Source organism: Phascolarctos cinereus, unplaced genomic scaffold (assembly GCF_003287225.1).
Source record: "Phascolarctos cinereus isolate Bilbo 61053 unplaced genomic scaffold, phaCin_HiC Scaffold_726;HRSCAF=1367, whole genome shotgun sequence".
NCBI lineage: Eukaryota > Metazoa > Chordata > Mammalia > Diprotodontia > Phascolarctidae > Phascolarctos > Phascolarctos cinereus.
In genome coordinates, this window is record NW_027556098.1 from 132,126,820 (window position 1) to 132,198,908 (window position 72,089).

At 39.1% G+C, this 72,089-nt stretch overlaps 1 long non-coding RNA gene across 1 annotated transcript; it reads left to right on the top strand.

The window, feature by feature from the left end:
* The first annotated feature begins 7,296 nt into the window (after positions 1–7,296).
* On the top strand, positions 7,297–41,886 carry LOC110194700 (uncharacterized). The gene is made up of 4 exons (XR_002320776.2): positions 7,297–7,433; positions 7,749–7,818; positions 35,690–35,789; positions 36,938–41,886. It is a non-coding gene; the product is annotated as an uncharacterized LOC110194700 (long non-coding RNA).
* The last annotated feature ends 30,203 nt before the right edge of the window (positions 41,887–72,089 follow it).

Below are 72,089 nucleotides of genomic sequence, written 5' to 3' on the forward strand. Positions count from 1 at the left end.
ATCTCAAACACAACTGTCCCTAGAACATCAACCCGTTGACATAGGAGAAAAGTACCAAAGGCTGCCATAGGACACCAGAAACTCGAGGGAGGGACGCATATATTCTTTCCTTATCATTTAACTTATTGAAGAACAGACACATAAAACACCTGGATCAGATAAATTTATCCTTGAGAAATTCAGACAATGCTGCAGTACCTTTCCCAAGGCCTGGAAGTTCACTGGGGTACTATTATTACTCTGTGAACAATCCAAACTCTTTAATAGTGAAAAGGCACCATTAACTAGGCTAGCCTAGTTAAATTTACTGATGTTGGTAATGCTGTTAATTCCTTCTTAAATCCCTAATACTTTTTTTTTCCTGCATCATCAGAGGAACAACATAACTCAGCTGTGATAGCTCCCTTTCTTTCTCCCAGTTTCAGTAATGATGATAGGAATTGTGATGTCCAGATGTGGTACTGACTTCCTCTATAGCAACAGTATTAAATGGTGAAGAGTATGTCTTGTAAAATATTGTTCTTGGGCATATCTGGACACTTTAACAACCTACTTTGTCTTGATATGCCACATGCATAGTCTATACTTGTGGTGAATATACATCCTAGAGTTTCTAGGATAGTCCTGATTTTAGATATTCTGTCCTGTTGTGCCCATAAACCATTGACATATGTAAGACATTCTAAGATTTCAGCAAATAGCAGCAGAATTAATCAAGTCAGTGAGCATTATGGTAAAAATAAATATAAAGCCCAAAAGACTGAGAACCAAAAAAGAGGGAGAATGATAGTCTGAAAACAAAACATCATAGCTATTACTCATGAAAAGTATGTAGTACAACATTGGAGAGTTTACAGGGGGAAGAGATTGCCATCAATTGGTGGTGGTATCAGGAAATACTTCATGGAGAAAGTAAAGTTACAGTTGGGCCTTTAAGGATGAGTAGGGAAGGGAAGGAGACAAGCATTTATTAAGCTCCTACTATGTGCCAGGCAGTGTGCTAAGTGCTTCACAAATATTATCTCATTTGATCCTCATAACAACTCTGAGGTAGGTATAATTTTTATAGGGTAGAACTTAAAAAGCAGGTATGGGGAAGGGGGAAGAGTACTCTAGGTAAAGAACATGATGTGGACAAAGACGGGACAATAGAGGAGATATTTAGGGAACTGTTTATTAGTAGTTTAGTTTAAAGCATGGGGTACATGAAGAGGAGTAGTATGAGATAGATTGGAAAAGGTAGGTTGGAGCCAAGTTGTGAAAGGCCTTGAATGCTAGGCTAAGGATTTTGAATTTTTTTTTTTGTTAGGCAATGGCAACTATTGAAGGTTGTTAATGGGCATAGTAAAATGATAAGAGTATTAGGAAGATTAATATGATAACAGTGTTTAGAATGCACTGGAAAGGAGAGAGACTAGAAGTGAAAAATCTGATTAGAAAACACTTGCAGTTCTTCAGAAAAAAAGGTGATGTCATTTAATCAGTATTTATTAAGTACCTACTGTATGCCAGGCACTGTGCTATGCACTAGGAATGCAGGCAAAAATAAAGTTGTCTTTGCCTTCAAGAAGCTTACATCCTATCTTAGGTAGATACAAGATTTGGTGATTGATATTACTATCTGGATTACTGGGATAATGGTAGTGTCATTGACAGAAACAGGGAGTTTAGGAAGTAGAGCAGTTTTTTTGGGGTCAGTGTTGAGTTTAGTTTTAGGAGTGCTTGGTCTGAGTTTGGTGGGAAATGTCTCTCAGCTGTGGTTTAACTATCCTGTTACTCTCAAATTTTCTGTGAGAAGCAGCATCTCTAACTGTCATTCAGATCTGGTCTGTAAACCAATCTTCAATACCTACTAGAGCTTTTTGCTTGGTATCTCTTTGACTCCAAGACTGCCTCCTAATCTCTACTCACCCTTCCAAGAAAACATAGACTAGAATGATTGCGGAATAAAATTCATCTGATCAGGGAATATGGACAAGATAATACTTTCTTGAGCCAGTGACTGAAAATCCTGACTCTGGATAGGACCAGATCTCTAACTGAGAATTTTAATACCTGGCTGATGGGGTGATAAGGGTCTATAATGTGGCTCTTCTAAATGTGCCTGGGGCAAGTAGCATGAAATTAGTCAGCTTTTAAATAAAAGTTCAAAATAAGTTGAATACAAAGAAGCATGAGAAGACGTATAAAAACTGGATGCAGAATGAAGTGAGCAGAACCAGGAAAACAATATACTCAATGACCACAAAAACATAAATAGGAAAAACACTGACAATAAAAAACCTGAAAATGAAGATAGTGTAATTTTAATGATCAAGCTTGGCCTCCACGGCAAGGAAAGGCACCTCCCTGGCCCCTTTCTTTGATGAGGTGTGACTGTGAGTGTAGAATACTGCACGTAATGCCAGACTTTTTTGATGGGTTGGTTATTGGCGTTGTGGTATAGTATATAGATACTGAACTTAGAGTCAAGAAGACTCTGGATTTAAATCCTCTCTCAGGCACTTGTGAGCTCTGTGACCCAGATCAAGTCACATAACTGCTCTGGGCCTTAGTTTCTTCATCTATAAAATGAGAAAGTTGGACTTGATAACCTTTAAAGATACTTCTAGTTCTAAATCTATGATCTTAATTTTGTTGTTTTTTTCCCTTCTTTTTCTATTTGTATTTCTTTCTTTATTTCTTTTATTTATTTTTTCAGAGATGGCTCTCTGAAGGAAGGCATATGGAGTAATGTTTGTTCCTGTTCAGTCATTTTAGTTGTGTCCTACTCTTTGTGACCCCATTTAGGGTTTTCTTGAGACAGATACTAGAGTGGTTTGCCATTTCCTTCTCCAGTCATTTGATAGATGAGGAAACTGAGCCAAACAAGGTTAAGTCACTTGCCCAGGGTCACACAGCTACTAAGTGTGTGAGTTCAGATTAGAACTCAGGTTTTCCCCAACTCCAGGTGCACTGCTCTATCCACTGTGCCACTTAATTGGAGTATAGGTGGTATAAAAACAAAAGGTATTCATAAATTTGTATTAAAAATAAAAGAAATATAAATTAGGTTGAGGTATTTGTGGAAAGAGACTTTAGGACACTACCCTGTGGTAGAGAAACAAAGAGTTGACTCTGGAACACTATTAAGATTCTTCTAGGGAAGCCATCACTACTGGGGAGAAAAGGGAAAAGACTGGGGCTGGGACAGGAAAGAGATCACCCAGGCCATAACCGCCTGGGTGAATAAACTGTCACCTGGAAGCTTTTTATTTTAACTCATTTTTCTTATTACATTTTGTTTTTAATTAACAATAATTTATTTTGCTTATTTTCTTTCCAATTACTTTAGTTTCTCTTCCCTCTTAGGAAAAAAATAAGAAAATCCATGTAACACATATGGATAGTCAAACAAACTAAATTTCCATCTTGGCCATATATAAAAATGTGTGTCCCATTCTGCATATTTAGTCCATAACTTTTCTGTTAGAAGTTGGGTAACATTCTTCATCATGGGTCCTCTGGATTCCTGGTTGATTATTGCATTGATCAGAATTGTTAAAGGCTTTCCTAATTGTTAATTTTACAAAGTTGTTATAGTATATAACAACTTATATAGTTGTTATATAGTATATAATAACTTCTGGACTTGCTCACTTCACTCTGCATGAGTTCTGACAAGTCTTCCCAGATTTCTCTGAAATTGTTCCCTTTGTCTTTTCTGGGTTGGGAGGAGGTACAGCTGAAATGGGAGCTTGAAGTTTGGCCAAAGTTTGGAGTTGGAAGTTGAAGAGAGAAAGAGAAGAGCTCCTGAAGTGAGAGGGCAGAGTAGAAGTAGGGACCAGAAGAAGGTAACACTCTCAGGGCTGCCACTGTGAATAGGCAGGTGTCTGGGACAAGTGGCCACTCTCCCATGCAGGACTAGTTGAAATTATGGTGGGAGAAAAGGAGAAAGTGGGTATTTCTTCTTTTAGATTTTACTTTTTACCTTAACTTCCACACCTTGCCAAATAGTGCTACCTGATGAATATACTACCTTCGTTTGAGACTCCTATTATGCAAAAAAAACCTTCCTGAGGTTGCAAGAAATAATGATTATGATATGGGGATCAGTTCAGGAGCCTTTAACAAACTTTAATTATAGCCTGGCAGAATTTCCCTTGTCTTTCTCCTTAATCTAGGGCTGTTTTCTCGGGAAAAGTAGTTTTAGTAGGCAAATAGTTACACATTTTTCTCCAGCTATACAGAGAATGTAGATGTGGGGTGTGTGTGTGTGTGTGTGTGTGTGTGTGTGTGTGTGTGTGCCCACACCTTTGTGCACCAACATGTGTGTGTAGAGGGAGTTAATTGTGTTGCTTTTAGGCAGGGTGTTGAAAATTATCAACAAGGACAAATACAAAGATCTTTTGGTGATTATAATAGATCCAACCCCATACAGAGGCTCCCTTCAGCACTTAATTCTATTAAAGAAACAATAAGGTTAGACAGAGTAAGAACAACTGGTATTGTCAACTGGGCCAGTGATTTTTAAACAGATTTTTCAATATAACAAACACACAGCAGAGGGCCGCCTGTTGAGGTGAGATTCAATTCTGGGGAGCAATCAATAGTAAGTAATTTTCATTTTACATTAATGACGGTCTTTTCTTCTGCACAATGTCAAGAGCAGGGCCTATTACACACTCTTTGGAATGGGGGAAGCAGTCGTAAGCTTGCTAGTCAAATGACCCCCAGCAATAGGGTGGTAATTGGAGATGACAGAGATGTGGGAAGTAGTTTAGAGGTATATTTTAGGTAAGATTTTAGTCACTGAGGGAGTTTACAGGATTTACAAACTATAAAGATGTATAGAGAATTTTCTCTGTTAGGTGTTTAGGAACTGAAGGTTTTGGTGGGCATGGTTGTGGGTTCCTGGGGACTGGTCAGGGGTAGATAAAGGCTCTGTAAAACTTACTTTCTCAGGCATGAGCATAAGAACTGAGAATTGGATTTAAGGATTAAAATTAAGAAGAATTATGATTAACAAATGATTGGTGAATTTCTAATGAATGTTTTTAGTAGTGATAGGGACAGAAGCCATTTTATGGTTGGTTAAATTGATAAAGCCTTTCTTAAGTGCTTGCTATGTGTCAGGCACTTTTATAAGTTGTGAGAACACAAAGAAAAGAAACCAAGATGAACCCTACTTTCAAGGACTTTATATTCTAATAGGAGAAGACAACATATAAGGGAGAGGTGGAAAGTGGGGGGTAGGGAGGAAGAGTGGCAGAAGTACGCGAGGTAGCCAGAGCAGAGAATGAATTTGGAGGAAAGTGAGCAGAAAGGCTAGCGTTTGGTGGTTCTGGGCAAGGACTCTTAATTATCCATTTAGGCTCTGAGTGGAGTCATCTTCAGGCTGAGGAGAGGCTGCTGGGAAGAAAAATGAAGTAGGAGGGAAGTGAGAACCATGGCTTAGACTTCTGATGATGGTGGAGTGATGGAGGGGTGAGGAAGCAGAAAAAGTGGTTTTAGATGATTTTTTCAAGAAGTTTGGAAGTGAAAGGGAAAAGAGAGATAAGATGAAAACTTGAGAGTGTATCAAGCTGGTGGGAAAATCAGAAGAGCTGTTGTAAATCTTACTTTCTTCATATGTTTTAATTCTCATAGTGGGGAGAATCCCCAAATCTCAGCTTCTTGTAGAAATATTGAGAGTTTCTGAACCCAGACTTATGAAGAGAGAAGAGTTCCTAAGTTGGACATAACTTTGGAGCAAAGGCATGCCCCCATATTGGAAGAGCAGCAAGGGAGTAATAAAATGAGGAATAAAAGATCCACTCTTTGCCCCTCACTGTCACAATAAATTATTTGTACAATGTAGATTTTAGGAGAACAATGTTACCTTACTACAAAGTTTATTTCCTTCCAGGAGGACTCTAAGACCCTTAGGGTAGTACCATAAAGATAGATGCCTGTTTGGATCTCTGGGGTAAAAGAGAGAGAGGGGATTGCCTCCCTGGTAAACTCAAGATCATTTTTTCTTGTTAAGTGGTGCTATAAGTCTAGAGCACTTTAGAACCCTATGGAAAGGTAGGTCTCATCAGAGAGTGAGGAAAGTTGTATCAGTTATTTATAAGTTGCTGTGTGTCTTTTATGGGTTCTCTGCATTTTTTGTAGTGCAAATAAATGTTGTTCTATAGCCCAATATATGCATTATTACCTTGATTGCATTTAGGATTTTCTTGGCAAAGACACTTGGAGTGGTTTGCTGTTTCCCTGTCCGGCTTATTTTACAGATGAAGAAACTGAGACAAACGAATTTAAATAACTTGACCAGGGTCGCACAGCTAGTAGGCTTAAGCAAGATTTGAACTCAGGAAGATGAGTCTTCCTGACTCCAGGCCAGGTGCTCTATCCACTGTGCCACCTAGCTGTCCATTCTAGACTTTAATTTCCAGGGAAGGAAGGGCTGGGGTTGTACTTTATTTAAACTTTATAGTTTATTCAGTCCTGTTGTTATGTTTTACATATAATGGGCAATTCGTAAATGTTTTTTGGTTTTAATTTGAGGCATTTGATTTCCAGGGGCAATAAAAAGATCTTCTGGGGTCTCATAAAATCCCTTCCAACCACCTTGTCAATGATATCTCAAACTCCTCTAACAGATAAAGCCTTTCATTCCAAACTAGGATGTCCAGCTATCTCCCTGAGAGAAAGAACCCAGGGACTTCTGTTCACACAGAAGTACAAAGGAATGGGGTCAGATTCTTTCTTGAGGACAAGTTGTGATAGCTGCACAAGGGCACTGGGTGTCAGAGAGAGGATGTGGGAAGGGAGGGGAATGAGACACCACCTCCCCAGAGGGAGGAAGAAAGCAGGACAGGAGATGACTTTACAATTGTGCCAAGGGCTGGACCTCTAGAGTGTCTCTTTCAATGCTGAAACACAGGCTTGGTGCGGGCACAGCCCAATGCACAGCAGAGCTGTTCTTTCCTTTGGTCTAAACCCAAGACTCTGGAGAGAGGCTGTATTTCAACGAATCATAGGGTTATAAGAGACCAGCAGTTGTGAGGTGCTAAGTGCTAGCAGGCACTCTGAGCTCATTCTTCTAACAGCTGCCTAGTCACCTGTAAAAACTGCTTCAACCTCAGGGAGCTTGTCGGCGCACGGCCATTAGATATGTGGTGAAGCAGTGAGAACTCAGAGTCCCAGGAACCCAGTGGTCGTTTATTTTTGGCCAGCTCCTGTGTTTTCAGCTTGGATGGTGTCTTGTGATAAACCCTTTCACCCAGTGGTCATAGTTCAAATTCTGAAACCCCAAGTGTGTGGTATAACCGACCAACCAACCAATGCATCAACTAAGAAGCATTTATTAAACATCTTCCATGTGCCAGTTAAAACAACATGAGACCAGGAGTCAGGAGACCTGGTTTTTCTGTTCTTGGGATTACCACTAATTAGCTGTTTGACCTTAGGTAAGTTATAGGATCATAGATCTAGACTGGGAAGGAAACTCAGAGGCCATCCAACTCAGCTCCCTCTTTTTGCAGATGAAAAAACTGAGAGGCAGGGAGGTTAACTGACCTGCTTAAGGTCATACAGGTAGAAATCATCAGAGGAGGTATCTGAGTGCAGGTTCTTTGATTCTAGAGCTAGTAATCTTTTTCTTATAATCCTTTTAAAAAATGTAATATTTTTTCTTTGTTACCAGAGCTCTTTTGATATATCATAGTGATCCTGTCTGGGCCTCAGCTTCCTCATCTATATGATCTTTGCATTATGTTTTACAGGGATGTGGTGAGGATCAAATAAAACAGTTCATGTGAAAGTTCCTTCAAGATTATATAGAGGTATATGAATGTAAGTGCTTGTTTTTTCAAGTGGGTCTCCTGAACCTTTCTTAACTACAATAAGAAAATGCTTTTCAGTTTCCAAAGTATAAAGTAAACAGATACAAACTATATGTGTATTTTTTTTTTACTATTTAAATAATAATGTGTGGTATTATTTTTCTATGTAACCAGAAGTGTTGTATAGCTATGTTCTTTACAAGTGAAAATTTCTACAGGCAGGTCCTCCTTTCCCTTTCTGTTTTTCAGTAGAACAATAGAATCATGTTAGAAGTAGTCTAGCCCAATACTCTCTTTTTAAAAATACAAAACCCCCCCAAAAAACCAAAAACCGAAAACACCCCCCAAGGCTCAAAGGTTGAATGACTTATCCTCAGACACATTGGGATGTAGTATGTAAAGGATTTAATTTTCAAAACCAGGTCCTATCATAGATTCACAAATATTATTGGATACTGATGACTTTGAAAATATCATTTCTACCATAATCAGTGATCTAGCTAGTATTTAAGTAATAACATAAGACATCATATGATTGGGTTCCAGGAAAAGCCAGTAGTTCTAGAGTCAGAGGACTGATGCTTGAGTCCCACCTCTGTCTATGAGAACATGGCCAAGTCACTTAATCTCTCTGGGATAATCTGTAAAAGGGGCTGGGTTGGGCAGGGGGGAGAGCAGACTAGGTTACTTCTAAGGTCACTTTCAGTACTATATCTATGTTTCTAGTATGAGTGCAAAGGAAGGAGTCATCACTGTGGGTGGAAGTGGCCTGTGAAGTCTCCATGGAGGAGATTGGACTTGATCTGTGTAAAATTTCCATAAACTGAAAGGATTTGGACAGACTAGATGACCTACTAATTGGTAGTTTTGGAATTGGCTAATCCATCAGACTCAAAGAGAGCTGTTGGTTAATGAACCTATTAGAACCTGGAAAGTCATCTCTAGAGGAGTGTCACAGGCTTTGTCCTTGGACATGTTCTATTCATGCTTTTTTTTAAATCAATGACTTGGATGAAGACATAGATGGCACGTTTACCAAATTTTCAGGTTTAGGCAGCTAGGTGGTGAGTGCCAGGCCTGATGTCAGAAAGACTCATTTTCCTGAGTTCAAATCTGGCCTCAGATGCTTAACTAGCTGTATGACCATAGGCAAGTCACTTAACACTTTTTGTCTCAGTTTCCTCATCTATAAAATGAGCTGGAGAAGGAAATGGCAAACCAGTTCACTATCTTTGCTGAGAAAACCCCAAATAGGGTCACAAAGAATTGGACATGACCGAAATGACTGAATGACAACAAATGAACTAGGAAGAATTGCTAATACGTTTCATGACACAGTCAGGATCTAACCACTTTAATAAAATGGCACTTTGATTAAAAAGGGAACTGCACAAATAGAGGTGAATAGATACATGGGTAGAAAGCAATTTATGTAAAAAAGATTGAAAATTTCAGTGAATTGCAAACTCAGTCTGAGTCAGTCATGAGCAGCATGGCATTCAAAAGGAATGATGTGATTTTAGGCTAGATTAGTAGAAGTCTGGAATGAGGGAAGTAGTCCTACTGTTATTATTCCATGGCAGGCTCCATCTGAAGTGTTGTATTCAGTTCTGGGCAATACTTTTTAGGGAGAATAGTGGTAAGATGGACAGCCACTGGAGGGTGATCCATTTGGCAAAGGACCTTGAGATTATGTCATATGAATTGTTGAAGGAACTGGGGACATTTACCCTAAGCTGTCTTTCAGCTGTCTGAAAGACCACCTGGAACTAGGGGCAATGGTTATAAGTTAAAGAGTGGAAGATTTAGGCTTGCTGTACGAACACTCCTTTTCTCTTGAGCATTTCTGATTATGGGATCTTGACCATGGGATGTGGGACACTGAAACTTACGAGATCCTGGAGGAGGCAGGTGAGAGGCCCTGGGAACTCAATGAGAACTACCAAAAGTAAGAAGAACTATTGGAAACCACTCCAGACAGAAAGTGCCGTGAGATCAGCGTAGGGAGTATCATGATTGGGAAAGCTTCACTCTGCTTCATCTTGGTGGGTGCCTATTTAACATGCCGGGAAGTGAATATTGTTAATCTTCCATCACACACTTTGTTATTGTTGGTCAATTGTTTCTGTTGAGGTTTGGCTCTTTGTGACCCCATTTAAGGTTTTCTGGGCAAAGATATTGGAATGGTTTGCCATTTCCTTCTCTAGTTCATTTTATAGATGAGGAAACAGAGGCAAAGTTAAATGACTTGTCCAAGGTCACATAGCTAATGAGGGTCTGAAACCAGATTTAAACTCAGGTTTTCTTGGCTCTGGGTCTGGCCCTCTAGCTACTGCACCACTCAGTTTCCCTATACGCTTCACTGAGGAAGGAGAATAATAATTTCTTGCCAGGAAGTGTGATGGAATTGGAGACCCAGGATTTGTCTGGTGACTTAAGTTAGCTATCTTGAATTGTAATTCTGACCTCAAATTTCAGTTGGAGACTATGGCTATGAAATAAAGGAGAGGATTACACTAAGCTATGTTAAGAGAAGAACATAGGGTATATCATAAGGAACCAGCCTAACATCTGAAACAAGCATTGTCAAAATAACTCTAAATAGAAAAGCCCCTCTGGTGAGAGTACATGGGCTTTTGCTGTTGGGTGTTTTTAACTTCTTCAAGGCTTAGAATAATTTACAAGATTCCACAGAGAGAAGCACAAATAGGGCTATTGGATCTTTGACATTTCTGCCACTGTAGAATGAGAATCAGAGATCAAAAGGGCACTGGAATGCTTTACAAGGAGATTTTGGAGTCTTCTTCCATGACATACAGTATGCTAGTTTGAAAGTAAAGGGAACAAGAATTAGATAACTGTTTGAGGTCCCTCCAGGCTAGGATAAGAAAATATTTTTGAGGCTATCATATATTTGCAATGATCCAAAAAACCTTTTTTTTTCCTTGATGTCTCTGAGATCCATAGGACTCATTTGCCGCCTGTGCAGTATGTCTATTCTAGACATAAGTCTTGTTCTGTATAATGGGTGATTGGACAAGCCCAACCCTTATAAGCATGAGCACTCTGTTCTGGTAATGCAATCCTCATATGGTGTTCAGCGACTGTCCAGGTCTTGTTTTGGTCTTCTTAGCTTGTGAAGATGAGCCTTTTGATTTGTTGCTGATCTGGAGCTGAGATGCCTACAAAAGATAATAAGTAGATAATTCAGCACCTCTATCCTGTATAGCTGGTTTGAGAGAGAGAAAGACATGTTGTAAGCCTCTAGGTGGGGAGAAACTAGCTGGGTTGAGAATCCCCAGTCTGTAAAAGTTATATCTGGAAATTTGCAAGGCCCATGCTTTGATATTGAGGGCCTCTCCTCACCAATATCTAGCATTTCTTTGCCTGTGACATTACAAAGGAATCCAGTTTAATGTCCCTGAATGAAAACCTGTTTCTTCCTTATAAAACATTATGGAGAGCAAGCCTACCAACTTCTCACCCCTCCATCTACTCAAGTATTTCCATGCTCAGCTCCAGTCTCACTACCTCCAGGAAACTTTCCCTGATAACTTCAGTCAATACTGAATTCTCTCCTTCCAGACTGCTTCTAACACTTGTTTTCATTTTGATTTAGGGTTGATAGAAGGAAAATCCTTCACCAGTTAGAGCTAGAAATAGATTCAGCTGCCTCTGGAGGTTGTAGGTCCTTTCTACCTCCCTTTAGCAGTGCACTGGCAAATGTTAAACAACTGGCTCTCAAAAAATAATGTAGCAGGACACACTTTTTTTTTTTCAGCCAAAGACAAGGTTTATTAGAACTTCTGTCATATTGGGCAGACTCTTGAGGAGCTGGACCATTAGTGAGCTAGTGGCTACATTTTAAGAATATGAGCAGTGGCTAGATTTTAAGAATCTAAGCATCTTAATAGAGACAAGATGGGTCTTATATACAAAAAGAGTATGGGAGGGATCTAGGAGTGGCCAAGCAGTCTATGAGGTAATACAACTCCTGGGACCTGGACCACATAGCCAAGGGAGAATGGAGCCTAGATAGGATTAAGGGTGGGAAGTGGCTGGGGGCCATAGGGAGGTAAGACTATGGAGAGCTAGGCTAGGTTAAGGGTAACGGAATTGGGAGATTGGGTGTAGCCACAGTGAAAGGCCAGGTGATGGGATTATAGCCTCAGGCAAACACCAGAGATTTGGCCATGTGGCATTAACAGTTAAAACTACACATTTAGTTGTAGCTGCTGTCTCTCCCACCTCCTTTTGTGGTTTAGGGGTGCTGGGACCCCAAAATCAGAACATTCAGGTCCTACCCAAAAGAATTTGACCCAAGCCTTCTTTCAATCAAAGACAAGGTTTATTAGAACATTTGTCATATTGGGCAGAATCTGAACATTAGCAAGCTAGTGGCTAGATTTTAAGAATCTGAGCAGTGGCTAGATTAAGAATCTAAGCCAGGACATACTTTTAAATTTAATCTATATTACTAATACTTTTCCCATTACTTTTTTTTTTAAACTTTTTTTTTTTTAGGCAATCAGGGTTAAATGACTTGCCCAGTGTCACACAGCTAGTGAGTATCTGAGGCTGGATTTGAACTCAGGTCTCCTTGACTCTAGGGCTGGTACTCTATCCACTGTACCACCCAGCTGCCCCACACTACTTTCTTAAGTTTAGAAATTAACAAAAAAAAAATCAAACTTTGATTTATAGCAAACTGCAGATTTTTGAGGTGTAAATGATTGCCTGCAAATTTAACATTTAGCTCTTACGAGCCTGTTAGAGCTGGCTCCACCATACTCCTGGTTCCATTTCATGGAAAGTACTTACAGAAGCAAAAGCTAGATGTTGTAGAGGGGATGTATGTTCAGGTATAGGTCAGACTAAACAGTCCCTGAAGTTCCTACCAACTCTGTGATTTGGTGATATTTGATTATATTCAGTTCATTTAACTTACTATGTTACTTGTCTGAATTTTAAAATATGTAATAATGACTATGGATCAATAACTCAAATTACCCTATTAAGCAATACCTTGGAAGTCGAGGCATAATTGGTATATTTTTTGAGATATTTTTTGAAGAGCATTGGAATGCAATGGATCATTTGTTCCATATTAATTGGTGGAGGACTGGACCTAAAGTCAGGAAGACTCATCTTCCTAAGGTCAAATCTAGTCTCAGACACTTAGTAGCTGTGTAAGCTACTGAGTAAGTCACTTAACCCTGTTTGCCTCAGTTTTCTCATCTGTAAAATGAGCCACAGAAGGAAATGGCAAACCACTCCTATATCTTTGCCAAGAAAACCCCATGGTGTCGAAGAATTGGACAAAACTAAAAAGAGTCAACAACAACAACAACAAAATCAGTATGTGGCAGTTGTTACAATTCAGGGTTGCTCTGCACTATTTCCAGAGTGCAGCTTATGGTGGGATCTCTTCTTTAGTCTCTACTACCTCCCTTGGGGCTTCACAGATCTGTCAAAGAATGGTTATTTTTAGGAGTTTATTCAAAGCCTTCCAAAGCTGCATTATGAAAGAGGAGACTGTATAATTCAGATAGTGTCACTCTCCTGTCTCCCCCTTTTTCTGTGCTTTGAAGGAGGGCACAGTTCCATTGATTCTCCTTTGGCTCACACTGAAATCTTATTCTCTCAAAGGGAACTTGCCCAGGGAATTGCAATGGAAAGCCTGGCCCTCCCGGCTGGCAGGGTACAAATCCAATTATCCAGGGGACTTTTCAACAGCCCTAAGTCTTCTTTATGTATTCTGATCCTCTCTCCCATGAAGTAAAGGGGTAGGTAGACAAATTAAGTCCCAAGAGCAGCTCTGGGTAGCTCATGGTTATTCCAAAATAAATTCTAAAAATGACTGTGGACTTCATTGGAATTATCTGTCTGGTGGATGGTCCTTGCCCTTCTCTTGTCCTTGGTCTTCTCCCTCTTCTTGAAGTCAGCCTTGTGGCTATTTCATAGTTCATTAGCACTTCCACCAGAGGGTGACCAGGGAAGAGAATGGAGAAGAAACTCAAATCAGTCAATTTGGCCACATTGTACAAGTTTTGATAGTGAGGGTGGTGGGTGAAATGAAGCTGTGGGTTTCTTTTTTTGTGTGTGAGTTTCATTTTCTAATATATTTCTGTTGCCCGTAATCAGAGCTGGTCCCAGGAAGAAATTGGGAAGCAGGCAAATTTATCACACTTTTCCCACTCCCCTCCTTGGTTCTCATTGCACTCATGTGGTGACCTGCAAGGCTCCTTTCAAATCTAACATTCTTGGCTTCCGTGTTTCCCTGAATACAACTTTAATCTAACTGGCCTACTGTGCTCCTGACCTCCCGATTTAAAATTCATTAGTTTTCTGCTCCACTGCCTAGGGCTTTAGAGATATGTTCATTACTCAAATAAAGATACTTTTGCTAATGTATTCCTTCTTTTAAGCTAACCCATAAGGGATTAAAAGCTGATTTGTGAAATTTTGTGTGTTGTAGAGAGATACTTTTGAGGACATTCAGGTAGCAAGCAAGCAACAAGTATTTGTTAAGCACTATGTGTGAGAGATGTTGTGAGAAGTGTTGCAGATACAAATGCAAGCCAAAATACTGATATCCCTGCTTTCAAAGAGTGTAAGAAGAAGGAGAGAAGGAGGAGGAGGAGGAGGAGGAGATTTGCTGTTTATCCTTAGTTCTGGAAGAAAACTAATGATATCAGGAGGATGATGTCATGACTTGTGCATGAATTGGCTTTAGGTGAGGCAGGATTGTCAATCTCACTCTCTCTTCCAGCATCTTTGAAGTCCAGTGGCAAGACAAAAGTCAAGACAACTGGCAATGGTCTGGGATTCAGTGGGTGACCTTGGCCTTTCTAAATTAAGCCTCTGCTTCTGACTTCAACACCAAGCCCTTTCAGGCATACCTTCCTCCCCCCAATTCCTCCTTTTTCAGAGTGAGGAGGACCTAGGAACTGAAGGAAGTGCCAGTGTGATGGTGACTGATGCAAGGAGTCAAAGTCTTGAAAGACATAAACAGAGCCAGGTGCCCTTCCTCAAATTATATCATATAAACAAGTGCTTGGGAGTCCTTACATAGGAACAATGGTCACTAACAAGACATTAATGTACAAAAGCCTATGTAGAATTTCTGTACTAATGGGGACTCAGAAATAGTTATGGGAAATTAAACAGACATGCCTCTAGTATGTGTCCAGAACTGAAATGTCTTTAACTTAAAACATCATTGCCAATAAATTGGTTGCTGTAACATCTCTGGTTGGCCTGATACTGAGAGAAAATTTTCAGTCAGTCCCTGAGTGACAAATGTATATTACTACTGGAGGAATCTAAATACATCTTCCCTCCCCTTTTACTGTTTCAAAACAGAAAGGTGACCTCAGATGGTGAAGTGAGGAAGCAAAATGTTTGCTGCTGTTCTATAAACATTAGAGCAATGTCTCACGCTGTGGAATCCTTTTCCTACAGCAGAAAGTCTCCCTCAGATTTCAGAAGTCATAGAGTGCTGGAGGGGGAATAACTTCCCCCAGCTACTGGAAGTCTCCAAATGAGCAATGCCCCTCAAGTGTCTCCAGGTTGTTATGGCTCTAATTGATTTTATCATGCCTCCTTAATCCAGTAGGCCCCCCTTTGTGAAATGACATTGTATACATATGGATGTGTCTTCAGAATTTTCCTTGATGATGTTAAGTTACTGGTTAATTGTTGCCTAATATAGGTAACTTTTACATTCTCCTAAATCTATTTCAGATTGAAGAGCAAATGATTTGTGTTTTTTGGACATTAGATAAAAAAAAATCCCTTTTGAGTTCCTTTTGGGATTCTTTGGGGTCCCTCAGGAATGATGAGCTCCTTCTTTGACTGCTCTGATTTCTTTCTTAGAAGTATCTTCTTTAAAGTTGGTCAGGATCCACTAGATGGCAAAAATAGCAAAAGAAAGAAAATCAACATTGGCAGTATTGTAGGGAAATAGACACTCTCATGCATTCCTGGTGGGACTGTAGATTGGTGTAAGCATTTTGAAGAACAACATGTCCATGTCTGGTCACAAAACTGATCATATTTTTTTGACTGAATGATCCTACTCCCAGGACAGTCCCTGAATAGTCAATAAACATTAAAGCACATACTATGTAGCAGGCACTCTGCTAAGTATTGGGGATACAAATACAAAAAAAAAAAGACCATCCTTTTTTTCAAGGAATTTGCAATCTAATGGGGGCAGACATATGCAAAGAAGTGGAAAAGTGGACAGTGGAGAGAGGGATGGGAAGGTACATGATGGTGTCCAGTCCAAAGGAGTAAAGCTGGGTGGGAAATGAAGAGATGGCTGGGAAACTTTGTGAAGAGTGCTTTGTTCTACCCACCAGCCTGAGAATCAGGGGGCAGGGTACTGTTGAAGTATGAGTACCAAGGCTGATGTCATCTTGAAGGATGATGAGGTCCTGGGGGGTGTGATACAGTTCAGTCCAAAGGAGTGCAGCTTTGTGGAAAATGACTTTACCCTAAAATATCATAAAAAAGAAAAAAGTACCAATAATAGCTAACATTTAGAGGGCATTATTATACGCCTGGCACTATGCTAAGTGCTTTACAATTATCATTGCATTTGATCCTTACAACAACCCTTCAAGGTAGGTACTATTATTATCCTCATTTTACAGATGAGGAAACTGAGGCAAACAGAAGTTAAGTGACTTGACCAGGTCCATACAGCTAGGAAGTGTCTGAGACTAAATTTCAACTCAGCCCTTCCTGACTCTAGGCCTGGGGCTCTAATCTACGCACCACTTAGCTGCCTCTATGTGTTCAATAGTTAGAAAAATAACAACACTATGGAATATTAAGGTAATAGAATATCATTAGGCCATAAAATTAATACATGTGAAGCATATAAGAAAATATAGAAAGACAGAAATGAAATGATTCAAAATGAGAGCAGCAGAACCACACACTTTTACTATAGCTACATTTTTTTAAAACAAAAAAAGCAAAACTAAAGATAGCAGTTTTTCATATAGACTTGGGAACATAGACCAAAAGCAGTATTTTGTTTGCTTGTTTGTTGTTTTTTGATTCTTTTGGTTCTAGCTTGATGAATGATAAGGCTTTTTTTAAATAAGATTTCCTTCCTTATTTTGTTCATTTGATTGCTTTGTCAGTGATTAAGTTGATTTTTTTGAAGGTGATTTTTTTTTATTAAAGAAAATTTATTTTCAGTTTTGAGTTCTTTCCCTCCCTACTACCCTTCCTCCACCCATTAAGAAGGCAAGAAATATGACACCCATTCCACATTTGAAGTTATGCAAAGCATATTAATGATTAAGTTCATAATAAGAATATAATAAAAGTTCGACCATTCAGGGAAATTTCTTTGACTTTGGTGTCTGAAGACATTTAGATTCAATATAATAAGACTCAAAAGACAAGACCAAGTTCAGAACTTTAAAGGTTAGCCCAATTACTGGGCCCGCAGTCAGCAGAAGTGCCAACAAAGCAACCAAAGTCATAACTGGTGAGCAGCCACTGTTAGCACCTCATTTCCTCTAAATGCTATGGAAATATCAGCTTAAGAGCAATGAATGGGTTGGTCTAGAGTCACATCTACAGTGAAGACAAACAATGGAGAGGCAAGTGCTAATAGCCAAAACCCTGAGGTGTTTGAAAAGAAATAACAGGGTGAGTAATTAGAAAATTCACCGAAAGAATGATGAAGCCCTAAATTTCCTCCAGCAATAGCCACTCCAGAGATTCCCTGAAAGCAAGATGGGGACATTTGGGTATAATGCTCAAGTTAAAGAGAATGGAACTCTTCAGAAGTATAATTCGGTTCAATCAATCCATCACTGAGTACTTGCTGAGCTGAGAATACATTCTTAACGTGTGCTAATGCAAGAGGGGGAGAAGATACAATTTCTGAACGTAAGGAGCTCACATGTAGTAGGGGAGGCAAGATGAACACCTGTGAAGCAATTAGGATTATAGGTGCTTTAGGAATTCTGAGGAAAGAAAGTTCACTTGGTGTCAGAGTAGAAACAGAAAGCTCTACCAAGTTAATGTATTCCATTCCATTCCAATCTTGATACAGTTCTCATATGAAATGTGTATCTCTGGTCACTGACTGTAAAGCTGCAATTTGGTCAGGAGTTGTTCTCTGTTCCCCTAGCATATGGATAGTGGTGGGGGGAGGTGTTGGGGGACTTACAGCTGAGTGGCTCCAGAATAGCTACTCTGTTCGGGTGATCAATGGGACATCCCTCTTCCTTGCCATGCCTCTCACACTTAGAGACCAAGTCTGTAAATAGAAGCACAGCAGGATGAAAGTCATGAGCCTAAACCTCACCCATGGAACAGTGGATAGGTTTAGAATGGGGTGATAGGATGTTAGAGGAGGGAAGGAGATAGTGCCTCTTTTTATTGTAATATGAATATATATATACACACCTCCAAATCTTTGCTCAAGACATTTCCTCCTGCCTAGTTCCACTGTTGAGGTGTAGGGGTGCTGGAACTCCAAAATTCAAGGGCAAAAGACACTGGTCCTACCTCAAATGAATTTGACTCAAGCCTTCTTTATAGCTAGAGACAAGGCTTATTAAACACCAGTTGGGGTGGGTGAGATTTTAAGAATCTAAGCCTTTGTAATGAGAAAAAGACCCGGCCAGACTCTTAACAAATCCGAGCGATTTGATGGGGGCAAGACAGACAACTTATATACAGTGTTCAAGCTATTAGCTTGGGTGATTGAGAGGTAACAGAGAAGGATCTGGAGGGGTCAGGTGCCAGGGACCTGGGAAGGGGTCTAGATGGAATTAAGGAGTGGTGGTCTAGGGTGGGGCCAGGTGCAGACTGTGAGGGCTGGGCTGGGTTAGAGATAACAGAGAATTGGAGATCGGGGCAGGGACAATTGAAAGGATTATGTGAATGCCAGGGCCACGTGGGAGAGTTCTGGGGAAGTTGTGGGCTGAGGGAGAGTTTCTAGGGCTCACCATCAGGTGAAATACCTTCCCTCCTGTTCAAATTTGATCCATCCTTTAAGGCCTAGCTCAAGAGTCTTTTCATTATAACAAAAAGTAGGGATGTCAAATGTAAAGGAATCAGCAGATTGGCCATGTCTTATAGTGTATAGCTCATTCTGCTCCTAGAGGTTACCACCTCTTTTACTATAAGGCATGATTCACTGTCAGTTCTCTGGATGCACAATTAGTCACTATATTGATCACTGTTTCAGCTTGGTTTTCCTTTACATTTTTATGGTTATTGTGAAATTGTTCTTTCAGTTCTGCTTAATTTTTTTAAAATTATGAACTTAACAAATATTAACATTTTCTGAAGAACAGAAAAGAGGATTGCATATGAAACTGTAAACTGCTGTTATCAAAACTGCTTTGGTTGTCTGTGCCTCCTTGTAGACTTCTGCTTTTTTTGTTATATTAAAAAATGTTTTATTGATCTTTTGAAAAATCACCATCCACATCTTCAGTTCCCCAGTAGCTGTCCTCTCTTACAATAAATAAGTATAGCAAAGCAAAACAAACCTATTCATTACTCATGTCTAAAAATGTATGTCTCACTCTGTATCTAAAGAACTTTGCCTTTCTCTCAAGAAGGGGGAAGCAAGCTTCATCTTAAGTCTTAGAGTCCTGGTGGTCATTGAATTGATCAGAGCTCTAAAATCTTTCAAAGTCGTTTTCCTTTATGTTATTGTAAATTGTTACTGTTTTACTGATTTCTCTCAGCATCAGCTCACATGAGTCTTCCATTCTCCTCATCATTTCTTATGTTGTGATAGTTATCTCTTGCATTCACATACCATAATTTGTTCAGCTATTCTCCATTTGATGGGCACCTCCTTCAGTTTTCAGTCCTTTGCTATTATAACAACAACAAAAAAGCTGCCATAAGTATTTCTGTCCTTATGGGTACTTTCTGTCTTTTATCACTTTGGGGTACATGGAGCTGGAAACTAGCTGGTATGTTGGAGTATTGGGTCTGGTGTCAGGAAGAGCGGAGTGAAAATCCAGCCTCAGATACTTACTGGCTGTAAGACCCTGGGCAAGTCACTTAACCTCTGTTTGCCTTGTTTGCCTCAGCTGATAATAACAGCCCCTATCTCTTAGGGTTGATGTGAAGATCAAATGAGATAATATTTGTAAAAATACTTAGCACAGTACCTGGCATATAGTAGGCATTATATAAATACTTATTCCCTTCCCCTTTCCTGCCTCTCCTCCACCCCTACCCCTTTCACATGGTATGAGCAATTTTGTCTCTGCTTACTTTTCTTTTCCTTCTTCCTTCCTTCCTTCCTTCCTTCCTTCCTTCCTTCCTTCCTTCCTCTACTTCCTTTTCCTTCCTTCCTTCTTTCCTTTCCTTTTCCTTCCTTCCTTCCTTTCCTTTCCCTTCCTTCCTTTCCTTTTCCTTCCTTCCTTTCCTTTTCCTTTTCCTTCCTTCCTTCCTTCCTTCCTTCCTTCCTTCCTTCCTTCCTTCCTTCCTTCCTTCCTTCCTTCCTTCCTTTCCTCCCTCCCTTCCTTTCTCTTTCTTTCTTTCTTTCTTTCTTTCTTTCTTTCTTTCTTTCTTTCTTTCTTTCTTTCTTTCTTTCTTTCTTTCTTTCTTTCTTTCTTTCTTTCTTTCTTTCTATCTGGCAGTGGGGTGAAGTGACTTGCCACAGCTAGTAAGTGTCAAGTGTCTGAGGCCGGATTTCAACCCAGATCTTCCTGAATCCAGGGCCAGTGCTCTATTATGCTTACTTTTCTTAGTTATATTTAACCTGAAGACTTTTCAGTTCGGCAGCATCTGTCGGCATTTGCATAGACCTTCATGAACTCTGGATCACCTCTATTTTATGAAGAGGCATCTGAGTTAGATTTTGGGGAGATGCTCTAATACCTACATCTTATATTCTCTGATTAGATATTAGGCTAAACATTTCATACCCTTGGGTCTCCTTTTAAAATGTCAACACTGTTGGAAGGAAGATTATGTTAAATCTCTAAAACCTGACCTTAGGGCAGTAGGAGGGCCCTTGGGACCAGGCCTTGGGGATAAGGGAGTAGGGAAGGAGCTGAAGATAGAAGGTAAGGACACAGAAAAGGGTACTAGGAGAAGCAAGGCAAATCTGGGCAATTTTTCAATTTTGCTCAAGGTTGATAATGAAAACTGTCAAGTTCACAAGATTTAGAGCTGGAAGTGACCACAAGATTGGGAAGATGCCCAGCATTCCCAGGGTTTCTCCCCCAGCCACCAAGCAGGCCTGCACAGAAATCATTTCTCAAAGATGAGGAGAGAAGTCCTCCCCTTCATTTCTAACAGATCTAAAAAGGAAAATCCTCCGACTCCATTGACAACCTGCTCATCTCATAGAAAAACAACCCTGACAGTCAGGAAGCTTGGCCTCTGAGCTAACTTACCTCCCGCCTGCCATAATTGAAACTCATCTCCTCAGTGGACGATTAATATTAAACTTGGCATTGGACTTTTCTTCTTAATAGTAAAACAGACTGCTCTTTGGGACTTAATGAAAAGCCATTTGTTTCATGCCGGTGAAGCTTTTTTTTTTTTTTTTTAAGTTTTGTAAAGCTTTGCTCCTCATCCAGCATCCAACATTTCCATTGTTTTCAAATAAGTAGAGATTTGCTGATGATGGCTGTTTCACTGTTCTACGGACAGGAGTGTGCTTGCCAAGTCCAGAATAAAACAGCTGGAAAGTGAGCTCCTTCTTTTTACATCCAGAGACATGCAAAGCAAGGTGATGAATGAGCCTGGGGAAGGATGATTTACAGTCTTCTTGCCTTTGGGCACATGCAGGTCCTAGTATACAAATTAAAATCTTTAAAATGCCTAGATATTTTTCAGGGCGACTTCACCAAGCCTTTCCTGCTGTGCCCTTGTGTCAGAAATCACCGTGTTCCAAGCTCAGCTTTGTAACAACAGCAACAAAATACTTTATATTTGTATTATGTTTCACAGTTTGTAAAGAACATTTACATACATTTCCTCATTTGATTTTTCCAACTGCCAGGAGTGGCTGCTACCTTGGAAAAATACTGAATAGGCCAACCATCTAGGCTTTCCTCAGATATGGATATATGGCAGTGTAAGTCTGACCTTGAAATCTCCCTGCCAGGAGAGTAATACTACAGAGAGAGAGTGAGATGTCAGCTTCTGTAAGATGAAAACAGACTGTATCCCAATTATACTGGTTTGATGACATCTTTTTCACTTTGACTTTGGAGGCTTCTGGGAAAGAGAAATCTGGAAAAGTTCATCCTCCTTCATATGAGCCATATAGGAGGGAGGAAAGTGGGCTGGGTCTAGCTGTGACTATGATCTCTGGGTACTGTTCTCCTTTCTTCTTCCCCCTGGATTCTGGCAGGCTGCAGCTACAAGATGGTGCTCTTGGAACTGATGATGCACCTCGTGTGTAGCAATATGATGAACAAATGAATTGATGCGGTGGATAAAGCGCCAGGCCTGAAGTCAGGAAGACTCATTTTCCTGAATTCAAATCTGGCCTCAGACACTTAACTAGCTGTGTGATCCTGGGCAAGTCACCTGAGCCGTCTCAGTTTCCTCATCTATAGAATGAGTCGGAGAAGGAAATGGCAAACCATTTCACTATCTTTGCCAAGAAAACCCCAATATGGAGTCATGAAGAATCAGGCATGACTGAAATGACTGAATACACATGTGCAAAGTACAGTGCTAAATTCCCAGGGTACAACTAGACAAGTAATTCAGTCCCCACTCCCAAGGAGCTCACATTCTAAAGAGGGGGACAACACATATAGAAAGTTTCAGCTGCAAGTCAGATGGGAAGGTCCCATGCACTTTAGGGTGTGAAGGCAAAGCATATAGCATTGCTTCTACTTTAATGATGTTTCCACAGGTAAAATCATAGCAGTTTTTGATGTTGACCCATTTGATAGTGGCTAGGACTTGGACAGAAAGAACTTTCCTTTCTGGATGTAGCTGTGGACGTAGCATCTGTAGGAGCAGCTTTATAGAGGCTATAGCATCTCTACAGGGGTTGCTTCACAGGATGATGGCTACCGGCACTGGGTCAGAAGCATTGCTCTTACCAAGTCTCTCAGGCTCAGGGTGCAGGGCTATCTCCATGGGGGTTTGAAGGGAGATATTGGTTAAAGTGGTAGTTTGACTTGCCTAGGGATATGCTGCTTCCTGTCTATCTCATTCCAGTTAAGCTGACTTTTGCTCATCCTGAGGGTGGCATTTGGTTGGCAGTTGGTTGATGGTTGGTGGAGATGGCTGGTGCCTTCTCCACAGCAGTTGTTTCCCTGGATTATAGTTGAGCTGGAAGCAAGACTGGTGGTGTAAAGGGAGTACTGCGACTCCCAGGACTCTTGTGTTTGTCTGTCCATTGGTGGCAGTTGATCAGTGGTTGTTAATAGGTGGAGCTCCGTATGATTGCTCCATATGTAAGACATAGGTAGAGCTTAATCTATAATAGACAATGTCCTCATGGGATGGAGGAATGTGGGTATAGAAGGGGTCTAGAAGCCGTGACTAAGGGATGGACAGGCACCTTGCTTGTACCAGAATTGTCTGTTGGAACATCAACATCTGATGAGAGGCTAATCCTTCTTGAGCTTGGATCAAGTTGGTTTCAAAGGCTTATTTCAGTTAGATCTAGTGTTATATTCATAAAATTTATTATGTAATTATATGTCTTCCTTTTTGTGGAAACACTTATATAGGGGGAAGATTAATATGTTATTCTTGCAAAATGAGAGGATTAACTAGCCAATGAGAATCTAGTCCTTAAAACATGCAATATTTTTTTGCCTGCTTCAATCCATCACTTGAACTTATTTCTGCACATGCATAATGAAAGAGTCCTTTCATTCACAGCATCGACAGAAGCGTCCAAATCGAAGTTAAAAAAGATATCACTAAATTTTTAACTCCAGGAAAGAGTCTACTCTCCAGTTCTGGAGTCTGACACTCATAGCAATGCTGCCTGTGTAGGGAACTTGTGAGGCCAGGGGTACAGCAGAAAGGACAGCATTCAGCACTTAGTATATTTTGAATGCATTGCTATTTATCTCTTTATGTGGATGTCCCCCCCCCCCGACCCCCAGCCTTTCCAAATTAGACCATAATTTCCATGAGGGTAATTGATAGACTGGGGTGGCTTCTTTCCTTGGCAAAGAATAAATCTGTGCATTTGGTCCTGAAGAGTGCTGATCTTTGAGTCAGGAATAAGGGTTCAAACCTTCACTCTGATACCTACTGGCTATATAATTGTGGATGAGTCACAGTCTTTTGAAGATCTAACTTCATCTATAAAACAGGGACATTGATACTTTCACTACTTACCTAATAGGATTATTGTGAGGAAAGTGCTTTGCAAATATTAAAAGCACAATCTAAATGTTAGCTGTTTTATTCTTGCTGTCATTGTCATTATTAGAATATATGATATTATATTATGATTATTATCTACTTTGGCTTATCCATTCTTCTTTACTCCTTTCCCTCTATACAAAAACATGCTCAGACTTCCCCATCCAAAAACCAAAGAAAACTGTCTCAGATATCATCCTATTCTTTTTCCTCCCCTTCATTGCTAACCACTCAGTAAGGACAGTCTATGTTTGTTGTCTCCAGGTGCTTATTACTCTTTTACTCAGCAACTTGCTAAAATCTGGCTTTGGTCCCAACCACTTTATTGAAACTAGCTCACCAATGACCTCCTACTTGACAAATCTAATGGTCTTTTCTTTTCTCAATCTTTATCCTTTTTGACCTTCCTGTAGCATTTGATACTATTGAGCATTCTTCATTGACTCCTTGGCTTTCTGTTGTCCCCTGTGTGAGGGTGCCTCCCAAGGCTCTCATCTCAGCCTTCTTTTCTGATCATTCTTTGTGACCTTATTCAGTCCCATGGCTTCAACTAAAACCTCTATTCATATAGCTTCCAAATCTCCAGCTCCAGCTCTCTCGGTGTCAGTTTCATATTTCCAAATATCTCCTGGACATCTCTGCTTGCATGTGCTGCTGGTGTTTCGAACAACATGTCCCAAAACACTTCCTTCTCTTCCCTCCAAAACACTCCTCTCTTCCTCACTTACTTATTTCTGCCAATGGAAGCAACATTTCCCAGTCACCCAGGCTTGACATTTCACTCTCTTTTGGATCTTCTCTCTCTTTCCTTTGACATCCAATCAATGGCTAGTCCTGTGGATTCTCATTTTGTAATATTTCTCAAGTCTGTCTTCTCCTTTCCACTCCTACTGCCACCACTCTAGTCCAGGACTTCATTACCTCTCCTCTAAATGATGGTAATTATTTTCCTCATGATCTTTCTGCCCCCAGTCTTGTTCTTTTCTAATCCATCCTTCACACTGCTGCCAAAGAAATCTTTCTAGTTCCCAAGTCTGATCATATTAGCCCTCTGCTTTAAAACCTTCAGTGACTCCTCTTACATACCAAATAAAATATAAATTCCTTCTCTGGGCATTGAAGACTGTCTAGGCTTTAAATTACCCTTCTAGCCTTATTTCACAGTATTCCCCTTAACAGACTGAATTCTGAGTAAACTCATGACTCATTTCTTCCCTGACTTCATTCTGCCTTCCTCTGCCTCTGTAAAGATGAATATGCATTTCCTGTCTGGAATAGAAGTCCCCAAAGTCCTCCCTTCTCTGCCCATTGAAATACTTTCCTTCCTTAAAAGCCTCCCTCTAGGACCACCTCTTCCATTAGACCTTCCCCATAATAAGTAATCTTCGACTTCCCCATAATAAGTAATCTTTGATTCATTTGATTTGCTTGGACATTTCATTGTTTTTCAACTTGTGTTATAATCATTTGTATACGTGTCTCAAACTTCTCACTCAGTGGTATGCTGGTAAATGTTTGCAACAGACTCTCCAGACAAAAAATGTCCCCAGACACACTTTTAAGCCTAATCTACTGTTATTAACATTTTCTCTATCACTCTCCATCACTTAAGTTTAGAAAATCAAAAAACCCCAACAAATTAACCTCTGATTTGCTTTTGTAAATTTCTGGGATGTAAATCCTCACGTTGAAAATTAACTATCTGGTTTTTCAACTAGTTCAAGCTAATTCCAGCATACCCCAGTCCTAGACCAGAGGTGCCAAATACAAAGCTTGCTGGCCTCTTTGTGGCCAGCAGCATTACAGTGAGAACTGAAGCAGATTAAAATGTAATTGGGAACTATTTAACAAAATAAATAAGAATACGAATAAAACATAGACAATGTTATTATATGGTTTTCTAAGTCAATGTGCATCCACAGGGATCCTTATGTGTAGTTTAATGACCCTCTGTTTCTGTTTGAGTTTGACTCAGACTAGAGTATAAACTCTTTGAAGATAGAGACTGTCTTGAGTCAATTTTGGATGATGACTCATTCACTAAAACACAATGAAATAGCACCCATTTATTAGGCATAAGGGAATTTTCTTGGGTGAGGAGGGGTGGGTATTTGCTGCAAAAGGGTGAGGGAGATTGTGTTGTTAAGCTAATTCTTATGCTCGGTGGTTTGGAAAGGGTATAGGGAGGTTTAGACTTGGATGAATTTGCTTTTGCTTAACTGTACAGGCTTTGCTGCTTGTATCTGCTGTATCAGAATCTGTCTATCTTTTAACTTTTGCTCGTTAGAAGTATAGGTCTTTGGCCAGATTATGCCTTGGGTAATGTCAAGCAGAAACACAGCCTTCTGGGACATGTACTTGGGACATATCCTCCCTACCTCCCCAGTCCCATCTAACAGAGACTACATATACTTAGAAGACTTTCTTAAGGAGACTCCTTTATGTGTCAAACTAATGTTTATGATGTGTCATGCCAATGTTGATGCTGTACACATTAAAGCAATGGATATTTAGTGAAGAAAAATGGTAGGAATGTCTAGGAAAACAGGATATATCTGTTCTTATAGAAGAGACAGGTGACAAAAAAGCAAATGTGTAGAGTTATTCTACTTATCTCCAAGGCAGCTCCTTTCTGAATAAATTTTGGGATGGCATATATGGGCAAGAAAAAGGGACAAAAGTTGAACAACTATTATGAATTGGTTTTGGATGTTGGGAAAGGGAGGGGAAAAGGTATACTCACAAGGTCTGGATCATTGCAGGAAGGTTAGAAGGATAATGAATGATCTTAACATAACTCTTTTCAGGGAATTAGGTTGTTCAGTACTGTGCAATCTACTTCCTTTTTCTGGACTAATGTAGATAACAAATCTTCTTGACTTACACAATTAAAAGTCTTATTCATTGAATAATGTAACAAAACATGAAATTTATTCTTATTTAGTGTACAGGAGGCTACTTTTTATTGATGTAGAGGCCGTTGTCAAATCAACTCTCTATCAACTTTGAAAGATCAAAATTAAAACAAAATCGTAACAATAAAAATGAGAAAAATATATGAGGTGCAATAAAAACAGCTCTACCTGACATCTTTAAATAGAATATTATTGCTAAAAATAGGAAATAGATGGAGGAGCAGAAATTTATACAGATTTTAACTATTTAATGAAGTTGAGTCAATTTCTTTACCGAGAGGAAAGAAGTGACAGCCAAGGGCAACTATAGTTTAGAATATATACTTGTTTGTAGAATTGTATGGAAAAAAGTATGGTGTGAAATTATGAGCAGAATAGCTTCATGATACAGCATGAAGTGGTGGAGGGAAGAAAAAGTTTACAGAAAATTTGACAAAAAATCTAATTCAGATCCAATTTGACAAAAGATCTAATCCAAGGTCATCCTGAGGACATTTAAGAACGAAGCTAGAAAGAGTACAGGAAACAGATGAAGACTAGAAAATATCTATATTTTTATAATAAATCTTTTTTTCACCCTCAGGGACAATGAAAGCACTGAATTTGAACTGTAATCTTATTGGCCCAGAAGTGTTTATAGAGGAGGTAGGAATGGTACTGAAGAGAACAAAGGTGGAAAAATCAGGTAGAGCAGACCCAGGATACCAAAGTGGTGATCTATCACATACTTTTGAGAGAATTAAGAGACTGAATCTCAAGGTACCTAAGACAGAGGAATAAAACAAAGGGGGAGAAAACATTTTCAGATTTTATTGTTACCAAAAAAGGTGACCAAGAGAATGGTAATAACTAGCCACCCCTATGTTTACTTTCCTATCTATACATAATTTTTGTGAAAATAATTTACATATGCATTTAGGATTTACTTGATGAAAATGTGAAAAGAGAACAGTCAGATTTCAACAAACAATAGTCTTTAGCAGACCACACCTTTATAGTCACGAAATTGAAGAAAGAGCCTACTGAGTTTATTACTTGTTATTTTTTTAAAAAGCATTTAATTCTGTAGAAATGACCTTAAGGATCTTTCTCAAACAAATTGTCTCCCTTTTCTGTGTCAAAATCATATATGATTCCTTGAAATATGTAACAACACTATGATTATTAATAATACAGCACAAAACAGTGATGGATGCATATACAAGGTGTTTGCCACTGTTATGGATGATATCCAATGCACAGTATAAATAAGAAAGGGATTTGCTATGGATGATGAGGTCTTCTAAATGTCTGTGTTTGTGGATGATATTGTTCTGACTGTATCAAGTCCCAGAACATTGAAGAGTTTCCTAAATGAGACCCATAATCATTCAAAAGAGTTTGGTCTCTCGATGAAAGAAAACCAATTGGATGAACAAAATCTATTGTCTAGATGACAATACGGCACTGGGTGGCTAACTCATACAGCTTTTCCATACATCTTGGACAAATACCATGAATGAACAATGAACTGGCCTCAGTAACAATAGGAGGAAAGCAGGCTGGATTACCTCAGGAAAATTACACAGTTCTGATGATCCTAAGTGTTTCCCTTAGAGGTTCATCTTGTAAAAATCATCATTCTTCTCACCAAGTTGAATTACTGTAAGAAGGGATATGCCAGAGCTAGCCCTAACCTGGGAGATTATTAATTTAAAAAATCATTATTTATTTATTTTTAACATACATTATTTTAAAAATTTTATCTTTTGATTTTATTTTTTATAATTGCATTTAAAAACAATTTTAACATTTTTAAAAAAAAGTTCCAAAATCTCTTCCTCTCTCCTTTCCCCCCTCCTTGAGAAGGTAAGCAATTTGATTTAGATTATACATGTACACTCATGAAAAACACATTTCCATATTAATCATGTTGAGAAAGAGAACAGACCAAAAACTGAAGACAAAATTAAGTAAAAATAATGTTTCAATCTACATTCAGACTTTGTCAGTTCTTTCTCTGGAGGTGGATAGCATTTTTCATCATGAATATTTTGGAATTGTCTTGGATCACTGCATTGCTGAGAACAGCTAAGTCATTCACAGTTACTCTTTGAACAATATTGCTATTAACTGTGGACAATATTCTCCTGGTTCTGCTCACTTTACTTTGCATCAGTTCATATGTCTTCCTGAGTTTTTCCTGAAAGCATCCTGCTTGTCATTTCTTGTAACACAATAGTATTCCATCACAATCATATACCATTACTTGTTTAGCTATTCCCCAATTTAGGGCATCCCCTCAATTTCCAATTCTTTGCCACCACAAAAAGTGTTGTTGTTTGTCCTTCATTCTCAAAGAAGACCAGTGACATCAGGAAGGTGTCGTCTTGATTTTCCAGTGAATTGGATTTAAATGAGGTAGGACTGTGCAAAGTTATTAGCCACCCTCTTTCCTCCATAGTCATTTGAAGTCCAGTAGCAAGATATAGGTCAGACAGGATGGATGCAATCGGACCCCTTGACCTTTTAAAGCTAAGGTCTTTCTCAGGTCTCAGTTTGTCTGAGGCAACATCTGTTCAGTGAATAAAGGCCAGGCCAGAATTGAGACAAAAGATAGCCTAGTTTACCTTCTCAAAAGAATCAGTCTGGAAAGGGTAGACCCTCAGGATTTCTGGCCAGTACAGAAGCAATTGCTATTTACACTCACTGTGAGCCACTGAAACCCAAACAATATCAACAGTCTTGAACTGGAACCTATAATTGACCAGTTAGTGAGATCCAGAGTGATTTGGGTTTAAAGTAGTCAAGCAGCTCCATTTGAATCCCAATGGGTTTTATCAAAGCCTGATTTTCTAGAGCTATATTTCAAGAAATCATAGATGAAAACTATGTGAGACAAAAGAGTTAATTGTCCAAGCTTTTTTTTTTTTAATGATAGAATAAGTAAGTATGGAAAAAAGTAAATCCAGCCAGTGATCAAAATTTATATTCCTTTGTACAGAGTACCCACATGTAAGGGTATGACTGCCTATGTGCACAGAGATGGAAGAAGAGGAAGGAAAGAAGGAAGTATTGCCCAACTGGAATTGCCTAGTTGGGTCTCCAGTGAGGCAGCTAGCTACTTCTACTCACAAATTGTTGTTTGTCTTTTCTCTAAGAGGACCAATGACGTCAGGTGGGAGATGCCTTGATTTGCAAGTGAATTGGGTTTAAGTGAGGCAGGGCTGTGCAAAGTCATCAGCCTCACTCTCTCCTCTTTGGGAACCCCAAATAACAGACCTAATAATGGTATTGCTCCATAAGAGGGTGTGCACAGTTGATCTTTTTGGGATAAAGAATTAGTAGTGGTATTTCTGGGTCAAAGGTATGCATAGTTTTGTAGCCTTTTGGAAAAATTGTCCCAATTTTTCTACCTCCTCTCCAATATTTGCCATTGTCCTTTTCTGTCATATTAGCTTATCTGATAGGTGTGAAGTGATACCTCAGCATTGTTTTAATTTTAATTTCTCTAATCAATAGTGATTTAGAGCATTTTATTTCATATGGTTATAGACAGCTTTGATTTTTTGTTCTGAAAATTGCCTGTTCATATTTTTTGACCATTTATCAATTGGGGAATGACATATATTCTTATAAATTTGGCCCAGTTCTCTATATATTTGATAAACGAGGCCTTTATCAGAGAAACCTCCTGTAAAAAAATGTCTCCCAGTTTTCTGCTTTCCTTCTGGTGTTGGCTGTATTAGTTTTGTTTGTGTAAAACTTTTTCAACTTAAGGTAATAAAAATTATCCATTTTACATCCAATAATGCTCACTATCACCTGTTTGGTCATAAATTTTTCCCTTACCCATGGATCTGATAGGCAAAATATTCCTTAATCCCCTAATTTGCTTATGATATCACCCTTTATGTATAAATCATGTATCCATTTTGACATTATCTTGGTGTATGGTATGAGATATTTCTTTATACTTAGTTTCTGCTAAACTTCTTTCCAGTTTTCCCAGCAGTTTTTGTCAAATAGTGAGTCCTTGTCCCAAAAGCTTGGATCTTTGCATTTATCAAACACTAGATTACTATTGTCTTTACTATGGTGTATTATATACCTAATCTATTTCACTGCTCCACCACTGATTTCTTATCCAGTACCAGGTTATTTTCATGATTACCACTTTGTAATATAATTTGAAATCTGGTATTGCTAGGCTGCCTTTCTTCACATCTTTTTCCATTGATTTCCTTGATATTCTTGACCTTTTCTTCTTGCAGATGAGTTTTGTTGTTATTTTTTCTAGATCTATAAAATAATTCTTTTGTAGTTTGATGGCATGGCAAGATTGTTATTTTCAGTGGGAACCTTTGTACCTCAGGAACTGGTAATCACTACAAATCAGTTTTTCATTTACTGTTTTGTAGATTGTCCAAATTGAAGACATTTTTAATAATGTGAGTTAAATTTAAAAGTATGTGTAAAGCATACATTGTTTTCTTTCTCCTCTTGTACCAAGCATACTTTGAGCAATTAAGTCATTTTGACTATTATAAATACCCAAATTAATTTCTGAAGACCTATGAAGGAAGACACTATGTGCATCCAGAGAAAGAACTGATAAATAGGTGTACAGAATGATTTTACACACATATACACATATGTATATATGTATGTATAATGACACACACACATTTGTGTCTAATGGTAGCCATCTCTGGTGGGGGGGAGGGGAGGGAAGAAAAAAAGGAAAAAGATGTTACATGATAACTTTATTAGATATTTTTAAAAATAGTAAGTTGTATGTAATAGATTTGCAGTTTCATGTAACATCATTTTTTAAAAAAAATTCTACTGTTATGGAAATTCTTATTTATTTCATAAATTAAAAAGAAAAAAAGAAAAATCAGGTAAAAGTTGTCATAAATGGCAGGCAATAAAAGATGGGCATGATAGATAGGGTGCTGGGCCTGAACTCAGGAAGACTCATCTTCAGTTCAATCTGGCCTTAGACACTTACTAGCTGTGTTGTGTGACCATGGATAAGTCACTTAACCCTGTTTGCCTCAATTTTCTTATGTGTAAAATGAGTTGGAGAAGCAAATAGCAAACCACTTCAGTATCTTTGCCAAGAAAAACCCAAAATGGGGTCATAAAGAGTCAGACATGACTGAAATGACTGAACAACAACGGCAAAAGATGGATTGGTCATATATCAAGAGTAACAAATAACCAAGAGATAGCTACAAGCTCCATTGGTACCTAACACAATATTAAGAGAATTGGAGTATGCTGGCTGAGGGAAAGCCCCTTCCATGAGTTTAAGGGAAGACATGGATAAGAGTCACATAGGATGGCCAGGTCTATTTGGGTTCTGATCTTCAGCACTGGAGTTTGGTTCTATATAAATGAGACCAGAGATCCATTATACAATGTTTATAGAACATTACATATTTCAACAAATTTCCATTTATATTATTTTTAATCCTCATAATAGCCCAACCCTGAGGGAGATAAAGAAAATGTTATTGTACACCTTTTATAGATGTGGAGACTGAAGTTCAATTAAATTGAATGTCTTACCCAAAGGTCACCCAGTAAAAAGGGGAGAGACATAGACTTGGGGCTCAAACCAGGACTTAAGAATTGTGAAGGAGAAAGAATGGCAGTCTTGGAGTCAGAGTTTGTACAAATTATATCAGAATGCTAGTCCTATTGCTTACTATCTACGCGACTTTGAATAAGTCACTTTTTTCTTTTGGTCCTAGTTTCTTCATTTCCAAAATTAAAGCATTGGAATAGATGATCTCTAAGATCCCATCAGCAGGGCACAGTGGATAGAACACCAGGCCTAGAGTCAGGAAGTCCTGAATTCAAATCCAGCCTCAGACACTTACTAGCTGTGTGACCCTGGGCAAGTCACTTAACTCTGCCTCATTTTTCTTCATCTGCAAAATGAGCTGGAGAAGGAAATGGCAAACCACTTCAGTATTCTGCCAACAAAGCTACAGATGGGGTCATGAAGAGTTGTATACAACTGGAACGCCTGAACAAGATCCCATCAAGCCCTAAGTGTTAGATGATTCCACATACAGTGCTTTCTTCATTAAACTACAGTTATCCCTTCCACATCACAGGGGTTAGGAGATGGCACCCCTGAGATCTGTAAAATCTGCATAAAATGTTTTGGCCCGCCCTTTGTACCAGAGGAGAAGTCTGAATTTTTTCTTTTTCTTTTATGGGGTATTTACAGACTCTTACTGTAAAATTTGGGTTAAGTATTTGGTCATAGGCTCTGTGTCATCTGCTGGACTTTGTGTGTCATCTGCAGCTTCTGTAAAACTCCTCCAAAATTCCTATTTAATTTCTTATGCCGACCTGTGATGTATTGAAACTGTGAGGTTGTTGTTTGTCTGTCGTTCTCGAAGAGGACCATGGCATTAGGGAGGTGATGCCATGACATGCAAGTGAATTGGATTTAAGTGAGGGAGGACTGTGCGAAGTCACCAGTCTCACTTTCTCCTTCAGAGCCATCTGGGTCCAGTGGCGAGATGGGGAAAGTCGGGATGTGGAAGGGATAACTGTAGATTGCTGAGTTGTAAATTTGACTTACTAATTTTAAAAAAGAAAATATATGATGTAGAGCAAAATTCAAAGAAATACAATTTCCTAGGTACAATGTAGCATATTTGTAATTTAATCATAGTTTCATGTATTTTATTTTAAATCTTCACTTACTGTGCTAGTAGCTTTAGTATCAAAAAGAACACATAGGTGCTTTCACTCATCCTATGACCCATGCAGTAACAAGACAGACCTTTTATTACCTGCTTTAAGTGCCGAAATACATCAGGGCTTATCTACAACTCATCCTGCTCTACTCACCAAGGGAATTTCATTCCAACTTTTAACTGTCTATCACTCATGTGAGAGAAAGTGATAAGTACTTCCTGAACACCCCAATTAGCTCTCAGGGCACTTCCTTCTTATTCAGCCTTGCCAGCACCTCCTTTTGCACTCTGAGAAATTTCTTTCCTTCTTTCATATAGGTTGCTTAGAAAAAAGATAGCAGTTACAGAGGCATAAGTTTATAATGCACAAATACCTTTTCCTACCCCCAAACAGGAAGTTATCCTGGCAACCTGCCTATAGCTTTCTCTCAATAATATCACATCCATCTTGTGAGCTCTTTAAAGAAACTATAATAGCTGGGTAACGTACACAGGTTAAACCCATTTTCATTTCATCCTGCCTGGCACATGTTAAGAAGATGGGTATGATACTGTTAGTTCAATATCTTGTCTTTGGGAGTTTGTGGAAAAACCAAAAATAATTTCATGTTTTGGAGACAGTTTCAGGAAATGGGGATATGACTCCCCAGTGGACTTGCCAACAGATAGGCCTGTGGGAGCACCGGCCCTGGTGACAGGGGGACCTGAGTTCAAATCCGGCCTCAGACACATAACATTCACTAGTGACCCTAGGAAAGTCACTTAACCACAATTGCCTCACCAAAAAACAAAACAAAACAAAACAAAATAATCCAACAGATAGACCTGAATTCTATAGAAACATTTGGAAGCCTGAAGTATGGAGGTTGTATATATGTAGTCACTATGCTTGTGTGTTTAAGAACTGCATCTGGGTGGTTAAAGCTCAGAATAGGATAAATGAGGCCCGTGAAATATGAGAACAATAACAAAAAAGGACTGTTCAGAATAAGAAGAAAAACACAGAAAGGATAATCCCTTTGCTCAGAGAAGATAATGTAAAATTAACAGATGTCAGAAAAATGAATATTTTCCCTCCTGTCTATTAAGGAGAATGATCTTCAAATTGTAAAGGGTAGAACAAATGAAGATAAGAGGGAACTGAAGTCTCAACTAGGTGATGAGAGAGTCAGATAGTGCCTAGTCACTTTAAATGAGTCCACTTCTGCAGGTCTAGGTGAATTACATCCCAGGGTACTGAAATCATTTATAGATGGGTTCATAGAACTACCGTGGGTAATCTCTGAGGCATAACTGAACATGGTCTGTGTTTATATGTGTGCATTTTTAATCAGTCTGCCTTTCAAGACCCTGAAAAATCATGTGTTCAATAAATGTTGTTAATATTGATGTTGATGATGAAAATGGTTGGTATACATTGTCTATTTCATTCATTTGGTAGCTGCTGATGTATTGTCTTTTGTCTTATATAGAACAATTATTTATCAAATGCTATTTAAGTTTTCACATGTTTATCTTCTTTCTCCATTGAGGTTGCAAGCTCCTTAAGGGTAAGGATCAAACTTTTCACCTTGTATTCCTTAGAATACCTGCATAACATCTTGCTCATAATAGTAGCTTAATAACCATCTGTTGATTGTGTGAGCCTTTGAGATTTAGCCAAATTTAGCTTAAGTTCTAAAAGAATTCTCACCCTCTTTACCTTCCTTTATAAAAACAAACCTTAGTGGACCTGGAACTACAGTTGTTATAATGAATAGATAAATACATAGTGTGGTTTAAAGAGTGACTAGGCAGGGTCTTCTTTTCCAAAATGCCTGAAATTTCAGTGCCTGAAATTCTCCTATTAGAAAGTAATTTTTTACGGTTAAGAATTTTTTTTTCTTGTTTTTGATGCTAGGCATGGTGATGCACAACTATAATCCCTGTTACTGGAGAGGCTGAGTCTGGTGAATCACTTAAGAAGATAGAGCATCCTTGCTAAGGCTGGCACCAGGATGGTGAGGGCCCAGGAGTGAGAGTATGCCCAGATTGCATAAGTAGGGGTAGAGTGACCTATTTTGGAAACAGAGCAGGACAAAGCTTGATCAGCCGTGGGTTTGGGTCTGTGAGTAATCACTGAGTGAGATTAGAAAACCTAATCTAAAAATATTATATCCTTGTAAGATGCTGATGACCCTAGGAGGACTAGCACATTAAATAATTATTAGTCATTAATCCCTTTGTCTGAACTGGGTTAAACTGATGATAATAGATTTTGAGAAAAACAAAGAGATAAGGCTAGGTCCAGGACATAGAACACTCCCCACAAAAAGAGCATGCTGTGGTAGTAACTCTGAACATCGAGGGGTCAGCAGAAGGGTATGGGGAGTATAGGGGGAAAGATGCTGCAGTGGGGATAGGAGGAGACCAAAAATAAGCTTCATCTACTTAACAGTTTTGCCAAGGGCTGCCCTTGCTTGGGGCACCTTGATGGGGAATATGTTCTCACCTTCAGCAAGCAGCATTGTAGAAAATCAGTCTAACAATCCATTGTTATGAATTTCATACTTACTCTAGGGACTTAAATGCAATCCTCAGTGTGGGAGAAAGCTGTAATGGAATCTTGGTAAGAACATTGCAGAGCAATGTCTTCGGTGTATTTAGGCAGAGGCAGAATCCAAATAAAAAGCAGCAGGCATTTAAAACCACCTCCTGCCTCTAATGTTCTTGCTAATGATACCAATGAAAATGAATTTGCTTGGTATTGATATGCATGTCATACGCATGCTCGACAGAAACCCCTATAATTTGGCATTAGTTAAATGTACCATTAAAATGAAGTGTTCGCTAAAGAGCGGCACTGTCTCTTACCAACCTTGAAAGCACTTGCTGAAACTATATTAAGCTTCTCAAACTATATTAAGCCATTCCCATTCTAGGTTCCTTGGTGTTCTGTGCCTTGTTGATTGAAATTCTTTATAGGGAGGAAGAAGAGTCTAAAAGACTCTGGACTTTTGTGTGTATTGTAACTTTGGGGATCTGGCTGGTATTACTAGGAGAGGGTGAAAGGAGCACATGTCTATTGTGAAGAGCCTGACCGTGAGCAAAAATATTGTATCTGGGAAGTTTAAATGCCTGATTCTGTCATTTTTCCTTCCTTTTCTAGGCACCCAAGGCTCTCAGGCCACCTCAAATTCTCTTCTATCAAAGAGAAAAGGAATCTGAGAAGTGAAAACATAGGATGCGGCAAACTTTGTTTTTGTACCCTTCCACCTCTTACTCCCTCTTCATAATTCTTTTCCTCTTTGTGCATTACTATGTACCCCTACCTTCTGCCCTGTATCTAGTATCATCTTATTGCCCCTTGACCACACAGGACACCAACCATGGTGAATAGTTGGGGAAGATGCAGAACAGGGCAGTAGGAGAAAATCTAGACATGTAACTTGGGTACCAAGGGAGCCATGGCATCAGATAACTGACATGATACAAGGTGGGCAGTAAGTGATATTATGGTAAGCAAGGAGGGGAGGGCATCAGGATAATTGGATGGAAGGTTGTGGGGATCATAGAGATCTCACAAGATCAGGTGGTTTGAATGTCAATTAGAGTTTCAGTCCTTGGGAGGACTATTGAGAGCTAAGTATGGCCCCAGTCCCATAGGAACTGAGGTATGGAGTAAGATAGTTAGTGAGAGAGGGACTTTGACACAGGGGAACAAGTCAGAGTCTGGCACCAAGTCATACAAATTTTAGGGTCTGTCATAATGGATACCTAAAGCCCATTTGCTAGAACCAGGGTGCAAGATTAGTTGGAGAGGGATCAACAAAAAAAGTGATCTGAGGCTAATTTCTCTGAGTGATGGACCCAGAAGTCCTCTTTTCCCTGCCTAAGGATCAATTGGTCTCAGAGCTGGAGGACGACTGAGATTATAAGTAGGAAATAAAGAGCCCAGCCTAAAGAGCTTCAGGGTCAGGGAACCAGATCTATCATTAAAATTCTGGAGCTCTAGACTTGTCTCCCCACCCTGGCTCCTCAAAATTTGCTTGTTCTGCATCCCATTCTTGTAGGACCATGGTGCTTATCTCCTAGGAAAGCAAAGAACCAGGTCTCTGAGATGGTGGAACATAATGAGAATAAGCTTTTTTTTTTTTTGCTAGGCAGTGGGGTTAAGTGACTTGCCCAGGGTCACACAGCTAGTGATTGTCAAATGTCTGAGTCTGGATTTGAACTCAGGTCCTCCTGACTCCAGGGCTGGTACTCTATCCACTGTGCCACCTACCTGCCCTGAGAATAAGCTTTTTTGAGAAGGTTGTGTGGGAAGTAAAATAAAAAGTCTAGGCACTTTCAGGACAGCACAGGCTTGAAGGGAGTAAAGCAGAGTGTGTGTGTGTGTGTGTGTGTGTGTGTGTGTGTATGTGTGTGTGTGTGTGTGTGTGTGTGTGTGTGTGTGTGTGTGTGTGTAGGTGGGATAGAAGTAGCAGGGCATTAATCAATCCCAAAACAGAGTTAATTCTAAAAAAACCAAATAAAGTAGGTTGTGTGTCTATGTATTAATTTCTATGAAGATGACAACATGCAATGCATGGGAGTTACAGTCCAGAACTGGCTCAGTTTGGGAGCTGGGAGTACAGAGTTATATGCCCTTCAAAGAATAGGTGTTCTCAAGGGGTGCCAATCAACTCTGATTGGTCAACACACTGGTAGGTGGGCTATATTAAAATGAGGGTCTTGAGTATGTGCCTTAGGTCACTTAATCCTGGTCAAAGACCAACAGGGGCTGATATCACCCCACTTCCTGACAGAGGAAATACTTCTTTTATCATATCACTCCCCCAACCATACCAGATCATTCCCAACCTTGGGCTATCTAGGCAGAAGGATCTGTCTCCACCGAAGCCTGAGCAGCTTCCAATGCAATCTCATTATCAGTAATGTCATTCTGAAGAACTTTAGAGAAGGGGGGAATGGGGGGAAGCTCTGAGAATCATTTTTCATAGTACCTAGAATAGTGCTAGAGTGAGAATATGTCCTCTTTTCCCTGGCTCATAGACATCAGAATATACAGAATAAAAGAATGTTACAACTCAGATACATAATAAGTGTAGAACTGTAAAAGACCTTATAGATTATTTTGTCCAATCCTCTTATTTTACAGGTGAGGAAATTGAGATATAGAGAGTGAGAGTGACTTGCCCAAGGCCAAATGTCAATTGCAGGGTTAGGACAGGAAGTCTGACCTCTTGACTTCTTACCTTCCTTCCTTCCTTCCTTCCTTCCTTCCTTCCTTCCCTCCTTCCATTCCTTTCTTCCATTCTTTCTCCTCCCTTCATATTTTCTTTCTTTCTTACCAAATGAGATAATATTTGTAAAGTGTATCCTGAGATGTAATGTTTTCAAGGTTTGAGGAGAATGGATAGTGTCTACTTTCAACTGAATGGAATGACTCAATCAATACTGGTTTCCCATTTTCATGAAGTCCTTGGAGGCCAGAGCAAAGGGAATTCACCTGCTGCTGCAAGTGCCCTTTATGAAACTGGTATAACAAGATTGACTGAACTCTTTGGGAAATCTGGAGAAAATGAGCTCACGGTTATACATTAAACATCATCCCTTTCTCCCTGGAATCTCCCCAGACCTAACTAGACACGATTCCTTCTCTCTGACCTTTTTTATTCACTTGTCTTTGGTTTGAGTGGAGAGCCTACAACCCTTTGGTTTCCTCTCCTACCACCCCTGGGAACTCCTTCCCCTTTTTTCTGATCAACGTTGTATCCTCTTTTTCATCTGGGCTATTTTCTGCAAATCTCTCTGAACAATTTCCACACCTCTTCCCAGGTGTGTGATGTAATGGCATTTATCAAGAGTCAGTCTCAGGCAGAAGCCTCTTTTGAATGGACATAGGATAAAGGGGGAAAAGAACTTAATAAAAAGAAAGAATTTGCAGTGAGCCAAAGGCAGGAAAAATTGACTTGATAAAAGAACAGAGCTGTCAAATGCTCAGATTTTCCTTTGTTCCAGAACCCTTTGAAACCTTATTTCATACAACAGAGCCAACTTAAATAAATATCTGTTAAAGGAAGGGGGTGTCACTAAAAGGCTACAATGTCACTGCAACAAGGTTATCCATCTAACAGGTTTCAGAGGTGGGAGATGTATATTATGGTGCTTCTGAAGCATTTAATCTTGGGCAATGGAGGCCCAGTTATTTCTAACTTGGTAACAGAATGAAATTGCACAAAGAAGTTACATTTCAAAGGACCAGTTGTTAAATAGGAAATTGAATTCACAGAGGGGAAAAAAATGTGTCCCAGAAACTGTGACTTGATTATGTAGAAAACATAGGATTATAGACAGTAGATTTTTTCAGAGGCAAACAGGATTATGCCCTTTGGGAATAGCCATTGTCATCACTGGGGAGGCTTTTTGTCCAACTTTTTAGTAATCGAAGCCTGAGTTGAGTTTCTGAGTGAATGTGAGGTATGTGTATGTGCAGGCGTGTGTATGTGTGTGTTGTGTGAAGTACTGTCAGAATATTTCTACAACTTTCTTTGAGATACATGAGTCAAGTTGGAATTTACTCCTCTGAAATCCTTTCTTCAATTCAATTTCACATGCCAAAGCTTTTCCCCCCTTCTTTTCTCAGTTAATTTATATAATAACACAGGTTTGGAGAAGCTAGAGGCATATGTTAATGGTCATAAAAACCACGGCTATACCTGGTTATATTTTAAGAATATATGCTTAGGCTGAGCATTGTGGCATATGTCTATAACCCCCACTACTGGGAAGGCTGAGACTGATGGATCTCTTGAGCTCAGTTGTTCTGAGCTGTGGTAGGGCTAAAACCAATCAAGTGTTTGCACTCTCTGGCACCAATACAGTGACCCTCCAGGAGTGGGGTGGGGTTATCAGGTTATCTAAGGAGGAATGAACAGACATGGGCTCCTTAGGGAGTCTGCTAACCCCCTAGTCTTGGGAGCTCACCATATTGCTGTAAAACTTTGTGTGGACATCCATTCTACTTTAGTCCACTACAACCCAGAACTTCTATGCTGAAGTGATCTACCAGTTTTGTTGTCTCCTATAGCAGGGATTATATACACGTGCTACCACACCCAGCATTTGAATGCATAATTCATGCACTATACCGTTTTCTCAGTGGATGACCCTTATTTCTCTGTTACAAATATAGATATAAGTATAGGCAAAGCAAGACTCCGGGGACTAGGTGCAAGGATCCCTGGGAAATGTAGCACATTGTCTAAAAGAGACAGTGTAATCTTCCCTCCTGGGAAAGAGATTGGACAGGACTGATCAGGGTCCTGCAAATTCTAGAAGTTTTTAAACTACTCTAAGAAGGAGATGGAGAGCAGTGGCTCCAGCACTAGCAGCAGAAGCAGCAGTGAGAGACTATGCATGAGAACTGACCATCAGCTCTAAGCGTATGGAACCTTTCCTCATTTACTGCTCTGCTTGGCTTGAAAGAAGCCATCTGGGAAGTGATTGAACTGTGCTTACACTGAAACACTGCTGGGATATAGTGAATGGATTCACTCAATTTTTTTTTTTCGTTTGCTTTATCATTACTTGACTAGCACTGTTTACTTCTAAGTGTTCTTTGTTCTATTTAAGTTCCATGTCATTTCAATAGCATTTAAAATTTTTTTTCTTGCTTTACATAAAAATTACACCTGATCTTGATTGTTTTCTGAGTGTGAATCTTTGTAAGTAAGGAGTGTAAATGTGGGGAAGCCAGTAGCTTTTGGAATATTTAGAATTACAGGTCTCAGATCTTTGTCTCTAGCCTAGTGATCTGAGATCACTCTCATCTGGGGGCTAAGAATATTTAGAATGTTTTATAAATAAACTGTATCTTTAAAAGCTAACTTTGGAGAGAAACAGAAACATGTGGAGTGGGGCTAACTTGCCTCTGGGTTATCTATTAAGGATCAACAAACTGCTTAAGAAAATGTACTTTTTAAAGGTATTTTTTCTGTTGTTGAAATGTATACATAAATTTTGTGTTAAGTATACTTTTGTTAACATGTATGATTTTTCATGTAAAAGTGTATAAATGAATTTATTTTTTAAAAAAGCCCTTAAAAAAGTTCATACTGTCATTGCCTTTACTTGTGTATTTTAAGGGATTGTTGGTCTCACTAATACAACATTTCCTCTGCCAGTGAAGGTCAATTTTTAATCAGTGGTCTTTCCTCATCCTGTGCTTCTCTTGCCCATGTCCTCCCCTATGAATATAATGAGAGCTGAAAAGGACCTCAGAGGTCATCTAGTCCAACTCCCATATTTCACATATGATGAAGGTGAGGCCCAGGGGTTAAGTGATTTGCCAAAAGTCATACATGTAAGTTCTCTACAGGGAATCTACATGATTCCTGGGTGAGTTGGGTGTCATTATCTATACCTTGTGACGTTTCATGGATACCAGTGGAATATATGGGCTGCCAGTCTTTTGTTTCATACTCTTGCAATGTAGCCACCCCAATCCCTTTTTCTTTTTTTTTCCTTTTTTGTTTCTTTTTCTAGCAAGGCAACTGGGGTTAAGTGACTTGCCCAGAGTCACAGAGCTAGTAAGTGTTATGTGTCTGAGGCTGGATTTGAACTCAGGTCCTCCTGACTCCTGACTAGGTACACTGTGCCACCTAGCTGCTGCCTCATCCCTTTTTCAATTATGTATCTCTTTATCCTTCTTGTGTGTGTGTATATTTTTTTTGGCTGGTAATATGCTGTAACCCATTTATACTCTCTACGGACCTTTCCATCGCTTTTTGTGTAACCTACAAATTTGATTCTCTATAAATTATTCTATTCCATGATTTGCAACCACACAGCATTGCTGAAGGAATATTTGGGACTTTAAAGAAAAGATTGCTTTTGTTTCTGAGAGGAGCTGGAGGCCATTAAAAACACTGTTTTCCCAAAAATAACAAAATTCATTCTCCTCCAATTAAATTCTGGGCCCAATTGATTATCCATTTGTATAGTATTTTTCCAGGATATCTGTAGTGCTCTATGGGTTATCTGTCTAACTGCATGAGTTATCATAGTTTGCACACAAATAAGAACATGTAGAGGACTTTACCATCCACAGGAGATCTCTTCCATTTTAAATCTATGTTGAGTATCCTTTATGAGGTGCTAAGCTTATGTCTCCAATCAGAATGTTTTCGATTCCATTCAACAAGAATTTATTGAACAAGTACTTAGAATAGAAGAACAAAAAAAAAATGAGTCACTGCCCTTAGGGAATTTACATTCTACTGAATGAAAACAATATGAACATAGATAAGTATTTATAAAATGTATTGTGCAAACAGACAAAGCTCTCCTGTTCCCCCCTTTTAGATTATTTTTAAAAATCAATTTGAATATTTAACATATTATTCTACAGTATTAGAATCTAATATAAAATTTAAATAAAAATTTAAAATTATTTTTTTAAAGAAAGCATTTAAAAGTTACTACTCTGAAGTCTTTGGACTAATATGAAACAGAAAACTCATCAGTCTTTCTCTAAATTCTAAAACAATATTCTGGTGGTTCCCTGCCTCTCTGATCAGCCAGGAAGGATTCCTCCCCTGAAAGTGATTAGGGGAGCAACTGGGCAAGGGCAAGGGGCCCTTAAATGATGTGCCTAGGAGTTAGAGTTCCTCTCTCAATGCCCTGAAAAGATTATGATAATAACTCGCCTAAGAGAATATAGTGATTCACCTAAGAGAAGGAAGGAGTCTCCTGGGTGAGGGAGCACCCTGGTTGGAAGGGGTCATTGAAGGAACATTATTATTGTTCTTCTAGTTCTGCTCACTTCACTCTGTGTCAATTCATAAGTCTCAGTTTCCTCTGAGGTTGTCCATTTCATCATTTATGGCACAGTAATATTCCATTACATTCACAAAATACAATTTGTTTAGCAATCTCCCAATAAACGTCCACCCTTTTAGTTTCCAGTTTTTGGCTAACATGAAAAGATCGGTTATAAATATTTTTGTTCATATAAATCCTTTCCCTGTTGCTTTGATATCTTTGGGGGGGGGGTATAGGCCAAGTAGTGCTATAGCTGGATCAAAACTCTGGCAACTTTCTTGGCAAAGTTCCAAATTGCTTTCCAGAAAGACTGGACTAAAGCATAGCTCCAGTAACAGTGCACTGGTGCGCCTGTTTTCCCACGAGCTGCAACATTTCTTCTTTTCTTTTGTCATCATTGGCAGTCTGATAGGTATGAGGTAGAAACTCAGAATTGCTTTAATTTGCACTTCCCTAATTATTAGGATGATAGTGTTCTCAATAAATATAGTCAAAATAAGAGGGAAACTGATGAAAGCCCAATAAAACCATGTAATTAGTACCATTTACATTTAAACATAATATATGCATATTTTGACTATATAGCACAAACAGCTTGCTTGCTATGTTACCTTTTGGCCTATCTGGTAGGGTTTTCTTCCAATATTTGGGAACTTTTCATGAATAGAGTAGGAATCTGAAAAACTAGAATCACAAGAGATGCAAATCTAGATACAGGATGGATTTCAATTGCTAGCTACCTCTGGTGTAGCTAAATGGTAACTTGAAGTACAGACTCATGGTGGGTTGTGCTGAAGCATGAGAAAGTATGTGGCTGTGTAGAAAATACTGTAGCAATTAACTGCCATTGTTTGGAGGTGGCCTCAAAGTAATCACATGTACCTTAGCTGTTTAAGGAAAAAGTCTATAGATGCATTATTATAGAGTTATATATTATAGAGTCTGTCGATCTATTATTGTAGAATTATCCTATAACTCATTTTTTTTTTGGAAACTAACCAAAGGTGAGAATTAGTTAAGCTCCAAGCTTGCCCACTTTCTCAACCTTAATGTTACTTTCTAGGGTTCAGTTTTATATGAAGTGAATCAGGCTAGCTTTTTCTCTGCCCCTTGCCCATGCCTTGTTCATTCCTGCTTGCATGTTTTTGCTCATTTTTATTAAAAAATATTTATTAAGTGTGTGTACAGCAATGAGTAAGATACTAGAGATAAAAAAAAATAGTCCCTGTTCTCAAGGTACTTACATTTTCAGAATATATTGTTTCCCTGTGTGGAGTACTCTCTTCCTCTTTCTACCTATTCAAATACTACTCCAACCTTCTTGTCTCTATTTCTGCTTTGCCTCCAATAAGCTTTCCTTCACTGCCCTAACACATACCCAATTCTACTCTTCTTATACTCTCACTGTGTTTATGCTCTTTACTATGCATTTTGGCTTTCATACTGAGGAATGCACTGTTCTCTGTTTTATATATATGTATAAATACACATTCCCCAAATAAACCATAAACACCAATGAGGGCAGAGAATGCATTTTATATTTTGTATTATCTATAGTGATGTCAAATAAAAATGGAGCAACTAAACCGTATACAAGGATTGCTGGGCCTTGTATTGACTCAGAAAACCACATATCAGTATTATCTATTTCTATTATATTTTTATTTATTTTGTTAAATATTTCCCAATTACATTTGGATCTGGTTCTGCCCCATTTGGCCCCCCCAAAATGTGGCTGGCAGGCCCATGTTTGACACCTCTGGGTTATAGCACCTACCTCAGGGTTTTACACAAAGTAGGTGCTTAGCATCTGTGGAATTAAATTGAAGTCATCTCTGACTTGGATCTTGCATTCTCAGGCACCATTTTTTAGATTACATAGCTCTTGAGACCCTGATGGAGAGCAGGGAAGGCAAGTGTTATTCAAAATGTTAGAAACATATTAGAGTTAAGAGCCTAAAAAAGGCAAATTTGCTGAACAGAAAAATGTTGAGGGATTGTAATGACAGGGCTCTGTATTGGGAACATTGGTTTTGTGCACTAATTGTATTTTAAAGTATTTAACAAAAGCAATTTAAAATCTTGAAAAGGATAAATTGCTCACCCTATCCTAGAGTCTTCAAATGTGTGTTTCTCGTTCTCAAATTTAAGATTCTACAGGGAATGCTGACAGAGCTAATTAGTAAAGGGCCAGATTTCTCAGTGGCTGAAAGTTTTGCTTGAGCAGACACTTCTGAATGCGGCCTAAGGAAAGGACCTAGGAAAAGATAGCTGAGCAGAGTTTAAATAGATTTGAGAATATAACTAGATCCACATCTCAGAAAGAAGAACATTCAGCTAACAGAAGAATCTAGGGGAACCCCAGATAAATAAGACTATTTGGGGTACAGAGAGAAAAATATAGGGCTTGACTTTAAGAAGACTGGGAAGTCAAGGGAATTTGTCTTAGGCATCATCAGTCTCTCTATTTCTATGCCCTTTCCTCCCCTTTCTTACTGAAGCAGCCTGGCCCACTGTGTAGGACACAGGACTTGGAAGCAGGAAGACATGAGTTCAAGTCCCATCTTAGCTACTTCCTAGTTTTATAATGCTGGGCAAGCCACTTAACTCCCACATGCCTCAGTTTCTTCATTTGTAAAATGAAGAGGTTGAACTTAATGGCCTCTGAGATCTTTTTTTAGCTCTAAATTGATAATTCTGTGATGCTTCTTCACAATTTCTCTTCCTCAATACCCAGAGTCTCTGGGTTTCCTGGATGCACCAACTGTGGCACCTGACCAGGCCTTTCTTTATCTGGTATTATCTAAATTCTGGATCTCTTGCTTTATCCACTTTCTGCAAGGAAGCCTTTCCTGATGCTTCTTAATTCTAGTGCTTTCCCTCTGTTGATTACATCCAATTTATCCTGTATAAAGCTTGTTTGTACATAGGTTTTTTTTTTTTTGCATGTGCTCTCTCTGTGAGTTTCATGAGAGCAGGGACTATCTATTTGCTTTTTTTATATTCCCAGAATTTAGTACAATGCCTGGAACATAGTCGATGCTTAATACATGTTTACTGACTGACTAGCTGGGTTATTCTGTTGTGTACTTTATTCTACTGTGAGCTTTTAGTTCAATTCTGTTGAAAATATATTTATTAAGCCCCTGAGTGGTACTAGATGACATACTTAGTGTTTACTTTGTGTGGAGCATTGTACAAAGTGCTTGGAATACAAATGCAAGTAAGTAAAGTAGTCCCTACTCTCAAGAAGCTTATATTCTAAGGAGAAAAGAGAAGACATGAAGGGGAGCTGGAAATTGGGGAGCTTGAGATGTTGAAGGTACAAATGGGTTGGAGTAAGATGGCTGGTGAGAAGAAGAAAAGTCTGGAACATCGAGTCATGAGTGAAGTGAAGTGTGGCTGGGCTTCTCCTGAAATAGTGTTTTGGGCAAGCAGTCACCCCTCAGAAGAGTAGGGCTTCTGGGTCGAGGTTGCTCCAGGGTGAAAGGCAGTGGTGAGGAGGAGGAGGAGGAAGCTAAAGAGGAAGAGAAGGAAGAGGAGGAGATGGAGAAAGAGGAGAAGAAAGAGAAGTCTAGAGAATTGTGTGGTGAGTGAAAGAGCATTCAAGATGTATATGTGGTGGTGCAGTGGATAGGGCACTGGGCATGGAGTCAGGAAAGCCTAAGTGTGTGACCCTGGGCAAGTCATTTAACCTTTGCTTCAGTTTCCTCAACTATAAAATGAGGGTAATGTCACCTATTTCTCAGGGTTCTCGTGAGGATCAAATAAGATAATATTTATAAAGAACTTAGCACCATGCCTGGCGTATAGTAAGTGCTATATAAATGCTATAATCTTTATTGTTGTTTATAATAATAACAATGACAGGTAATAATATACAAGGAGAGTATGACAAAGGCAAGAGAGAAGTCTAGGAAAAATGCCATGAGAAATATGAGGGAAAGATCCCTTTTACTTGGGGTACTCTGTTGGGGAAAATTTCACGGAGAAGGTGGCATCCACGTTGGGCTACATAGGAAGATAATGGGATAGAGATAATTGTACAATATGACTAGAAGGCAGAGTACATGAAGAGAAGTGGTGGGAGATGAGGTTAGAAGGGTAGGTTGTAGCCATATTGAAGAGGGTCTTGAATGTCAAGATCTTCTAAGGCAACATAGTGAGATATCAAATTCCTGGAGTCCAGAATGTCTTCATCGTTTCATCCTCCTAGGGGTATGTGCATTTCAGTAGGACCTTTTAAATCATTAAATTGAAGGCATTAATCACTGATGGTGGAATATAGGTAAATATTTTAGAGCACTCCTAGTTGTGAAGACCTGGCCTAGGCACTATGGGACTTCTAAAAGATGAATAAAAATCACATTTTATATTTAAAAATATAAACACATTAAAATATAAAAAATACACAAAAACAATCCGAAATATGATATGTTAAGTGCTTAAGTAGAGCAACGAAAGTACTAGGGGAGTTCAGAGGAGGAGGGAGAGGATTTGACATGGAAGATTTGACTTTTGAACTTGGCTTTGGCGGTTGTTGAGTAAGATTTGGACAAATAGAGACAAAAGTGGGAAAGTGTGGTGTGGAAGAATGCAGGCATAGAAAGTGGTGTGACTACAGACAGGAAACGTGAGACATCTTTGTAAAATGCAGCAGTGGTTTACTTTGAGTAGAGTGTCAAGTATGTGACATAGGGAATTGTAGGGGTGAAAGGTAGGCTGGAGATATTGAGGGGAATGGAAGCCTCCCAAAGTCTCTCTAATGAAACATTCCTCTACTTTTGCCTCAAGTCCTTTTGACCAGACTTGGTTCAATGCTTTGTACAAGGAGCCCACAGTGGATTAGTGGGAGGGCTAGAACCACAACCAGTTATTAGGTCCCAATTTGGGGGTGTAGATTATAAGATACAGGGTTATGAGTCCTTGCCTTAGAGGCAGGACTTTAATAATATACCCTTTTGGGGTTCTTCTCAATGTGGTCCCTTCTCAACTATTCCTGGGTATCCCATACTTTTGTGATTGTAAGATCATGGATTATGTATGTAAAGCTGAAGGGGATCAGATACCATCCAGTTTAGTCTCTTCATTGTAGAAATGAGGAAACAAGGGCCCATGGAGGTCTAGTGTCTTGCTAATATCACCCATGTGGCTAGACGTGTTTCCATCATGGAGGTAGGCAGTATTACTGACCGGTAAGCCTCCTGTTTAGGAGCCCCATTGATACTTTATAATCCACCAAAACCAAGCAATTCCAAATTCAAGGCAAAGACATTTTGCATTCAAAGCAGAATAACAATAGAATTAAATCAGGTATTAAAGCTCCCAGCACCCATTCCCAAATGGCTGCCATATATTGTATCAACATGATGTCTCCTGGGGAGGTCTAGCCACATTTCCAATTAAACCCTTGGCCTTCACAACACAGCTGTAGGGAATACAACAGTTACTTATGGCAGATGCTAGGGAACCTCCCTGCAGGCTAGTGAGTGCTGTCAGTTGCAGAACTCTGTCTGTTCCTAGCAGCTGGCTTCTCATTGCTGGCTCCCCATGGCTGCTGCCTGTGGCTGGTCTCATCACTTCTCTCCTTAGCCTCCATTTGAATCTCCTACAGCTCCAAGTTCCTAGTTTCATGTTTCAGCATGGCACAGACTAACATTCACTGGATGTAGAATCAGAGGACCTGATTCTACAGTTTTTTTCTCACTTTTTTTTTTTGTGAGGCAATCGGGGCTAAGTGACTTGCCCAAGGCCACACAGCTAGTAAGTATCAAGTGTCTGAGGCCAAATTTGAACTCAGGTCCTCCTGACTCTAAGGCCAGAGCTTCATCCACTGCATCACCTAGCTGCCCCTAAATCTCACAGTTGAGAAGGCACTTATTTATTCCCTGTGTGACTTTGGACAAATTACTTCACCACTCTGAGCTCCAGCTTTGACCTCTGTAAATGGAGGGGGGAATAGATAGCCTCAAATGCCCCTTCCATTTCCAAATCTTTCATCCTGCAGGAAGGCTCTGGACTTACTCTCTTCACCACCACTCCCACTGGCAAGTCAGGGCCCAGAGCTCATGTACCACTTGTCCTCTCAGGGTTCTTGGCACAGCCTAGAATGTTGATAGATTATTTTTTAATTCTATGGCTCATGAGCCCCCACTAGTATGCTTCCTGCTATGAGTGTTGATTAATAATCAATTAGGCAGCAAGACTTATTCAGCTTTTAGAAAGGAGTATTTACTAAGGTGTTACAGTAAGAAAAATTGGTACAGAACTTTCCCAATAAAGTCTGTGATACACTGTCCCACAAGTATATACAGAGTGCAGGGGGAAAGTATACTCAAGCTTAGGGAGACATGTGGCAGAGAAGTAACTCACAGTTCCCAGAGATCCTTTACATGGAGTCCTCCAGATAGTCTCCTTAATTATGGTGTATTTTTTTTTGTTGGGCTATTTTTAGAGCCTTGACTCTGTTTCCAATATGTCCTTGGCTCCTAATGCAGACACTGTCATCAACTATTCTAAGGATGCTGATAGGAAGATGGGAAAAAACCTCCTGATCCTTTGAAGCAAAGGAGGAAGGCAGAGATACAGGCTAAGGTGAGGGCACTATCCTTTCTTCCAAGTGATTCCTTTTCAGAGGTAGCTCTCTCCTAATTCAATACTTCTTCACATCCTTTGGGTTCTGAACTAGTTTATTCTGTGGAGCCTTTTATTTAGGCCTCACTGGACATTACCAAATTTCTCACCCAATCAGAAAAGAATTTTTGTTGCCCCTAAGAAGGTATTCAGGACAGGCTTACACTGAGTGAACAAACACGTGTTCTGACCTGATAAATGTATCAGTTCAGCATCTTACCACTTTAAGTGGGGTGAGGGGACTTGGTTGATTTACTCAATCAACCCTCAACGTCCTATGTCTTTATGACTTTCTTACCATCTCACTCTTTTTTTCTCCTCCTAGAATGAGAACTCACTTTCCAGTGCCTTTTAAAACTTCTTATATTTAGGAGTCTCCATCACCTAGCCCTTGGGTGGCATTCCCGCATTTTGGGATCCCTGCACAGGATTCTGAAGGACATAGTCGAGACTTTGCCCCAGTGAATGAAGATCTCAGATGTATCCTCTGGAACTGATAGAATTACATAATATTAGAGATCTTCCAGTCCAATCAAACCTTCATTCTATCTTCCCTCCCTGTTACAGATGGAAAAATTGGGAATTAGATAAACAAAGTGACTCAACAGACTGCTCATATAACTAAGACTTAGTAGCCTTCCTGAGCTAACAAAGTCTGTCATCTTCCCAGGCAGCCTCAGAGGCTTAAAGGCTGCCCTCTGATGGCTTTGAAACTGTCCTGCTTAGCATTGCTGTGACAACCTTGCTAGGAATTAATCTACTAATGATTCTCTGCATGAAGAAGTACTTAATGACATCTGTTCAGAATCTGTTGTTTCTTAATTTGCACTGGTGCTCCTTACCCATCATCTGCCACACGTTGTATGTAGTAAATTAAGAATTTGTATACTCCAGGAACATTGCCTTGTCTGGGAGCTCGTGGTGGGGGTGGAGAGAGTTGCTTTTAAAATTGAGTCCCTCCTCCCCAACCCTTTTCACTTAGAGATTTAGCTATATATTGAAATTTAATTTTGGAAGGAGAAATGATTTCAAAGTAATAAGTTCTGTGGATTGGAGAGCTGCAGCATATGAGTATAGTCTTGTGTCCCAGCCTAGAGCTCAGAAACTCATGTAGACCAGCAAAGCCTGGAGCAGTGTCAGAGTCCCTGCCAGCTTCTATGGGACCCCAGCAGGCAAGCAAAATAATTTGAATTAAAGCAGTGCCCTAGGTACCTGCCATCAAATTGAGGGCAATGCAACAGTGCTGTGCATTTATAATCATGTATTTTCTACCCTGCAGGTGCCAATGTTTTTCTTCCATAGGGCTCCAAGCACTTTATGAACAGGATCCCATTAATCCTCACCACTCCCAAGTGACTAGGTTTAGATGACAATTATCATTATTAATTAGCAGTAATACTTAATATTATGTATAGAACAACTGGCCTCATAGGATCCTTTAGTCCAGCTCCTTCATTCTACACAGGAAGAAACAGTCCCAGAATGGAAAAGCAACTTGGTCTAAAATCTCATAAATGAATTTTTTCCTTAAGGTCACAGGTCAAACACATCTGATTGGTGTTTAGGTCTAGAGCTGGGAGAGACCTCAAAGGTTACCTAGACTAATGTTCTAATTTTGCAGAGAAGGAAACTGAGGCCCAGAGAAATGATGTGATTTTTTTCCAAGGTCACACAGGTATTAAGCATCAGAGAGGAGATTTAAACCCAGGTTCTCTGATTCCAGAGGCAGTTCTCTTTTCCTTGCACCATACTATTTCTCCACTGTGCTATACTGCCTCCCTTTATCTAGGTGATTTGTTGCAGACATCTCTTATTCGCATTCTATGTGTAGCCCCCTTTTTGGGTTCACTTTCCCAGCTTCCACTTACATTAATGTGCCAGGTCTGGATAGGACAGCTAACAATCCTGGGGGTGCTAGGGGTAACCTTAAAGAGTTGGGGATAATTTCTCTAATACTGTTGCTCAGGATCCCAGCTACTGTGCTTTCCTTTGATTATCAACTAGCCAAGTAGAGTTAATTAAATTTTAGAAATGGGTATTTGCCACGGTAGTATAGTAAGAACAGTTGGGATCCCATTGCCCCCAACCAGGGGCACGCTGTCCCCCAAGTATACCTAGAGTCCAGGGAAAGTGGGCTCAACCTTAGAAAGTACGTTTGGCAAAGGGAGAGCTCATAGCTCCTGCCTGCACAGAAGGCTTTCTTCTTTCATAGAGTTCTCATGGATTTCTCCCTTTCTTCTGGGCTCTGAGGTTCAGGGTTCTTGTTGAGTCTTGAATCTGCCTCTCCTTACTGAAGACGTCATGTTCCCTATAAATTCCTCTCCTAAGCATGTATTTTTTTTGTGTGTGTTCCCTCAGCTTCCTCTGGATACTTTACTGTTGGTTGGATCTCTCTGATGACACTGTCAATGATGGCTCAATGGTGGCTTTGGGAGGTCAGAGAAAATATGACACTCCCTGTGGGCTCACTACCTTTTCTGCACTGTGGTAATTTCTCATGTTTCTCATGGCTCTCCTGAAGCAAGACTCATGAAATAGTTGCTGGAAATGCTGGAATCTTCTCTTGGATACCTAGGCCCAGAGTCTTTGGTGTTGTCAGATGGTTCAAAACCAGAGGCATGTGATTTCAAAAAAATAAGTTTTATTGATGCATTTTTTTACATTATCATAATTTCACTCAGTATTCCTCCCTATCACAGATTCCCCATATAGCAAATACTGTTTAGATAAAGACAAAAAGAAAAAAAATCGGCATGTAAAAAGTCTAAAAATGTGTACAATGTATAACACTTGTGCACCTCCCACTTCTGCATATGGGTAGCTGGGGATATCTTCTCATATTTCTTCTATTGAGCTTTGCTTGTTCTTTATAATGTTGCGACATTCACTTTTAATTTTTTTTGTGTGGTTGTTCTTTCTCTTTACAGTGTTGTAGTATTTATGTATATTGTTTTCTTGGCTCTGCCTACTTCATTCTACATCAGTTCCTGTAGATCTTTCCTTTTTATTTTATCCATCACATTTATTCTTTTTTTTTTATAGCACAGTAATATTTCATCATGTTCATGTACTATAATTTGTTTAGGCCTTTCCCAATAGACAGTATCTACTTTGTTTCAAATTCTTTCCTATAAAAAAATGGCTGCTATAAATATTTTGGCATATATAGGGACTTAGGCCTTTTAAAGTTTAAGTTTAGTAATTGAATCTCTAGGGCAAGGGTATTTTAGTCACTTTTTTGGACATAACTCTAAACTGTTTCCCAAAATTGTTGTGCTGACCAACAATGCATCGGTATCCTCCCACAGCCCTTCCAACATTGACTATTCTCATCTTTTATCATCTTTTGTCAGTTTTCAGGGTGTGAGGTAGATCTTCAGGATTGCTTTGGCTTTCAGTTCTACATTGTTACTCATTTGGAGCATTCTTTCTTATGGTTGTCAATAGTTTGCAATTCTTTTGAAAACTTCTTGTTTATATTCTTTGACTAAATACCTTTGACATTTATGCCTCTATCCCTCATTTGATTAAGAATTTGTCTCCTACTTATAGCTATGAAAGATATAAAAACATATTACTTATCATTGGAAAATGATATTATTAAGCTACATTACCATCTTTTTTTGCTGTACCTTAAGGACCTCAAGACCTTTCTATCTGACTTGGTAAAACCTCCTACATCCTGTCATCCTGGACTCCTCACTATCTCTCAATCCCCATATCCTATCAGGTGCCAAGGCTTGTTGTTTTTACCTTTACAATATCAATTGAATACACCCCCTTCTCTCCTCTGACATTGGCACAGGCTCTCTGACCTGGACTATAGCAATAGCTTGCTGCTATGGCTGCCTGCCACAATTCTCTCCCCTCGATAAACTTCACTGGCTCCCTGTTGCCTCCAGGATCAAGTACAAAATGCTCTGTCATTCAAAGTACCTCATAACCTAGGCCCCTCGTACCTTTCCTGTTTTCTCATACCTTACTCCTTTGATCTAGTGACATTGGTCTCTTGGCTTTTCCATGGAGAAGACACTCCATCTCTGGTTCCAGGCATTTTTCTCTGACTCTCTCGCATACCTGTAATGTTCTCCTTCTTCCTCTCCAGCTATTGACCTTCCTGGCTTCCTTTAAGCCCTGAATAAAATCCCACCTTTTACTGAAAGCCTTCCCCAACCCCTCTTAATTCTAGTGCCTTCCCTCTGTTTATTATTTCCTATTTAACCTGCATGTAACTTGATATTTGTTAGCATGTCTCCTCCAGTAATTTGTAAACTCCTTGAGGGTCAGGGGCTATCTTTGCCCTCTTTTTTTTTTAATCCCCAGTGCTTAGCACAGTACCTGGCTCATAGTAAACACTTAATAAACGCTTATTGATTGATTGATTATTGTCTTCCCCAATAGAATGAGAAGTCTTTCACAGTAGGAACTGCCTTATTTTTAAATTCGTATCCTAAGGTCTTAGAACAGTGCTCTGCAAATAGTAAGCATTTAATAAATATTGTTTGATTCATTCATTGTAATAATTAATTTCTGTGGAACATTGCATCACTCTAAGGAACAGCTTTTATCTGCTAGCCTTTATCCATCTACCCACGCCAGTAACGCTATCCAAATGTAGGGCAGAAGGAATATACTCCTTTATCCTGGGATCAACTGTCATACCCTGCTTGCACTGTTTACATGGACCTGCCAACTCTCTGGATTTTAGTCTCTTAGGAGGCCTAAACTCTAGCTATTTCTGTACAGATTTCTGGAGTCCTCATCCATTACCCATTCCTATGCCTTCCACTCTTTGCCTTTCCTTCCATGTTCTACTCTTGCTTTTGCAAACTGTTAATTAATCTTAAACTTCTGAATGTTGGCCCTAGGACTTTTCACTGTAATCACATTTCTGTCTTTGCTTGACCCTTTGAACTTCCTACCATGGCCTATTTACTTATGCTCTACATCCTCTTGGTTAAGCAGCTACTATGTGCCAGGTACTGTACTGGACTTTGGGAAAATAAAGTCAAAAAGGGAAGGTGTTCTTGTCCCAAAGGACTTTTACATTTTACTGTGTGTGTGTGTGTGTGTGTGTGTGTGTGTGTGTGTGTGTGTGTATGTGTGTATGTGTGTGTGTGTGCACATATTTGTGTGTGTTTGTGTGTGTATGTGAATACCATGTATACAGATAAGGAAATTTGGGGTTGAGAGATTTGAGGGGAAGAACCAACCTTGACTGAGGAGAGTCAAGTTCTAAGAGAGTGTATCAGAACATCTGGACTGACCAAGTACTAAAATACACAGACAGGGCAAATGCCAGTGCCGTGGATCTTGAGCTCTGAAGCAGTGACAGCCAACCCAAAGGATGAAATAAATGTAGTGATCTCTTCCATTTCCTAGCAAAGCTGCTCTTCCATCTTCTGGTTAGCTGGGTGGAATATCTGTTATAAATCTATTGCTTTTAATTTAGATCTCATTTACCTACTATAAAACCCTATTGGCCTGCAGAAATGCTAAACTCTATGTGTATTTTATTTAAAGCTTTACAAATAGGGAGAGAATAAAATGTAGAATGATCCTTATTGTAAGGAGACAAAAGCTTTGATCAGCAGGAGTTAAGCTGGAGGACAAACTGGGTGTTTATTAAGGCTGTGGAAGCCTGGATTATCTGAGACATAAATCATGAGCTGGTGAGAGTGGAAGGCTGTGAGGGAGCAATATCTGGGTAAGTTTATTTTTATTTTTGAACCCAAAGCTGCCCTTGTTGGCTGACTGGGTTGAAAAGAAAAGCTATTCCCCTGGGAGGAGAAAACTGAAAGAAAGCCAAACCTATGCAAAGAAATCTTCTCCTTGTACACCGCTAATTAAGCCTACTTTGCTTACTAGTACCATCTGCTGTTTCATTTGTAATAAATACAAAGCAGTTTTCTTTAGGGGAGCATGAACAATTGGGGGAATCAGGAAAGGCCTTTCAAAGAAGGAGTCATTTGAGCTGAACCTTGCAGGGAGTGAGGGCTTCCAAAAGACAGAGATTAGAAAGGAGAGCATTCCAGGTATGGGAGAGAGACTGTGCAAACTAATGGATCTCTGCAGCCTTTGACACTGTCAGTCACCCTCTTTGGATATTCTTTCCTCTTTGGGTTTCCAGGTCACTACTCTCTCCTAGTTCTTCTCCAACCTCTCTGACTGTTCCTTTTCAGTCTCCTTTGCTGGTTTTTTATCCAAATCACACTCACTAAGTGTGGGTGTCCCCTAAAGGGTCTGTCTTGGGCTCTCTTTTCTTCTCTCAAAATATTGTTTATCTTGGCTATGGGTAATCAATATTTTGATTACAGTAACTCATGTAAACTATCTACCAAATTAAGGGGGCCTTGATCTCAATCAATGGGAGTAGCATTGTCTCAAAGTAATAAAGCAAGTAAAGGGCATCCCCAATGTTTTAAGCTTTAGTACCTTTTTGGGTTGTTTTTCAGACACTTCAGACTCTTTGGATTTTTTTTGGCAAAGATATTGTTGAGGAACTGGCAAGTGACTTGCCCAGGGTCACACAGCTAATAAATACCTGAGGCCAGATTTGAACTCATGGAGACTAGTATTCCTGATTCTAAGCCCAGTGCTCCATCCACTGTACCACCTAGCTGCCCCTTTTAATAGCTTATTATACCCTTTACTGTAAAATGCTTATCATGTCCAGTGATTCTTTTCCTTCATTCCTTCATTCCTTCTTTCCTTCCTTCTAGAGAATGAAGATACATAAAAAACACACCCTGATTTAGAATACAGTCTTATTGTTGAGGCTAAGAATCTTGAGGGAAAACAGCTTTATGGAGAAGATAAAGCATTCGTGTAGCTGTCTACGGTAATCAATCATGCTTTTAGATTATCCAGAAATATCAAGACTACTTTTAATACTGTCCCCATGTGGAGAATGAGGCTGCATTCAAGTCAAATAAGGTGGATAGAACTCATTAGATAAAAGGATTTCATCTTCTGTGCTTCTGAATTGTTTGCTTTGGTTTGCTGAATAAATGAAGCCTTCCTTCTTGCCCCTACTCTTCAGATACTTCCCTCTTCTCTCTGAGTTGCGAGGTTCTCTGAAACATCCCAGACCTTTGCCATGCCGGTTAGCTTAAGTGGATGGTGTTTGATGGGTTTAAATCAGTCTTGATGGACTCTCCATCACATCTTGAATTCTTCCTCCAGGTACAAAGCATATCTTTTTCTTAGCCTTGTGAAGCTTCCCTATAGTTACATCCATACCCTTTCCAGGGAGAGACTAGCCAACACTATATTTCTCTTTCTTTTGGCAGTAGCAACATGATTCCTTCCATTCGCTGTGCCTTTGACAATTTAGAATTCTTCTGAGTACGGCATGATGTCTTCATTAGCATTTCCAGTAACACCCTCTTTGGGAAGAGCCTCATTACTATCGCCTAGCTCTGGTGGTATTATTTGCCTACCTGTTTCTCTGCTGTGTGACAAGCTTCCACCTGTCCATTTCCTGACATTGATTTCTCTTTGTTCCCTTGGAAGTTTTTTTAATTTCTGGCTTCTTTCCTGGATTAACTTTTCTACCTTAAAAACATTTTGTCCTTTCTAATAAACTGGTGTTAGACTCCAGGGATACCTGCATTGAAAAGTAAACAGCTGTACAGGGAAGGTGTCACGAAGCTGACCATAGCTATTATTTATGTTTATAGTTTTTGGAGCTTATTTAAGAAATGTCAAAATGTACCTTGGTTGCTGGTGATTGTGTTTGGTGTGTTCATAGGCAACTGACCCCGGGGTATTTAAGAAGGGGAGTATGAAAGTAAGGAAAAAGGATTCAGTAGGATTGAGTGCTGCAGATAACAGGAGTATGAAGCAGAGGGAGAAAGAGATAATGGAGTGTGACTCAGTCAGTGTGAGTGAGTGTTTGGGTATTGCAACTCTAGCAGGCTGTGTGTACCTGGGAGATGGGGAACTTTGGAGGATTGTGCCTGCTCCTAGTATGGGTGATGGGCTATGATTTTGGGGAATGTGAAGTGAAGCAATGCTAGAGCTAAGGAAAGGCTAGTTTTAAGCCATGTATGTGAGCTTTGGGCTCTAGTGCTCAGCTGCACACAGAGAGTAGTATTTAGGGAGCCATAATGAGAGAGCCTGATTGGCGCATTTTTAAGCCTTCAAAAGTCTTTACATGTGAAACCAGAACCTCAGGGTTGCTGGGAGGGTGAAAGAAGACTTGAAAGATAGGGTGATTAAAATCAATGGGAGTGAGTCTGTAACAGCTGGAGAATAGAAAAGCATCTTTCAAACGATTTCACCCTCTCTAGTAAGGGGACTGACTTGCATTTGCAGCAGATATGATTAGTGATCACATTGGACAGGAAGACAAACATAGAAAACACTATGTAAGTCACAACAGTTTCCTTGGAGGGTGTATTTATTAGCAGTCTAGATGAACTAATAGTCCTTAGTTGGCTCTAAAAACTCTCTGTGAAAACTGTCATGGAAACTGCTGTTTTCTGCAAATGTGGTGTAGGTGCTCCTGGGAAGTTTATTTCAACTTATCTCTGTTAGTCCTTTAATGGGTGCTCTGTGGATCTGTGACTGTTAGCAATTAGGGGGTTGTCAAACTCCCCCTTTAAGATGGGTAGTACATACAAACTCAAATTAGTAAAATGTTTCCATGCTACTTCTAAGGCACTTACATCACACAGGAATAAATAGAACGAACAATTCCCATAACATTATGCTGTTCTTCTGTTTTCAAATGTTGCTAAATCTGTTTGTGCTGCACCACGAGTGCAGATGCTTCTGGGGCTACCTGTATTCTTCTTTTCTCTCTTCTTCAAGTACAGAGAATTTCCTTTAAGACATGGCTCAAGCACCACCTTCTCTATAAGGCCTTTCTTGGATATCACTTCCTCTCCTCAACTGCTACCACCATCCCCTTTAAAGCTGCCTTTCATTTATTTCCAGTTTATATATATTTGTCTTCCTCATTAGAATGTAAGCTCCTTGAGGACGAGAATGTTTTTTGCTTTTTTCAATGTGACCCCCTGCTTAGTGCAGTGCATGGCACACATAGTAAGCACTTAATAAATGCTTGTTTATTGATTGGTAAAGAAAAGTGAGAAACAATTTATTTCAAAATTTCTTTCCCCAAAGGGAAAAGGACCCACATGTACAAAAATATGCATGGCAGCTCTTTTTGTGGTGGCAAAGAATTGGAAATTGAGGGGATACCCGCCAGTTGGGGAATGGCTGAGCAAGTTGTGGTATATGAATGTAATGGAATACTATTGTGCTACAAGAAATGAGCAGTCAGATTTCAGAAAAACCTGGAAAGACTTACATGAACTGCTGCTGAGTAAAGTGAGCAGAACCAGGAGAACACAGTAACAGCAACATTGTGCAGTGATCAACTATGATAAATTTAACTCTTCTCAGCAATACAATGATCCAAGACAATTCCAAAAGACTCATGATGAAAAATGCTATCCACATCCAGAGAAAAACTATGAAATCTGAATGCAGATTGATGCTTACTATTTTCGCTTTTTTTCCCCTGTTTAGTGGTTTTCCTCTTTTGTTATGATTCTTCTTTCACAGCATGACTAATATGGAAATATGATTAATATAATTGTACATGTATATCCTATATCAGATTTCTTGCTGTCTTGGGGAGGAGAGAGGGGAAGGAAGGAAGGAGAAAAATTTGGAATTCAAAATCCTATAAAAGTAAATGTTGAAAACTACCTTTACATGTAATTGGAAAAAATACTATTAAGTGGAAACCCCCCCCCCCAACAAAATTTCTTTTCCTGAGAATTTGTGGCAGATCATTTAGTGTTGGTGGGGTTGTAATTCTTGACTCCTCTATAAGCTCTGTGAGAGAATTAGAAGTACTAGAATCTATGCGCAAAGCTTAAGATAAAAGCTGATCTGCATAACTTATGAAAAATAAATAAAATTTAGAAAAATAATGTATGAGTCTACATGGAGCATTTTCAGATCTCCTATAACCTCTTCTATATGCTCACTGCTGCCTTGAATTAAAAGGTGGCAAAATCTTTCATCTTACACTAGAAATAAGGGATAAAATTAAAATGCCTGTGGGAGAGGTAATGAATGGACACATTCATACCAATTGATTGATATTAGATCTTTTCCTAAAAACATGTTTTGACAGGGTTGTAGAGGAACAAGGAGAGCTAGTCACCTGAAGGAAACACCTGCTCTGAAATGAGATCAAGTAGGGGTAAATAAAGATTGGCTTTTCTTTCTTCATAATTTTGCTTTGGATGGGCTTGCTTAATTACATAAAAATGTATGTAATTAATTACATACACATTTTGAGGGAGCTTCTATTTGATATTTAAAAATTATTGTTATGTTTAAATATAGATTTTATTCTGGATTTTCTGAAATAATTCTAATTTCAGAGTTGTTGACTACAAAATGAATGGATGACAATAGTGGAAAATTCCATGACAGACCTCTATATCTCACTTTTTTCACTTGAAGAATATGATCATTATATTTATTATAACACTACCATCAGGGGACATGATGTTTTGACCAACCTAGTTGGACCAGACATTTCCTGGAAGGAGACGCTATGTTTATAGGATATGTTTAACCCATGGTATATCCAAATCCACATACAATGAAACATGTTACAGATACTGTCACAGCTGTGCCTAGATGATGCAAAAAAAGGAAGGTGGTAGACAATTTCATTTAAAAAAATAAAATCATTGTTGATTTGACCAAAACCCTAAGAAATTTCATTCTTAGAGGTCAGTTAAAAAATCTTGACAACCAATAAGTACTTAAAAAAGGGATTTTGATGAGAAGGGCTGATTCACCCTCTTAGACTGTGGAAGGGATAATGAATAAACTGCTGTGAGGTTTTTAGGGCAGGATTAGACAATCAACTGAGCAGGACCTTTTAGAATTGAAAGCAATTTTCGGTTGTATTTCTTTGGAGTCAGGCAGTTAGTTCAAATATTTTCTTCCAGCCACAGGTAACTTTTCATTTTGGGGTGATAAGTGTATGAGAAGATGAAAGGAATATAGGAGGAAGGTGTTGTAAGTTCCCTTAGGTAATAATTGTGACTGACTTCTCAAAGAGTGCTCCAAAATTGTGAAATTAGCAATATTTGTCTTTGGTGTATTTTTACTTTGTGTCCTTTTTTTCCTCATGGTATCACAATTCCATATTCTCCTGATGTTGCTTGTTTTCTGTCCCATTTTTTCCCATTTCTGCTTAGGTATTAATTGATTATTACCTAGCTTAGCTATGCTAAACGTAACATGTATATTCACAAATTTTCAAGATCAGAAGAAAGTTTCTATAATGGTGTTGTGACAGGAAGTAGCATGGGAGAAGGGAGGGGGAGAAGAAATTGTTAAGCACCTTTTCAAATTATGCTATATAACTGAAGATCTAATCTGTCTCTTCTTAATGATTATTCTATGGCCACCCTACTGGAGATGCTGTAGCTGGATGTGAAGGGACAGGTGATGTCTGAAGGGGAGAATTGTAGGATGCTCATATGCACTAAGAGGGAAAGGGGAAGGTTGCTATTTTCTGTGTTCTAGCAAGTCAGCTCATTAAACAGCCAGAGGAAATGTGGCCAGTATGTCAGATTGTAGAATTCACAGAGGATCACACATCATCTTCAGTGATTTTTTGCTTTCTGTATCATCTTAACATTAGTACATGCAGCCCTGTTCTCCCGGCAATTGGCCTAATCTTGTGTCCAGTTCTTTGTTTTGTCTCACTGCCTCCCTTATTTTTCAGCATTTTCCATAGCTTAACTCTGCTTTGACTCTCACCAACCCTTCCTAGTTACTCTCTTGGCTTTGTGTGTTCAACATCCATTCCTGGAATTATTTTAATACTCACATTCTTAGCTTGACTGATGGTAATGGCCTGTGCATTAGGGATCCTTATATCCTGTTATTCCTCCATTCTGACTTCTTTTTGAGCCCCTCCCCACCATTAACTAGTGGAAAGACAACTGGTCTTAAAGTTGGAACTGCATTTATTACTGGCTCTGACACTGCTCACCAGTCCTGTGACATTGGGCAAATCACTTAATGTCTCTGAACCTTGGTTTCTTCACCTCTAAAAAGGAGATATAATTACATTATCTACTTCATGTGGGAGTAATTGGAGGAAAGCACTTGATGGACCTTAAAGGATAATATGTATGAGTTTAATATTGTAGCTGTAGTAAATACTGCAGAGAGTAAGTGAGCACTACCCTACTTCTTTGAGTTACAGTGTGAGGTAGTGTGGATGCAGTGATGGAGTCAGGAAGATCAAGGGTCGTATCTGGCCTCAGAGATTAACTATGTGATCCCAGGCATGTTATTCCATCTCACCAGACCTCATCTGGAAACCATGCAGGTTGAACTCAACAACCGCTAAAGACTCAGTTGCAAATTTCAGCTTTTATAAGCCCCCAAATTTTGGATCCTGACCTTTGAATTGACCCATTAACTCTTGACATGACGGGTGGTATTGATTTGGTGATATTCTTGATGGCATATTATTCATTCCTAGAGTCTTATGAGCTACACTTTGCTAAAAGCTTGCTAAGAACTATTAACTTTTTCTCCTTTGGATAAAATGATGAGCATGAAATGCCCTGCTTAGTTTGTTTCCCATATAAAAAAAAAACTCTCCCCACAATGAGTCTAGCTCTTTAAGGCAGAGTTTTATCCTTACTTATAGTAAATATTTAATTATCTTCAATATTAGTTAGTCTAATAATACTTTGGGCCAGCTAGGTGACACAGTAGTAGCACAGAGTATCAGATCTGGAGTTAGGAAGACTCATCTTCCTGAGTTTAAATCTGACCTCAGACACTAGTTATGTGACCATGGGCAAGACTTAACTATTTGCGTCAGACTCCTCATCTGTCAAATGAGCTGGAGAAGGAAATGGCCAACTGTTTCAGCATCTCTGCCAAGAACATCCCAAATGGGATCACAAAGAGTCATATATGATTGTAAAATGACTCAACCACAACAAATACTTCTTTAATATAATAATTTTGCCACCTAGTGGTGATCATTAGCAACTATTATAGAGCAGAGACAGGAAAAGAGTCAGGGTCACCAAGGATTGCAGCCAATAGTCCTCCCTGGCATGGACTTCATAGCAAGTGGAATGAACTAATTGAGTGGTGGTCTATCAAGCTAGCATCTCAGTTCATGTGGGGCCAGAAGCAAGGAGTAGGGCTGTTTGGACAAAAATGGCTAATTGCCTAAGCCATTAGCACAAGGAAAGGTGCTTAACTTCTATGAGCTTCTTCATTTATAAAACTAAGGGAACTGATTAGGTGGCTCCTGGGATCCATTATAGCTCTCTATTTAAGATCCAAAATGCCAAATAAAGACAGGCCAAAGACAGAAAATTTATCTGAGGTCTGGAAGAATTGTGCAATATGGTGGTAAAAGAACCCAAGATGTGAGCAGAAATCATAACCCGAGGTGGGGCAAACATTCAAAGAAATGGCATCAAACACAGTTTTTGTGCAGTCCAACCTGCTCAGTGCAGTGAATAATTGCATCCTTTTGAGCCCTGCCATGTGTGTTGCTTACCTTGCTCTCATTCTAAAGGAGCTCCAGAATGGACAATTCCCAGTTCTTTCCTGAATGGGAAGCAGCATTGAACTGTGACACACAGGGATAAGCATGGGGCCACGTAGAACCAATAATTTTCCATTAACTTAATTTCCTTTATTATATCACTGCTAACCAGGTAGATCAGGACAATTCTGTGGAAATTATGTTTCTGAATTTCACCACAGGATTTGACAAAATAATTGATAGCTTAGAATATGCAAGACTTTTTTAATGATTAGAAATATTTAAAAATGGTATTGCCTTGTGAACAAATGAATCCCCTGGCACTAGGGATGTCCACGAAGAGGATGAACAGCCAAATGTCAAAGATGTTACAGATGGCATTCCATCATCGGGTCTGATATTCGGCTAGATGATTTCTAAGGGGATTTATAATTACAAATTTCTGAGATTCAATGAAATTATCAGATATTTATTTCATTTTTACCTTAACCTTAATTTCTCTAGACTAAGGTATTCTAAATTTTTCACCTGAGATACTAATTCCCATATGTTTAACCAATTGACTGCTCTTTTCTAGACCTTCTTTCATGTTTCCATAAATTGTAAAAATCAACCTGGGAAAGCAAAGAACTGGTCCATATGACTATAATGAATATAGTCATAGAGATTATCTCTCAGATTTGCAACTTGGCATGGATGATTTATAGACAATTCAAGGCCCACCGTGACCACTAGGTTTTTATTTGTTGTTTCTGGCATTTTGATTGTATTACTGCCTCATCATGAAACCGTTGTTTTCACTTAGAAGTTTAGCAGATATCTTTGTTAAAATAATTAAAAATTATATTTCAAGCACTTAGGAAATCTTAGCTCAGACATTAGTGGGTGCTTTGCTAGTTATATGAAATGGGATAACATTCAAACACACACTGAAAACAAGGATACATCTGAAACCTCCAAAAGCATATGGGAAAAAAGTGACTTTTTTTCCCCAATAAATATATTATGATTAGCAACCTATAAACATTTTCACTATTTAGAGCAGATGGTGATATTCTACATAATTTATTTTGTTTTTGCTTCCCCACTCCCTTCCCTTTCAGATTTGAGGAGGACATAAATATGTATGTATGGGATATACTAAAATGCTATTAGGATATGTCAACAATTAACAATGAAAGTATCAGAGTCTGAATCTATTCAGTTCTTCAGGAGAAAGAGAGATGGAATTTTTTCAAATCTTTCAGTGAGGGGAGGAGAGGGGTGAACTGGAGAGAATATGAACTTCTCTTAGATTAAGTACCAACTAGTAGCTGCCTGGGCTGCCCATGTTGAAGTATGCCTTGGACCTGTCTTAGCCATCTTGTGAAAAAGCCATTTTGATTTTCTTCATACCTATTTTCTCTTCTTAAGAATAGAAATAATAATGATAACAACAAGATTTATATATTACTTTGAAGTTTACAAAGGTTGACATTTGCTTTCTCCTAACAGAAATTCTGTGATTTATTATCCTTTTTTTATAGATGAGAAAGCAACCTCGGGGAAATGAAGTTTCTTGTGTAAGACCATACTGATCATATGGTATTGCCAGAGCTTGAACTTGAATCTCCTAACTTGAAATCCTGTGTTCACTCCAGTATACTGAGATGCATTTATTAGTGCTCTAAACTGGGGAAGATGAAGAGGTGGGATGAGACTAGGGACCACCCCACTTTTTTTAGCAAGGTCTCATTGGGCAATACTGCTATTCCTCCTCCTTCTCCTCTCTCTCCTTCTCTGTTTCTCCCTTTCTCTATGTGAGGAATCATAGCCTTAAAGGTAGGTTCTTTGTCCAAAGGAATATAAATTTTGATCACTTATACTTCACAAGATATCTTGGGCTGTGGGGGCTAGATTCCCCCCCACCTCCACTTATTTATTCCATCACTGTTTTTTCTTTTTAAAAAACACTACAACAATTAACTCTTTTTTCTCATGTAGTTTTCATTTATGATTTCTTGAAATATAGCTCTGGAAAACCAGGCTTTGATAAAGCCCACTGGGATTCAAATGGAGCCACTTGACTATGCCTTTAACCTCAAAACATTCTGGCTCTCCCTGAGTGTCCAATAGTAGGTCCTAGCCCAAGCCTCACTTGCTCATTGTTTGTGTTTTGATGGCTCAGAGTAAAAGTAAATAGCAATTGTTTCTGTTCCTGCCAGCAACTCTAAGGATCTTTCCAGATTGATTCTTTTATGGAGTCAAACTAGGCCATCTTTTGCCTCAAGTCTTACCTAGCCTTTAACCACTGAATGGCATCTAGTATGTGCTAAACAAATGCCTTTGAATTGATTGGTTGATTGAGTTGTGTAGTCTACATTTTGGTCAAATTGATCTACATGCTGTTCCCAGAAATTGGCATTGCATTTCCCTCCTCCTTGCCTTGGAGCTCTTCGCCATGCCTGGGAATGCATTCCCTCTTCATCTCTGTTTCTTAGAATCCTGAGTTTCATTCAGGGCTCATTTCAGCTTCTATTTCAGGTTTAGAGTTTCTTGATCCTCTTAGTTGTTAGTATTCTTGTCTTCCTAAAATAATCTTATATTAATGTGTCTGTTTACATGTTGCACCTGCAGCAGAATGTAAGTTCCTTCAGGACAAATAGTGTTATTCTTGTCTTTGTATCCTCAGTGTTGTTATGCATTCATTTTGGTTGCATTTGACTCTTTGTGAGCCTATTTGGAGTTTTATTGGTAGAGATACAGGAGTGGTTTGCTATATCCTTCTCCACATCATTTTATAGATGAAGAAACTGAGATAAACAGGCTTAAGTGACTTGTTTAGGGTCACACAACTAGTTAGTGTCTGAGGCCAGATTTGAACACAGGAAGATGAATCTTCCAGACTCCTGGCCCAGCACTCTATCTATCGTATAACCTAGTTGCCTTGTATCCTCAGTGCATAACATAATTCATGGTATAAGTAGATGCTTAATAAGCATGAGTTGAATCAAATGAATGGAAATAATATGCAAGTGCAATCATTAATTTATTTCTTCAACTGAAATAGGGTATAAATGTCACTCTCAACTCAAAGCTCATTTGTATAAGACTCCCATTGGTGGAGATTGATTACTCAATGTTCTACTCCTACAAGAAGGCTGGTGAGAACTTGAGAGAAGACAGATTCTGATTTTCTGGCTTCTAGCCAGAGAAAGATGGATGAAGCAGATATGTAAAGGAGCCAGCACCTTGATATTCTGGCTTCTTCCAACTCTTTCATTCCCTTAAAAGACCTCTCCCTGAGGGGAATCTGAAACTGTGTGTTTTTTCTCTTGAAGGTATAAGCCAGAATTCATGTTCTCTCTTCTCTCAAATTCTTGCCAATTTTAACTCTCATGTAGGCATTGAGCACTGGATAATTAATCTGCACCAACGAAGAGAGTCTCTTATGAATGGGCTTTGAGCCCCAGCTTACATTCATGGTCATCATCAAGTATTTTTAATGAGTACTTACTGTGTGCCCAGCAACATATTAAGAACTTCAGTCATTCCCTATCAGGTCAGCCCCATGGGACCTGCAGTTGAGGATTGTGTTTCTGATGAGGGAGAGTTTGGTGGATTATCTCCCTATTATTACCATCACAGGTGTGGACATTCTTAGAACACTACTAACATTCTCTTAAAAACCCTTTGAGTTCTGTCATCCATGACTGTCACCTATTTTTAGTAATTATTACCTTTTGTGCATAAAGAGTCCTGTAAGTTTACTTGCCCTTATGAGAAATAGGATGACTTTTCAAGGGTCGTGAAGACTCTTTCAAGTCTCTAGAAAGGCATCTAGTTCTAGTATTCTGACATTTGGTGTAAAAATCCATTTTTCTTCTCACTGTCTCCCCTCAACAAATGTATAGATTGATCACTTCCTTTCAGCCTTATTTTTTTTAGAGAGAAGGTATTTCATTCAGTCTGTCCCAATATTGATGCCTTTTACCCCATCCTCTGAATCATTGTATCCAACTTTCTCAGAATCTTTTCCAGCTTCTTTATAACTATCCTCAGGTGTAATAAGCAATCCTATACCAAATTTATTAGAAGGACAAATATTTTCTCTTTTTCTTCTTAGTATAGCCCAACATTCTAATAGCTCTCCATTACATAATACCAATATCTTCAAGGAGCTATCTAAAGCAGTGGTTTCAAAGTGAAATAGAAATTGCTGTCAAAAATCACCCATAATCAAAGGAATCAATTAAAAATATGAAGCAAAGTGGCCTAGCAGTACCAGGTTGCAAACTATATTATAAAGTAGTAAACATAAAAATAATCTGATACTGGATGAGAAGTAGAGTGGTAGATCAGTGGAATATATTAGGTACACAACACATAACAGTAAATTACCATAGTTGTCCAGTGTTCGATAAACCCAAAGATCCGAGCTTTGGGGCAAGAACTCACCATCTGAGAAAAATTGCTGGGAAAACTGGAAAACAGTTTGGCAGAAAGTATATATAGACCAATATCTCACACTGTATGCCAAAAGAAGGTCAAAAGGGATAAATGATTTAGACATAAAGGGTGGTATCACAAGTAAATTAGGGGAGCTTGGAAAAAAGTTACCTGTTAGATCTATGGATAAGGGAAGAGATTATGATGAAACAAGATCTAGAGAAGATCATGGAAAGCAAAATGGAAAATTTTGTTTACATGAAAGTAAAAATTATTTGCACAAACAAAATTAAAAGAAAAGCAGGAAACTGGGTAAAAAAATACATCAAGTTTCTCTGATAGAGGCCTCATTTCTCAAACATATAGAGAAAAAAGTCAAATTTGTGAAAATAAGAGCCATTTCCCCAACTGGTCAATGGCCAAAGGATAAGAATAGACAGTTTTCAGAAAAAAATAAAAACTATCTATAGTTATATGAAAGAAATGCTCTAAGTCACTACTGATTAGAGAAATGCAAATTAAAACAATTCTGAGGTACCTCCTCATACCTATCAGATTGGCTAGTATGACAGAAAAGGAAAATGACAAATCCTGGAGGGGATGTGGGAAAACTGGGACACTAATGCACTATTGGTGAAGTTGTGAACTGATCCAACCATTCTGTAGAACAATTTGCATCTATGCTCAAGGGCTATAAAACTGTGCATGTCCTTTGACCTAGCAATATCACTGCTAGGTCTGCATCCCAAAGAGATCAAAGAAAAGGGAAAAGAACTTATTTGTACAAAAATACTCATAACAGTTCTTTTTTTGTGGTGACAAAGTTGTGGTATATGATTGTGATAGAATGTTATTTTGCCATAAGAAATGACAAGCAAGATAGTTTCAGAAAAACCTGGGAAGTCTTACGTGAAATGATGCAAAATGAAGTGAACAGAAATAGAACATTGTATGTAGCAACAGTGCAATGATGACCAACCGTGAAAGACTTAGCTACTTTGAGCAAGACAACAATCCATGACAACCCCAAAGGAGCCATGATAAAAATTGCTCTCCATCTCCAGAGAGAGAACTGATGAACTCAAAGTGCAGCTTGAAGCATATATTATTCACTTTGTTTTTTTCTTTTTTTCTTTTTCAATATGGCTTATATGGAAATATGTTTTGGATGATTTCTCATGTGTGACTAATATTGCATTGCTTGCCTTCTGAAGGTGTAGGGGAGGGGTGGGAGAGAGGGAGAGAATTTGGAGCTCAAAATTTAAAAAAAAGTTAGAATTAAAAAAATGTAATTGGCAAATATTTAATGAAATAAATAAAAATATAATTAAACTATAGATAAGGATCCATTCAGGCTGCAAATTGACTTAGAAAGTCACAAGGTAATATTATCTATGTTCTATTGTATTTTTATTTATTCTGTTAATTATTTCCCAATTATATTTTAATCTGATTCTGTAGCACATGAAAGTATGGCAGGGTGGGGTGGGCAGCTAGGTAGTGCAGTGGGTAGAGCGCTGTTCCTGAATTCAGGAGGACCTGAGTTCAAATTTGACCTCAGACACTAGTTGTCTGAGCCTGTGCAAGTCACTTAACTCGAGTTACCTCAAAAAAAAAGTATGGCAGGTTGCACTGCCTGTTTGATAACTCTGATCTACAATAACTCCAAGATATCTTTCTTGCATCATACCTGAAAGCTTAGACCATTGCTACAGCTGGTGCTTTCCTTTCATTCTGCTGTTACTAACTTGTGGATAAATGTAGGCTCTCTAAATGTTGTTGAAGAAAGACTTCTGTAATCCAGCCTCTTTTCCAAACTGCCCACCTGCCAGTGGTGCTGATAACTTAAGACCAATATCTGAGGACCTCTAATTTCCTCACATGGACAATAGGGCAAATGAGATCGTATGTGCAGAACACACAGAAGTTACATTTGCTTCATCATGAACCAGTGACCATGACCTCTGCTGTAGAGCAGGGTTTGCTCATTCTTTTGGGGATAGTGAGGCAGGTCACCCACAGAAGTAGGGACAGATCCCACACATGACAGAGTACTATAAATGTCTCCCTGCCAAGCATTCATAGTCAGGCTGATTTGAAAATCCTTGGCATGTTTTTGTGGCTAATCTTCACAGCAACAGTCAGTAATGGATGGGACTCATCTGCTGGCTCTCATGGGCAAGATCCAATCTCCCTGATCTTATTTCTCCATCTGTAACATAATAGGGTTGGATTACATCACAGACTGCTAAAGTCTCTTCCAGTCTTCCAAGTCCTATGATCCTAAGATCTGCCCATGATACTAACAGGCTGTCTTTTTAGTAGCCTGGCCCAAGAAGTGTTTAGTGCTAACAGATGTACTTCTGTGGCAGCTAAGAGATTGGCATCAGTGAAAGAGTAAAGATGGCCCTGAACCAGAATATGTGACCATGCCAATGCCTATATTCTCATCATCTGGCAAATTTGCATTCTTTTGTTATAGATCGATTCTGACACACTAGTCCACGATGAAGATGCTACTCTTCGGTTCACACCCAAAGAACAAAGTCTTCCCATTTATTTTCTCTTTCTCGCTATAGACACTGGATTTGCTTGCCATCCTTCTATCACTGGAATACAACCTACCAAGGCTTCCATTCTCCATTCAATCAGACAGAATTTTTTTCCCCTAGAAGGGGAAAATATTGTAACTGGAAAGAGGAAGGTTGCTTCCTCCTCTGTACTTGGGGGGACAATTAACTTAATGCTGGCCTGTCTCGAGATGAGTTTGAATAATCCACCTGCTTCAGCCACAAACCTGTTGGAGCTAACAAGAGGATCCAGAACTCTTGAAAGCCATGACCTGCTCTTTCATGCAAGCCTTTAATCCATAAGGAGCCATGTGGTGCTTGACAGAGTGTCATTCCTCAGCAGGGAGTCACAGTTGAAATTAGAACTAAGCTGTAATCATGGTATGTCTTGGGTGTGTGGTGCAGCCTGGAACAAAAACCCCCCAAACATGTTCTTACTGTATAATGCACACCCTGGGGTGTTATTGCTTTCATAAAATGTATTTTCTAATTGTCAATTTGCCAAATGATGGCCCCATGCCTGCAGATGTACTCCTGTTAAAAGCCTAATTTTCATTCAAACATGCTTCTTTTATCATTGCCTTCACTGGAGGAAACCTTTGGAAAGAAGAAGTAAACTGGCTGTGAATCAGCCAAAGGAAACTCAGAAGAAGAGGTGGGTGGGGGATGGAAGGAGCTGCCATCTTGGATTATCCTTCCACAGTGAACAAACCCTTTTTTGCCTCTGAAGGTCCAAACTCTTTCTTCTCTGGAGGCTGCAAATCAAATTATTTGATCTTTTCCCCTGGAAACTAAAAGTACCTTCTTCTCTTATTGATATCCAATGCAGAGAAAAGGGTGGTGGATTAAAAGCAGGAGACCTGCAATCCAATCCCATCTCTGATACTCACTACTTAGTGTGTGACTTTAGGAAAGTCATACTTTCCCTTTCTGGTTGCCTCATCTTCCTCACTTATCCAAAAAGGCCAATGGAGAGGATTACCTCTAAGGTTCTTTCAAAAGCTCTAGTTATCTATGATGTGAGAGAAAGCTTGTTTAATCATTTTTTCCTCCATTAGACAAATACTTCTTTCCCTTCCTCCCACCTAGAGTTTGTTTTTTTTCTTTATCAGTACAAATAAATGGAATTTAAAATTAGCTTGTCTTTGTGTTGTGTTGAGTGTTATTTTAGGGATATTTACTACTGTGCATTCCAGTATCTTTCTGGACATTAAAGCCAGAAAATGGAACAATTGTTTCTGCATTAGCAAGTCACACAGACAAAATCCCTGTGCAGCCTCTTACAGTCA